This window comes from Drosophila arizonae, chromosome X (assembly GCF_054131065.1).
Source record: "Drosophila arizonae isolate 15081-1271.41 chromosome X, UAZ_ARI_1.0, whole genome shotgun sequence".
Taxonomy (NCBI): Eukaryota; Metazoa; Arthropoda; class Insecta; order Diptera; family Drosophilidae; genus Drosophila; species Drosophila arizonae.
Genome location: NC_142927.1, coordinates 19733019 through 19805107, shown reverse-complemented (window position 1 = coordinate 19805107; position 72089 = coordinate 19733019). Strand labels below are relative to the sequence as shown.

Here is a 72089-nt window from a genome sequence, read left to right as displayed (position 1 = left end):
CTCAATCAGATAACTTTACGCAAAACCCAAGCCAAAGGAATTCACCAGCCGCAAGCCACAAATATGATAGGTGTGTGTGTGTGCGAGTGTGAGAGAGAGAGACGGAGAGAGAGGGAGGCAGAGTAAGCGAGATGCTATTGCCTAATATAATTGCTGGACAATGTGTGTTTAGATCAAACAAATGAAATAATGGCAAAATATAATTTATATAAATTATATAGAGAATCTATTTAAATGAATGAAAATAAAAAATTTGAAATTTCAGTTTAATATATATATATAAATTTTATATTTTAATAAACTAAAATTTCATTTATAATATAAAATATATATATATTATAATATTTATAATAATCAAACTCTAAGCAACTGAAACGTTTCAGAGCTTTTGCAACACATTAACTAGCTCACACACACACACATGCATCTATAAGCGACGTGTGTGTGTGTGTGTGTTTGGAAATTTGGCAGGCAGTAAATCAATTCGATAGGCTGAGCACACAGGGACAGGGACAACCCTCGCTGCTGGCACATACGAGGACGAGTTTATAACTTTATCGGGCATAACGAGTACATTATCCTGGCGCAGGCTGGCACACGTTCCTATCCTGTGCTTGTGCTGTCTTGTGTTTTTCTCTCTTTTTCTTGCGGCACTTAAAAATAACTTTAATGGAAAATTTATCGATCAGGATGCGTCAGGAGGGGGCAAAGCAGGACTAAAGCTGCCGTTGCTGTTGTTGTTCTTGTTGTTGTTGTTAATGTTGTTGTTGTTGTTGTTGTTGTTGCTGTTGATCCCCGCATCGAGATAAACAACGCATAAGCAAGCACAAAGGCAAGCCAACAATAGCAACAACAACAACAACAAGAGCAACGCATGCATAGGCAGTAAATCGCCTGAATAGAAATCAACAAGGATATTATGTGCCAGGCATGTCCTTGTGGCGGCCGTTTAGCCATTTTGCAGGTTGCCCGCTCACGTTGCCAACATATTAAGACATTTTAGTGCCGTTTTCACTTCATTAGTTTTGATTTCGATTTGGATCGGGACTACGGATTGTGGATTCTGGAATTGCCTTTGAATTTCAAAATGCGCAACACACGGCCAATGAACATAATAAACACGACAATGGAGAGAAACAAATGCAAATGGATTTTGTGCTACATGAAGTATTAATAAATATATGATGTTATGTGTAACTTTAAATATAATCAAGGATGTCTATAGGCTGAAAGTCTACGGCTGGAGAGCATTCATTGAGGCAGGGAGAGAGAGACAGAGAGATAAATACAGTGCAGCTGAAGAACTATAAAAACGAAAGAGATGGGGATCGTGAGAGAGAGAGAGAGAGAGGGAGAGAAAGGGAGAGCGATACAGAGAGTGAGATAGAAAACGAGAAAAAGAGAAAGAGAGAGAGAGAGTGAAAGAGAAGGGGGGAAATGTAATGAAATCATCCATTCATGACTTTCTAATGCATTCGATTTGACGAGCTTCAACTATATATTATGCCAAAAATATATCTCTATAAATTTTCTCATAAAATTTCTCTAGCTATTTCTTATGCATCGATCTTAAGAAAAATGAAGAATGATATTGCTCTTAAAACTTTAATTTACATACCCAAGTGTAAAAGCCGTACCATAAGAATATTTCTGTCTATAGTGGCACAGCAGCTCACTGCACGCTACAGAGTATCTGCTAGTCGGGCAGTCTCGCCTAGAGCACTCTCTCTCTCTCTCTCTCTCTCTCACTAGTTTATTATTTATTTGATTTAAATGGTTATTTCACCTTTTGTCGGTTTACTTACCAAAACCCGACTAAAGATGAAATAACCAGGAATCCTATGCCCTACTGGAAATTTTGATTAATTTATTATTCTTTCTAAATAGATGATGAAAAAGTCGCTCTGTGATCAACTTCAACTTCGACAACTGCTTCGTTCTCGATGCCTAGACACTCTGTGAAAGCTATAACAACTTGGGAATTACAAGTCTGCTTATGTAATGACTGCTTCAAGTTTGTGTAGCCTACTTTGATGTAGATATCCAAAATGCAGATGACATTGACAACTCTATCAACAGCTTTATGATTAAGCCGAAGCAAGCAGCTACACAAGCAACGTCAGGAAACCAACGTAACGTAACGTAACTGCGTATAGACAGCAACAACTGCCATCTGTAATAAGTAATCTCATTCGTCTGAAATGCAAAGTCAGAAGAGAATATGCGAGAACAGGAGACGCCCGAATTCAACAGATCCAGAAAAGGATGCAAATCGTCTTCAAAAAGTGCTTGCCCGAAGAAAGCAAATAGAAATAAATAATATGCTGAAAAGTTTGGGCACTGATGCTCCCACAAACTTCTCTCTTTGGCGCCTCACTAAGAGGTATAAGTCTCAGGCCACACCAAACTCAGCTTTAAAGAGCCAGAGTGGAGGTTGGAGGCCGTACTTCGTGGGAAAAATCAGAAGTGTTTGCGAATAATATAGAGCAACGCTTTCGTCCACATAACTTGGCTTCGGAAAGACAAAGAATTATGGTTGAAGAATCCCCAGAAACGCCTTTCCAAATGACACTGCCCACTTATCCTGTTACCCTGGATGAAGTAAAGTTTCTCATAACCAAGTTGAAGCCCAAGAAGATCCCGGGCGAGGACCTCCCTGACAACTCTACGACTTCTTGCAGATCAAGCCTTTCTTCTCCTAGAGCTTATCTTTAACGGTATACTGCGAATAGGATATTTCCCAAGAATATGGAAGTCCGCGAACATTGTAATGCTCCTGGAGCCCGGAAAACAACCTACTGATGTGAACTCTTATAGACCTATGAGCCTTCTTCCGGTACTGGGCAAAATAATGATGAGGCTGATTCTTAACAGACTTCTCAACAGCGAGGCTGTTAATAAGGCAATACCAAAATTTCAGTTTGAGTTCAGACTACAACACGGCATTCCAGAACAGCTACACAGAGTAGTTAATTTTATCCTGGAAGCCCTGGAAAAAAGGACTATGCAGTCGCCGCCTTTTTAGACGTAGATCAAGCCTTTGACAGAGTGTGGCACCCCGGACTTCTTCATAAAGCCAAGCGACTTCTATCACCACAACTGTACGAGCTCATAAAAAGTTTTCTCGCAGAGCGTACATTCCGAGTAACAGCTGATGGCTTCAAGTCCTCTGCTAAAACAATAGCAGCCGGAGTCCCTCAAGGCAGTGTCCCTGGGCCCCACGCTCTCAATATTCACTGCGGATATGCCAAACCACACTGCATTCACTGATCTCGGCCCAAGAGGTGTGCTAATTGCGACATACACTGACGATACAAGCCACGAATTTACTTCAGCAATATCCCGATGCATTCCAGGAATGGGCACAAAAATGGAACGTGTGCATCAAAGCTGCCAAATGCGCAAATGTTACATTTGGAAATCGCCCACTTAGCTGCCCTGGAGGCATGTTGAATAGAATAACGCTGAATCACAAACCAGCACACAAATATCTAGGTGTGATCCTGGATAGACGTCTGACATTTCAAAAGGCACGTTAAACTCTAAAAAACTCTAAACTAACAAACTTTCTTCGGACAACAAGGTCAAAACAAACAAAACCATATTAGCCCCTAGCTTGTTCTACCCCATTCAAGTATATGGTATCGCAGTCAAATCACACTTGAACTTGTATAAGGAGAAGACTGAAACGCAATCACCCTTATGCGACCGCCATGATGGGAGTGCCGCTGCAACAACTTGCAAAACTTTTGCCAAAGAAAAACTCTAAGCTCAACTCAGGCCGCTCCACGCTCCACTCTGCCATCTCCATGCTGCTTGGGGCCGGCACTTAATCATGGCGCGGGAATTATGAAATGTGCTGCGTAACGTCGTCAACATCATGGCCATGCAGTTTCTTTTTCCCAGCTCATTCGCGCTGTTTGCCCTCCTGGTCTCTTCTGGCCTCTTCTGCTCCTTATCCTCCTCCCTCTCTCTGCCTCTCTACGCCGCGTCATTAGGCTAATGTACTGTTACTCCAACGGTTACTTTGCTAGCGGCAGACGCCGTCAGTGATAAGTTTAACTGTTGGCAAAACTGTTGTCTACATTGCGCCTCAGCGCACTGAACTGAATGGGCCCGGGGAGGCGACGAAGTGCATCGGTGGAGCCAGCTGCTGGCCATTGCGATGGAGTTCGCTATGCCAATAAAGATTCGCTATAAAATTATGATGATGTGGCATAAGATAGTTAGAGATGGGAAACGGGAGGAAGGAGAGAGAGAGAGAGAGAAAGGGACTGTGAGAGAGAGAGAGAGAGAGAGAGAGAGAGAGAGAGAGAGAGAGAGAGAGAGAGAGGGAGAGTTAAAAAAATCAGATTTACAGAAAAATGGAACAATGCAGGAAATCAAGCAAGAGTTGAAAATAGGGCTGTCAGATATTTGTAAAATATCGTATAGATAATATTTTGAGTTTTAAAAGATATCAATATGATATTTTATATGCAACTTTAAAGATATCGATACCTCAATTTTTGCCGATATATGTAATTCCGATATAAATATAATTTTTGATTTTTATTGATATATCGATATATATTCTACAACCCTAGCTGAAATCTCTTTAAGATGCTCCCGAATTCTATTGATGGAAATATAAAAATATTACAAGTTAAATTAAAATAAATAAAATGAATAAAAAATATTTAAATAGAAAGGTAAAATGAAAATAAAAAAAAATTAAATAAATGAATTCTAAGAATAAATAAATAAATAATAAAAATATAAAATAAATAAAAAAATTAAAATAGAAAGGTAGATTGTAATCAAATTTAAGAGAAGTGAATTCTAAGAAACTCCAGGATATCGTAAAAAGTTTTCATTTCATTTGTGTTCTCTCACATATTTTCCAATAATGATTATTATTCATTCTCTATTATTTATATCTCACATTGGCTCTCTCTCTCTTTCTCTCCATCTCTACATCTCTCTCAAGTGATTTTCAATTCTGAGAACACGAAAACAGACGCCCACAACTCAGAGCCGTTGGCGAGCAACAAATGGAGCGCAGCTGAGGGCGCTGCTGGAGGATCTGGACAAAGCACTTAACCTAATAACAAATCGCATTGGCCGCGGCCGCGGCGAGTGCAAAACGTTAAGTAAACGCCATTTGGGCGCAAAGTTTTGAAGAACTCGCATAAAAATGACAAAGTCCTAGGCGGCAGCACAAAGGACGAGCCGGAGCGCCTGGCGCAACATTGTCTATTTTGATGAAGACGTCGCCAGAAGTAAACGCGCAACCAGCCACAAAAAAAAAAAAAAAAATAGGAAAAAGAAAATATTTTTTTGACAACAGACAAGACAAAGACTTCGTCCTTCGTCCTGGCAAAAAATGTTCACTGGAAAAAAAGGGCGAGCGGAAGAAGCAGACCAAACAAAGATGCAAATCCGCTTAAGTATCCGGCAATGATTGCCGTCAACTGGCCGTGCGGGGGCGCGTCAAGCGGAAATATATATATACGGTAGGGAAGGGGGACAAAAAAAAAAAAAAAAAACAGCAGCGGGAGAAGAAGAAGAAAAAGTACGCGCGAACCACTTAAAGTGATCATGAAGGATTCACAGTTTGTAAAATGGAATTTTATGGCTTAGTTAAGGATGGGCCAAGAAATCTTTTTACTCGGTCGCGGCCAAAAAGGCAAAGACAGTGACAACAACAACAACAAATGCAACAGCAACAGCAACAACAACAACAAAGTGTACAAATCACACCCCATTACAAGCAAGCAGAGTGGGCCTCATCCGAGTCCTAGCCAGCGGCACAGGACACGCACAGGCTGCAGCAATAGGGGGAGCTGAGTGTGGGTGGGGGGAGGGTAGTAGGAAAACGCGTAGAAATTCCATTGCACGGACTGGGAGCTGCGGGGGCGTCACAGTTTTTCACAGATTTGAAGTCGGCTTATCGCGCGACTTCATTTGAATATTCGCTGTCCTTAAGGATGCTTGTTTGTATGTTGTTTTTTTTTTTTCTGCTCTGTTCCTTCTTCGTGTTGTTCTTGTTCTTGCTGGCAGGAGAGCTTAAGTCCTGGCATTTCTTTATTCGCTGTTTGGGGCGCTTTGTTTATGCGTTTGTTAATGTTGTAACGGAGATTTTCACGAGTGGAGCTCTCGGCATAATAACAATAATGAAAAGCTATTATGAGCCATGAGGATAAGCGTAACAAGGGCCGTGAAAAATGGCACGCCCAGGCGACTAAACGCCCCTCCCGGCCAGCCAGCCAGCCAGCCAGCCAGCTAACGGAACGTGCCTCGTGTCATTTGCCCATATTAGGCGAATTAGAGCAGCGCGTAGAGAGAAGCGCGCGATAAGCAGGCAAAACAGCAAAATAGCGACACAAAATTCCGAAACGCTCCCTTCACAAAGGTGGGCAACGGCTGGGGCGGGGTCAGCCCGGACGACTTCATAATTTGCCTTTATAGCGCTAATGGCAAATTAGACGACGCATTTCGCACTCTGCGCGTTTTCTTTCGCATTGGACTTCATCCTATTGAGAACTGATAAAGAAAATGCAAATGGAAATGGCGAATGCCGAACGGAAAATATACGAATTGAATACATGAAAATCATTTTGTAAGGCTTCTTAAACAAATTGGGATTTATAGGAGTAAATATGTACTTAGACTTGTATTGTACTTACTTTGTGAAGAATACGAGAGACACACTATATATACATACAACTCTTCAAATATCTCTCTCTGTATATACATTGCTAATTTTAAATATATAGATTATATACTAATCGAAATCAAATATGCGACTGAAAGAGAGAGCTAATGAAAAACCACAAAGATTGAGAGAGAAAGGGAGACGGAGAGCGGGAAGATATTGAGAGAGAGAGAGAGAGAGAGAGAGAGAAAGGGGTTTTTAGACAAAGCAAGCAAACAAAAAGTAGAAATTGTGGACAGAGAGAGGGAGAATCAGATCTTGAAAAGTATAAGAAATAGATTGAGGGAGAGGGCGAGAGAGACAAGAGAGAGCGACAGAAAGGAAAAGTAAAGAGATCAATAGTGATTGAGAGGCCAGATATTAAGTAAGGGACAGAGAGAGGGAGAGAAAGAGAAAGAGAGAGATATAGAAAGACTGAGATAGTTGGTGGGAATTTTTAATAAATGACAAGTGGATCAAATTTGGCCATGAGAGACAGAAAGAGAGAGAAATACAGATATCTATCTGGGCGCGAGGAAGTGAGAGATTTCTCTATTTTAGAGATCTTATAAATTCGATTCACAGCACTTTCTGCAGAGCCATATTAAGCTGAAGCACCGATAGCAATGAAACTGTTTTATTTTCCTGAATTATAGTCGAGGCTAAGCTGAGTTTTCTTCTGGCAGCTGGCTTCCTCTTTGCCCATATCCATTTGTATTTATTGCATTTTAAGTATGTCTCCCGGCGAGCTAGAGTAGCAGGAGCTGTGGATGGGGCGAGGGGAGGCGAGGGCGGCCAGGTGAGTGCGGGCTGCTCGCTGGATTTTTGCCATTGTTTTATCTGCCTGCTAATTCTTGCTCGGAAAGTGAGCGCATAAATAAAATTAACTTCATGGCGTTGCCTTTGCCGTTTCCATTTCCGTTTCCGTTCGCGTCGACTTGGGCCACTTGAAGGCCTCCAAGTCCTAGGCGAGCCAGAGTGGGGGAAGGGAGCTCCGCTTCACCAGCTGAAGCTGAAGTGCACATAAAAAGCCACTCGAATGCCATAAGAATCATTAAAAAGAAAACAGAAAGCGGGACGACAGACGAAGAAGGGAGAAAAAAACGTTTGTTTTCTGTTGATTCAGCGCAGCGGGGAGTCTAAAGTGGATTTTGTGGTAATGGGAAACAACAACAAGGCTAACAAGGAACAACAGAAACAAGTGCCAAGGCAAGAAAAAATGAATATCAACAAAAGCCGAAATGAATTAGACAACTTAATTATAAATGAACTCGGCTAAGTACAAAAGGATTTTGTTTTACTTTCCTTGATTCGTTCATTGTTTGGGCAAATCAAAGTCTTCTCAACAGCGGCTCGACTTCTCGACTCGCCCAAATTTAGCGAATTTACAAAATTTTACTCTGTTTACTCACTCATTAGACGAGACGAGGTCTCGAGACACCAGTCGAGAGAGACCTGGCTACAGGCCGAAGGCACCAGCCAGACGACTCGCAAAAGAACAACAATAAAATTAACAAGTCAAATAGTCGTCGAGTAGACTCGGAGCCACAAATCCAATTACCAATTAACAACAAAAAAAGAAGAAACCCCATAAACAAGTTGTGAGAAAATTGCCCACTCTTGTCTTTAATTGAATTTCTTCGATTGTTTTTGGCGAGACGCGCACAAATTGTATTTAACGTGTAGTCAAAAAAGGTTTTCCATATTTGTCTCAGCCCTATCATTAAATTGCCTTCATATATAAGTAAATATTGTATAGTAGTTATATATAACAATAAAGTTTTCTCTATCGAGTTCTTAAATAAAATAATATTTTACATTTATCTACAGGTTTGCAAAATTAAAATAGTCCATTACTGGTCTAATAAAATATGATTATAATCGTTGAAGCCCTTAAAATGCAGTGCTACTTAAAAAAGAAGAAAAAAAAAAGAAAAAAAAAACAATTTAAGAAGAATATCACTCAATAACAAATTTTATCGAAAGTCAAAGTCTAAAGCGAGACTTTTTCTAAAACAGCACTTTAGCTAAATATTCCAAATAAAATTGTAGATCTTTCAAATATTTATTATTCTTTCAATTAATACATTTTCATTAAGTGTTCCTAGTTCATCAGGTTTTTTGGATATGGCAACATGAAAACTATTTACTTTTGGATTCTCTATATAGAGATAATAACTTAGGCATGGTAACCATGCCCTAAAATAAAGAAACAAATTTGGAGTTTATTCATTTATTTATTATTATTATTATTATTATTATTATTTTTTGTTTAACTGTATTATATAGATATTAATTTACACTTACAATTATGGTGAATTTGCTTCAAAAGCAAAAATATCATCGGGATGTCATCTTAATATTCAATATCACAAATTCCAGCGAAAGTCAAGTCAGTTGCTGACAAAATGTTAGGGATTGACTATGGGTGACATAGGAGAAGATAGGGTAAAGGCAGCAGTTTAAATAACTTTTTGTCATATTAAAGACATTTTAAATTGTATGCTATAATGTAAATTTATGTTAATGCAAATTGGGACCATTAAAAGCCTTCAACTTACTTAAAACTTACTTTTACAGAATTTTATATTTTCAGCTTGATTGTTGCTAAAGTTATTCAATTAGAAATTATAAAAGTTTAGTTTTGCTTAAAATACTTAATATTAATGCTTAAACGTTAATCGTATTTCAAGGTAAGAACTAATATACATAAACATATTCTACTGCATTCACCTATTGAAGTTCCTATTGACTATAAAAGTGTAAATTGGTTGTATTAGATTGCTAATAAAGCTGATAATATCAAGAGGAAATTTTTGGATTTTCTTTTCCAAACTACTTCTTCCCTTAAGCAACTTATCTAAATAGAAATTTATTCTTATTTTATTCTTCTCCGTTTCTTCTCAAATCAGTAAATTAAAATTAAATAAAATTCTAGTTTAAACATTGACTGAATTTTAAATATTCAACTATTTTCAGCACAAGTTAATTAATTTGCAAATGTCAAATATTTAATTTCGAGTCATTTTTTACACAATTTGCTTGCAGTTGGCAAATAAATAAGGGAAATTATTGACTATTTGTTTGAGAGCTGGGCAAAAAGTGCACTAAATGTAAATAAAACTCCCTCGGCCAAAGACCCCAAAGTATTTACATAGTGTCATGTGCAAGTGCACTTGTGTGAGTGCATATAGTTACCATATACATATATAAATACTTGTATATATACATATATAGCGTGGATATTTAAGCTTTGCTTGTGTTATTTAATCGCACTAGCCAAATGGGTGGAGCCAACGCAGCGTATACAAAATGGCGACGCCCCTACAAAGGCAACAACAACAAATGCCAAATGAGACTCGGCTCTCACTGCCGACGCCAGCTGCGTGTTGTTGTAGTTGGTGTAGTTGTTACTGTTGTTGTTGGTTTTTGTCATAAAAATCCCTAAAGCAGAAACGGCGACAAAGCACACACCATGGAGGAGGAGCTTTTGTCGAGCGTGAGCGAGCAGGACAGAGTGACAAAAAGCGAGCGTTAGAGCGAGCGAAGGATAGACAGAGCGACAGAGAGAGAGAGAGAAAAAGCGAGAGCAAACGCGCGCGAGCGCAAGCGAATGCCAAATAGGAAAAGAGAGTGAGCGCTTTCGAACAGTAAACGAGAGAGTGAGCGACACTATGGCCACAGCAAAAACAACAAAAGAAATGCAATTTAGTTGAAGCTTTTCGTTTTGTTTTGCTTGAACAGTTTTGCTGCCTGGCATGTGACATTTCATGAGCGACTCAATTGAAAAGTCAGTTGCAAAGCTTTCGGCATTTCGGCCCTCTGTTTGCATAAATGTTTTTTAACAATGGGAAACAAAGCAAATAAACACATCGCTTACATGGCCGCAGCAGCAGAAGCAGTAAGAACAGAAGAGGAGAGCCGGGCGTGTAGGCGGGCGGCCCAGAGTGTTTGCCATTTGGCGACATGTGTGACGAGCGAGCCTCAGCAGACTCTGCCTGCCCTCAAAATTCCAACCACAACAACAGCTACCTCAAACAAACTCATCATCATCATCATCGTCCTGCTCGTCATTATCGTCATCATCATCGTCATCTTTGCACAGCCGTTGCACAGCCATTGTCGGTAGGCAGCAAGGAGCTGCTCTGGCTGCTGTATGCTGTATGCCGTCTGCTGGCAGCAGAAAGGCATTTGTCTTTGGTCCCTTAGCCGTTTTGCCATGTCCTGGCAGCTGTCGAGAGTCAACTCACAACTCTTGGCAGAGAGCAGCTCGCAGATTCGCAGTCTCGCAAGGCGCAACACGTTGCCCCAAAGACGCTGCCTGAGGTGCCTGCGTCCTTTGACCGTTTCGTACTAAATTACATTTTGTTTATCAACCAACACATAAACACATACTCACCCACACACACGCACACACACCCACACACACACGCACGCATATGAAGATTTACATAAGGATGTGCTTATGATGTGCCAGGCTTATGGGCACAATGGACTCTCGAGCGTCCACAGCTTAGGCATTTTGGCATACCTCTGCAGCCGACTACCGTTTATCTCTAGACATCTACATAATATTAAGACAAAGCTCGTTGAGCCGTAAGACGATTTAATCGAGCTGAAATAATAGACTCAAGCAAACACACACAAACACAACCACGCATACACACAGAGAGTGTGTGCACACTCACAGTTGAACTTGTCTATTATGAACTTATAGTTTTAACGAGCTCATAATGTGCCCAGTTATATGTCGATTCGCAACTGAAGCACAAGAACAAACGAGCTCGTATTTAGACATATATACTATATATAACATAATTATATACTATTTGCTAATTTCGAGTCAGTCAGTTTAGCTCATGGCACAGGATCAAGCTGATGCCATGATGTTAAATAGGGCTTTTAAAGAATATTGTTTTACATAGTTAAACCAATTATATAGCTCTAACAGTTTAACGATGTAAATTTTGAGTATCATAAGGGGTTTTTTTTTTTTTTTACCTTTCATACTCTTTAGTGAAGTAAAGTGAGCATGTTGGTTTTATACAACGTCTGACTCTCCGTATGAACGAAGCCCATTTGGAGCCCTGGATTGGAGAATTCGAATATATATATTGGCTTATGATTTATGCTCATCTTCGATAGGGGTTTACGATTTTCCTGATCTGCTCACTAGCAACCTCATAATCGGACAATGTAATTTTTAGTCTCTCAGAGACATTAATATTTAAGATCAAATATACAATACAAAATCAAAAATATATGGCGAATATATTTACCCACACTCAATGGGGGTGTTTTAAAGTTGAGTTAGAAGCTTACAAGTTTTAAAGTAGTTTCTCTTGACTTTCTCTATCGATTACCCAAAAATACATTTTATGCCTTTATGGGTGCGTATTGAAAAATATCAAATAATGTCCATAATTTTGGAGAGTTAGCCCGCAATTCGATATTTACTTTACCGCATATTGGTTCTACTGAATGTCCAAAACTATATGCCTATGCCTATTAGGGATTTGCATGCCAAGAAAAACTACATCTAGTAAAGTTTTAAAGCGGGAGCTAAAAAAGGGAGAACTTGGTTATGCTCTCTGACTCCTTCATCAGCAAATGTTTCACAGAGATTCAGCACTACTGCGACTTTCTTATTTGTTTACGGTATTTAATTATTTATTTAAACTTATATTTCATATAAATTATATAATAATTCGCTTAGATAAGCCATTAATCTACTCTATAATGGCCATAAATTAGCTAGATAAAATAAAAACAAAAGTGCAACTTTTTGCCTGGCTTTGACAATTCAAATAGAAAGGTTTTGTCTTGCCTAACCTTTAGCTAATAGACGCACAGGCACACACACGCACACAGACACACATACATACAGACATGCAGAGGCCATAAATATATCCAATTCTAAATATACATATATTTGCCATACAGATTTCCCCATCCCGGTGCCCCTTCTGTTGTCTCGCTTGGCAGCGCTTTAATGCAATCAAAACATTTATAAAGCTTTAGACGCGGCCCGAAAGACAAAAATCGGTGGTTGTTGTTTTAATTAGATTTCCAAGGCTGAGCCTGTGCCCGGGCGCAGGACGACTGTCTAAATTGCCACAGCTGTAAGGGGTTAACGTTAACGTTAACGTTAACTCGTTCAAATCGCGAGCTAAACCCCCACACCCTACGCCCCGCGACCCAAAACACCCGCCCATCCCAGCCAGCGGGTCACCCCAAGCGGCGTCGCACGCGCCAAGCCAAAGGCAAAATGTTTACCAGCAGCCGAGCGAATGTGGAATACCCTAACTAAAGTAATAATCATTTAACTAGAGGAAGCCAGCATGAGTTGTAGCTAGAGATGAGAATTTGATGATGACAAGACTTTCTTCTCAAAAAATTAAATTCTCCCTTATTATTATATGATATTATATTATTATATTTCAACAAGTTTTTGAATAAATCGTATGTATAATTAATATACTAAAATTCAAATTTCATGACAGCTAAGAACAATTCGCTATCTGCCATCTTAACTCTCTTTCTTTGTTAGAGTATAATATAATATAATAATCTACCTTTGGCAATCTAAGCGCTGAAGTGTGCTGCTTTGCTGGCGCTGCTAGCACTGCTGGCGTCGCCGTCGCCGTCGCTGCCAGCGTCGCCGCTCAAATTAATGAAGAAATAAAGACGCACGAGATTTACGCGCTTTAGGTGAGCTCTGCGTATTGTAGGTGTATTCAGGCAGCGGGTGAGGACACGGGGGGTGGTTGGGTGGGTCTTTTTGGTTGCTGTTGGAGTGGGTGCCTGGCGGAAATATGCACAATTCTTGAGATTCGTAAAATGCCACACAATGACTCCCAGGGGCACGATAAAAATCGAATTAATAAGAGTTCAACATAAATGAGCCCGGAAAATGTCAAGCGAATGCCAATCTTAAGCATATCTTTCACACAGAAACACAATTATACATATATGCATGCACATATATATGTATATACGTATATAGACATTATGCATAATAAGAATATAATTTAAATAATATTTATTATATAAATTAAATTTATAATATTCATTAAAAGTGTGTTTTAAAAAATTTAAATCATATAAATTTCTAATTATACATTATTATGACAGACATGAGCGAGAAAGAGAGAGAGAGGGAGAGAGAGCGAGAGAGGCAGAGTGGGAGAGTGAGAGAAAGGAGAGCAATGTCTTATTCTCAAGAGGCTACAACATATTGCTGATTGAACTAGGCCGGTTCGTATATTTAAACTCGCCGATCTTGAAGTCTATAAGAGCTAGAGACTTGACAGTTGACATACAGATTCGTCAATTACACGCGCAATATAATTTTGTTTTAGATTTATGATCATGTGACTAATGGCAAATAGACTGAATTAATCAAGGGCAGAAAAATTCATCCCGATTTCCCAAAATAACATATAAGTTATTCAAGAAAGTCTTGTCTAATCCAACAAGGCCAACAAATGATGTGTTTCAGTTTGAAAGATCTCATAGCGTATTATTATTTAATTGACATTAAATTATAAAGGATGCTACATAAAGGAGAAGCATCGACAAGCTGCGCAGTGATAGAGAAATTTGATACCTTGCAGCTTAGCGTCCATTCGAATTAGTATTCAGGGTTCGACTGTGGCAGGGCCCACCCTAATGAGATGATTAAGCAACCATGATGTGTTGCAGGCATCAGCATCGTAATCATTATCATTATCCTGCATGGCATAGGGATAATTAATGCTTGTGTCACATTCGCATGCGGCATGTGCCACAGGTGTTTAGACTAATAACAGGACTGCGTCACAAGGCATTTAAGCCAATGAACACAAATCACACAGAAAACATACAGACACACACACACGCACATGGTGGACACACCCACACTGTAATGCGTAGATGTGTTAGTAAATTATGACAAATGTCCTTGACAGCATCGGCGGGCAGTTAAACCCTTTCGACTGCTGCTGCTGCTGTTGGATGCTGGCCACATGTAGAGACTGAGGCAGGGGCACGAGCTGGGCCGCATTATGTGGCAGCTGTAACTAACAACAACATGCAACAAAACAAATTAGCCATTTAACAACTACAGTGAAACAGCGTGAAGCTCGTAGGAAGAGAGAGAGAGCGAGAGAGAGGAGCAAAGAGAGGGACAAACCGAGTGAAGCAAAGTCAAGTCATCGACAAGTGGTGCCAGAAGCTTCCTTCGTTCTTCCTCTTTCAATAGTCCGGCATAAAGGGTATTTCAACTATACTTATAGCTAATTTAACTGCATTTGAGATTTTATTTTATGATTTTGCAATAAAATTTATATTCCTGCGGACTAATCCCCCTTTTTTGACTCGAAGATATTTTATTTAAACGAGAGCAAGCTCAGGATTATAGAATAAATCGAGTCTTTAATCTGTTATCATTCTGTTCTCTTCTTCCTCTATTCTACACTCAAGGAGGAAGATTGAACAGCAAGAGAACAGATTGAAAACTCGATTCATTTAGAAATCCAGAGTAGCTGTAATTGTAAAGCTTTGAAAGTAACTCTATAAAACTGTAAGAATTACATATTATTTTATAATATGGCACGCCTACAAAAGGGCGTAAAAATGTTTTTAAGTAATTTTAATTGATCAAATATCGAATTTATTTTAAATTTTGTGTCTTGCTCGAAAACTTTAGAAGTCATAGCGATGCCCTATAGAGGAGAGGGAGGTATAGGTGAAGATAGTATATATATAGAGTATATATCCTCCATATCAACGTGATTAGGTATTCCGAATCACATGTTTCCATCCCTTTAAACAGCAGTACTTCAGTTATGCCAGAAATAATATTTCCCGATTTATGAAGGACATGAACATTTCGGCAATATCTTGACACTTAAACAGATGAGTGTATATAGAATGCTATATTCCATATTTAAAGTCCTTAGACATAAGTGCGAAAGTACAAAACGGACAAGGCAAACCAAGTCGAGTTCAGCACAAAACCAATATACCCTTGTCACTCTATGAACGAGCATAAAAATAATTTGCAGTAAGTCGTCCGACAAGAAGCAAGCGAGCTGTGCAACATAACAAATTTCTGTTTGTTGTAACTGTTTGTTGTTGTTGTTGTTGTATGTTTGAGTATGTTTGTGTATGTAATTATTCAATTCAATTAATCCCGTTTACGCCTTTTGGCCAGAGCCCATGCCACACAAACCGAACGTAGACCGAATCGTTGTCCAGCAGCCATATCCGTTTCCGTTTTCCGCACACACACACGCACACACGCACACTAGCACGAAGACACACTTGATGAGGCGCTCATGTGTGTCCTGTTTGCTGTGACGCTATCTCTGCAGGTCCTGGCCAGTTTTGGGTCAGCCGTAATGTCAGAAATGCTTTCAACAAGCAGCAGCAACAGCAGCAGCAGCAACCGTTGCCACTCCCACTGCCACTGCCACTGCCACTGCCAGAGGCTCCACTCGGAGAAGGACAACAATTCGGAGTATGCCCCCGCTGTGGCAAAGGGCTAAATGGGAAGGTCGGCCGGGGCCCAGCTGCAGCCGGTGCTCGGGCCATAGGCCTTTGTCTCAACTTTGAAATTCTTTGCATAGTTTTGACGCCGGCTTTTTCGGCTTCAACTTAGTTTTTGTTTTGTGGCCAAATCCTTTTTCGGTCTTTCGGCCAGCCAGTGCACAAATTTCATTTATTTTTTAATAAAGTTATATTTGTTGTTAGCATTAATCCTGTTTGCCTCTCTCCCCTCTCTCTCTCTCTCTGTGTGTGTGTGTGTTTGTTGTTTGTTCATGTTCAACAATGGCCGCATCCGTTTCCGCTGGCCAATGGGCAAAAAAATATTTGAAATAGCTGCAAAACAAACGGAAACAGCAAATAGAAATGTAATTTTTTTCTTCTTCTTTTTTTTTTTTTTTTTGGCTAAAAGTTTTTGTTTAGCCAGTTACGGAGATATCTTTGTTGGCCATTTGTAACCATGTGTGTGCGTGTGTGTGTGTGTGTGTGTGCTCTCTTATCATTTCCGTCATAAATTTCATTTCGTTTTTATTTTTCTATTAAAAAAAACTAGCCCCAAACAAAGCCAAATGGTAAATAATTCCGGCGCGGCAAATGCTGAAGAAAAGCGTTTCATTTCTTCGCTTCTCATCTCATTTTTTGTATTTTTCTTTTTTTTTTTGGATTTCTGTTGCTTTAGATGCGTGTGTGCCATAAATCAAAAATAAAGCGGAAAAAGGAAAAACAAGCAGAGGAAAATTGTTAAAGTTATGCGACTAGAAAATGCTCTAAGTGAGCGAAGGGTGGCAAGGGTGTTGGGCAACATCCAGACGAGAGTTGGTTATGTACTTAGTAATTAAGATATTCTATAATTTAAATAAAATACACTTTTATATATATTTTGTATAATAAATTAATATAATATTATATAAATATTACTTAACAAATTTTAAATATAATTAAATGCAATTAAACTTAAGCAAATGCAGTTTTATGCACATGCAATAAAAATATTAATTCTATATAAATATTTTATATAAATGGGGCATATTAGCTTGTGAAGGAACATATGTGAATATATATTGATAATTTTTGTAGATTACTCGAAAAGAAAACATAAAAGCTATCTAAATACACAGAAATAACCAGCGTTTGCCACAAATGCACATCACAAGTTAATATTCCCGTTATATGCAGGGTATTTGGCAGCATAAAACTAAATCGCAATAATATGAAAATAAGAAAAGTCTCTCGGCGGAGCAGCAAACCAAACCAAACCAATCCCTATGCAATCTGCCACGTGCTACGTGATCTCGCACACACACACACACACACACTCGCTTACACACACACACGCATGTATGGATGCAAATGTGACAACATTAGAATTTTCAACAGCCGAAAAACTTGGCCCCAAGTTAAGACAAACCGCAATTTTTTATCTTTTGCTGCGTTACTTGAATTTCTTTTTCTTCGTTCTTAGTATTATTTTTTTTTTCTTAGGGTGAGATGGGGGAGTATGGGGGATGGTTGGTTGGCTGATTCGAAGAACTGTTTTGGTGGCCTGCTCTCAACTTTGACTGCAACGTGCGTCGTTTGTCATTATTTAAATTCCCTTTGACAGGGGCACGTGGAATCGACTACGTATATGAAGTTGTCTCCAGACACACATGTGAGCAGGATAAGCATATCAAGTGTGTCTATCTGCAGGACGGTCAGGCACGCCGGGCTCCTGCTCCCAGCAGGAGAGCTAAGTTCTCGGAGACAGCTCCATAGCTGTGTAGCCAGACGTCGCTTGCCAGTCAAATTAAATTAAATGACAAACTCAACGGCTCAGTTTTCCGGCGGAAAATTAATGGTTTCACATGTGACAAACGCCACTAATAGATATCATATGCTGAATATGGCAAATGCACAGCTTAAAAATTATCCTTGGTGATGGTGAGAGAAATATGGAACTGGATGAGATATAAAGTCTAGCGAATATAAAACTTACTTAAGGAGTGTGGAGATTTAAAAGAGTTTTTATTACAATCAGAGTATACTGTATATGTGTGAGTATACTACATAGTATATGAATATACTATATAGTATAGTCTATGAATGTCAATTTAGTTACACATAATTCAAACGATATTACATTGTAAGTAATCTCAGTTTGTGTTAAACCTGAGCAAGCGACAATGATTGGCATGCTCTTTCATGTATATATCTACATGTCTATCTATATGTCTGTATCTATATGTATACATATAAGCTTCGTATGTATGCAGAGCTGCCCATATGAACGATCATCTACCCTAATCTAACGATGCGTAACTTATGAGCGTCGCGTCGGCTTCGTCTGATTAAGCCGAAGCGCTATGAGAGCAATAGAAGCATGTGAAAAATGTAGAGGAAATGAATTGCTATCTCTTATAAGTACATTTCTTACAAAACTCTCTATAATGGGCAAATTGTCGCTCTTAAACATAACTATCAAGCGCAGAACAAAATACACTCTTTAGACTAAATATTTATACCCAGAACGCATTCAATAGGGCATATCAGGGTATATAGATTTTGTTAAATTTGACTTTTAGTTTATATACTTCATTTTCATAACAGGGTATATAAAATTTGTGAAATTTTACTTATTACTTATTTTTTTTTTATTTTTATTTTTTTAAATCTCTTTGATTGTTAAGCTTTATTTTTGCTTATTTAATTATTATGTTATGTTTAAGTGGTGGCGTACAAAAGACCGACGTGTAGATTCCTCGTCTTTAATAGTACGATGGAAGCTGTGCAGCTCGTATAAAATGTATTATATGTCTATAAAAGTGTCAATGTACCGGGAGAGGCATGTAACAAGTCGGTGTCAGGTACAGAGAACCAGTAGCAGAGCTGGTGTTGGGATTATGTTATTAACAGAATGCTGTTAATAGCATAATATGGTATGGTGCAGGAGGAGCAGTTCTTGTTAATGGGATAAGGTATTTACATATTCCAGCCGAAGGCCCCTGTTGCCAGTGCTTAGCCTTAAGTTAGAGTTAATTTTATATTAATTGTAACTTCTTAATAATAATAATAATAATTTACATATTATTTATATTCTTTGCGATAACTGAAGCATTAAATAACTTTTTAAAATTCTGATAATGGTTTTTATTACATTACATGATGATTTCAAGAAACGAGACTGAGGTTAAATTATTAAACATTTTCATTTCAATTTATAACTCTAAGAAGGTTTTTTTTTTCAGAAATTCTACAATCAATCATTCTACAATCTAGCAATCATAGGGCAATGATAGCTAATTATTATAACTAACTTTACTTATATTTAATAATCTAGGCAAAATTTCATATACAATTTGACCTTCTGAATCTTAAAACTCCACAAATTACGTCCTCAATTTAGCAGAGCTTTAATATAATCTTAGGCAATTGTCTCTTGAGGCTGGCGACTTATTGCTGAACATTTAATTTAAAAAATAATGTACAAATATGCTAGCTTTTAAACGTATTTAAAAAGAATCTCTTGACTATCAAATTGATGTTTTCACAAAGTCATTTTCATATTCATATTTGAAATATGAATTCAAATGGCGGAATAAAAAATGAAATGACGATGAAATAAGTTAACATTAAGGCTCGGCTGGTGCTGCCTTATCGACAGCTGGAGTCCGTGTTATGGCCATGTCTCTAGCGACCTGTGGTGGCAAGAAAAGTTGCAACATAAAAAAGATAAGAGCTGTTAACCACCAGCCGCGGCTCGCTCAGTCATGAATATGCAACAATAAAATGCGACTGCAGGAAAGAAATTAAATATGACACTTATCTGGCGCAACAAACAAACTTCAAACACATTACACAATCCGCAAGGACTCCAGTGGGCTTCGGGGTGGGTTGGTTTGATGACTAGTCCTGTTGCCTGCCTAGCTGACTGGCTGCCTGGCTGCCTGCCTGCTTGACTGTCGGCTGTGGGTCAGGCCCTTCTGCTAGCCAGGACAGACACAATGCCTAGGTATCTGGAGCGCAATCAGCGGCTCCTGAACATTGCCTGAATTGCTGTCATTAAAATGTTGACAAAGGCGCTAAAGGTGTAAAAGCCACAGACGACGACGAGGCCACACGCACCACCCAAACCCACATTTATAAGCGACCTCGTAACGAGTTCTCTTAAAATGTGAGCACTGACTTTATATATATGATATGTAAATATATACTTCAGGTAGCCAGGAATCTCTATGAAGAGGTAAAAGCTAGAAGAATCTGCTTTAGTCGTAGAGAATTCTTTTTTCTTGATCTTTTCAGTAAAGCCAGAAATCAAAACTAAGAGATGAAGAAATTCGAAACTATATTTGATATAGTAGAAACATTTCTAAACATTATAAAATATCTCTGTTAAACATCTGACAGCTTATTTAACATTTATTTTCTTTGAAAAAAATAAAATAAATAAATAAAAAAAATAAAATAAAAAAAATAAAAAATAAATAAATACTTGTAAACCCAACTCAAGTGCTTTTATCACACGGTTGAAATTCACAGTCAGCCAGGAATGGTCTTATTGAGAAATGTACAGAGAGAGAGAGAGAGATAGTGAGAGAGAGAGAGAGAGAGTGAGAGTGGGAGGCAGAGAGGGAGCCAGAGAGTTGATTGGGAAACAAGGATCAGGAGGACGAATTCGAGTGCGGGTGTTACTCTTGAAAACGCCAATCAAGTGGCTCGGTCGACATGCGTAATTTGCACGCCAAGTGGCTCAGCGCGTCCCGCTGCCCTGCCTGACCCTTGCCCTCGCCACCTTGCCAAGGCTCGGCCGCAGTGTGTGGTAATTAAATTTCGCAGTCGGGCAGCAGCCCGGCAAAGTGTGAAAATCATAAAAAGCAACGTGTATACGCCGTGAGGTCCCAAAAATGTTAAACAATTCACACGACGGGCTAATTAAGCGCTCCGGCTTGCACTTGAGACCCGCAAAGGGTGCTTCAGCAACAGCAGCCGGCGTGTGCGTGTATGTGTGCCATTGTGTATGTGCGAATGTGTGTGTGTGTGTGTGCAAGTGTGTGATTTTCATATTTTGATAAATTTTATGATGTGCAGCGGTCCGACAAAGCGAGAGCGACCAAGTCAAAAACATTTGAGACAGCATCGCATTAAGCCAACCGGAAATTAACTTCATAATGAGCGGGTGTGGCAAGTATGTGCCTAAAAGTGTGTGTGAAAGTGCGTCTGAACAAATTATAAGCAATTTTAAGTCTTCATTTAGGCAAACAACCTTTGTGGAGCCATTCCAAAGTACTAAAAGTAGAAATTGAAATGGAAATTGCCAAATAAAGACAGCCAAATGCGAGCTGATAATGTGTGAGTGTGTTTGTGCGGGTAGATAACAAAACAGATCAGTATGATATAATAGACCTAAAAAAGGTAAGCCAAAAAGCTGAAAATATGTTGTATTACGTAATATTGTGAAGCTAACTGCAGAAAAGAGTCTAACAGCAGAGTCTAATAACAGAGTTGAATAGCAAAGTCTAACAGCTGAGGCCAGAGTCTTTTAGTACAGTCTAATAGTAGCTGCTAAAAGCAGCGTTTTATATCAGAGTGTAACACCAGATTCTAACAGCAGATTCCAATAACAGAGTCTATTAGCAGACTCTTATATCAGAGTCTAGCATAAGACTTTGACAGCAAAGTATAACAGCGGACTCTTATAACATAGTCTAACAGCAGAGGCTAATAGCAGACTCTTATATCAGAGTCTACCATCAGACTTTAACAGCAGAGTATAATAACATAGTCTAACACCAGAGGCCAATAGCAGAGTCTTATATAAGTCTTCCAAATGCTTGCTGGGATAGTGCAGTCTTACAGCAGCAGTCTTATAGCAGAGCCTTATACATATCAGAGTGTAATACCAGATTCTAACAGTAGATTCTAATAACAGAGTCTAACAGCAGAGGCTAATAGCAGACTTTTATAGCAAAGTCTAAGATCAGAGTTTAATAGCAGAGTCAACAGCAGCATGTAACAGCGGAGTCTCCGACTGCTACTGTGATATTAGCGTGAGGCTGAGAGCTACTGTAGAGAGGTATTCGGAAGGTATAATTCGGGTGATATTACTCTGCGAACAAGCAATCTCAGCCGAATTATACCTCCAGACTACCTCGATTCTCAAATTGTCCCTCCACGAGTGAGAGAGAATAGCTGCTGCTGAACGTAAACGTAGTAGGTTGTGAGTGCGAGTGAGACGGCTATTCGTAGCGAAATAATATAAATTCAAACCATTCATCCAGAATCTAGACACTGTCAGAAGATTTTACTTATATATGTATATATTTCATCTATATGTCGTATATTAGGAATTATATATTAGTTTCATTTCTCACAAAATATCTTTATACGCATGTACATATATTATAAATATCTAAACTAACAGTTAAACCCCAAACTAGTGCTTCCGCTTGCCTCGAGGTTATTTTGCTTGGCTATCATCTAATCATTCGGTCATTTAACACCCACACAGAACTTCCTCTCCCTCTCATTCTCTCACTCGTTTCCCCCCTTTTTTCCGCTCATTAGCCGTGCCACCTTAAAGGATTGACCGGAACATGTGCACATACGCTATGCATGCGCAGGCATGTCTTTATGTACACATGTATATTTAAAATTAATGACATCATAAATTAGCCTTAATTATTGTAATGAGCCCGCAGGCATTAATGAGACAGCGGCCCCCACGCCGCCCCAGTGCCGCCCCTCGGCGGCTTAGACAATTCAACTTAAAATGTATTAATTTATGGCCATGTGTAAGGGCCAATTAGTTCGAGTCGAGGCCAACGTCGCGCTTTCTAGTGGGCGCGAAAATCGCGCAATTAAACGCACCTGATGACAGCCGCTGGCCGAGGGCAGGAGAACGCAGCAGGACTCTAGCCAGCCGACACACACACACACACACGCGTATACACCAATAATTGCAGACACACATTAATCATACACACACACACACACACATACACATACACATTCGCAGAGCAGCAGCTTTATAGATTTGTTTATGGCATTTGGCTGTCTATTAAGGGTTGAATTGTAGTCCCTGTCTCAAAGGATCTAAGCATAGATGAATGACTCTCAATGCGTAGCAAATGCCCCGAACAAAAAATGAAATCATATTAAATTATAATAATAATAACGATCCATGTTTCAATATGCAAAATGTTGCAAATCATTGGTTGGAAAAGGGAAAGAAGTGAACTGGAGTGAGTTATAGAAGGCTAGAAATCGGGTTTAGCTACGTATTCATGGGGAGAAGAATTAGTAAAAGAGCTGATAGAGCTGCTTAGCTGTTCATGAATATACTAATGTAAGTAGAGCTGATCTAGTCTATAGGCTAGGCTGAACGGAAGATCAAGAGATGGTCAGAATAATAGAAAATAAAACATAACGGGTTTTCACTCGCGCTTTTTTTTTGGTATGAGAGACATCTCATATGATGATAATGAAATAAAAAAAAAAAAAACCAAGAAGTTGCGTGCAATAGGCAAAAAGAAAAACGTAAAAGAAAATGAGTGTAAGGGGGGCGCTAACCTGATGACGCGAAGTGTATATCATATATTATATCATACATATCTATATACAGCCAACCAGCATTACTTCTGCCAGAGAGCGAGGGACAACTTAACAACAGTTTTGAACCTAGCTTAACAATTTTCAATGGCTTAAGGGCATACTTAAACACCTACAGGACAGGTATGATTTGTATATGGAAGGCATAATCGCACAAATATTTCCAGGTATATGTTAAGCTAACTATGCCGGTTAGTAAAATCTCATTGAAGTATAAAAAGAGAACTATAATTTCCATTAATTATATTTTTTGTTTTCATATAAAGTATATTAAATCTATTCTATTCAATTAGCCCCTAAAGGTATGCAACAATTGCTGCCTTGATGTATATGCTAACTATCTATTACCCACTCTCTCACGCCTCTCTCTATCCCTCTCTCTACCTCTCTCTCTCTCTCTCTATCTTGTCCATGTTTATCAGGCCATAAAAGTTACCCAAAAATTGTAGCTCCATAAATTTATATGCAAATCAGTTTAATCGGCAAATTAATCGGCTGGCAAACATCGAAAAAAAGTTGACAGCAAATAAATTTCGAGGGGGCAAGGGAAACGGCAATAAATTAAATTTACATCAAAGTCGGGCAAACGCCAAATATATATTAGCCAAGACAAAAGGACAGGCGAACAAATCTTAAAAATAAAAACAAAAAGTAAAATTAAAATAAAAAAAAAAAAAAAAAAAAAGGAAATATCAAGTAAATAAATAGCAGCGACAAGAAATTGTTTTCATTTGGATTTTAGCGGACTGCGGACTGCGGGCTGCGGGCCTTTCACGGCGTTGGATATTAAGTAAACAAACAAACAAACAACAATGAAACCAAACAAACAAACAGACAGCCAGGCAAACACAAGGAACATACGCAAAGGCAAAGGCAAAGGCAAAGCCAGAGACAGAGACAGAGATGGTGGCAGAACTGAGAGCGGCGGCAGTTGTGGTCCACCCTAGACCAGCCTAGTGGCAGCAGCGTGAAAATGAAATTTTAATTTTTCTTTCTTTTTTTTGGTTTTGCTGTCTTTTTTTTTACTGCTGCTGGCCAAGATGCGGGCGCCGCGCAGATAGAAAATTCTGGGAGTTGTGGGGGGACAGAGGCTGGGATTAGACCGAGTGGCGATTATGCACGGTAAATCATTTCGACATTTTTCCGTTCATAAGCACGTAATTTGACTTGATTTTTAGCCAGCGACCGGCGACCGTCGACCGTCGACCGTTTGCTTTATTGACTCTCGCCTCAAGTTTGCGGCCAAGATGCCGCCACGCTGATGCTGCGGGCTAAGCCAAGGCTGCTGGCTACGGCGGGGTGGCTGGGGTCAGGGCACGCCCACGACTCCGCACATAATTGCGGTTAATTAAAGCGTGATTTTTTCCGGCATTTTTTATTTTTTCCAAGGCGGCAGCTTTTTCTTTTTCTTCCGTGGGCCAAGTCTGTTGCGCTACTTGGGCATAAAGCGTATCGATTTCAAAAACAGATTCGTTTTACCTTTGAAATTGTTTTCTGATTCTGTTTTGTTTAGGTATTATGGACTATTAGCTTGAAGATGGAGCTTGTGTTGAGAAAATCCTTCCTATTGTGCTTTAGTTAGATGGAAATTAGACTGGGTATTTATATATAAAAAATTGTGTGTAATACAGCATAATCCGGTTATAACGACTCCGCTTGTAGCGTCTGCTATTCTGATCCCCTGATAAACTTATATGAGCCATTTTTAAACTCGTATAAATTTACGTTTTCCGGGTATAACGAGGATCGCTTGATCAACATTTTAGACGGATTCTACTGTATACTGTAAGATACCTATAAGTCTCAGCAAAATATGATATACAATCGAGTCCCGATAATTCGAAATGTCAAGGGAATTTTTATTTTTCAAGAGAATTTCCAAAATTATCTGGAACGAACTTTTTTCAGCGGAATCGAATTTTTTAGATTTATCGTGATTTTCGACTTAAAAGTCAATAATATCTGGATCATTTTCTAGACCCCCTAAAAGTCAATTATACATATATGAATTGTTTCCTAGATGAATATTAATAATAAATGAATATTGTTTATTTAGAAAACGAAATCAATTCTCTGGGATACTACTGCTAAGAAAAATATATTCCTCTATTTAGCTCCAGCATAATTTAGCTAAGCAAAGCCTTTGCCCAAGCAACATTTTAAAATAAATTTCAGTCCATTCTGATTACAGGTAACAGCAACTCCGGCTGGCCTAATCCGAATTCCCCATTTGCTGGGCAATTCGTGTACAGCCCGCATTGTAACTGTTGTGCTTTGGGTCTGTCTGCATTGAGGGGGAGTTGCTCGTGGGATCGTGGCGCTGCTCTTTTGCCATTTCGTTCGCATTTTTTCCACATGCACAGCTCCAAATTGATTATTAATGATGAATGAAAACATTGAAAGATACTTGAATTATGAAAATGCGTTAAAAAAGGCGGAAAACAGAGCGCAAAGAAATTAATTATGGAAATTACTTGGCCCATTCGTCTGCCGGAGCTAAGCAGCTTGTGGTTTGATTTATTTAAATTTTCTTTTCTTTTACTGACTTTCTTTTTATTTTCCCTCTTTTTTTTTTTTTTTTTGCTTTCATGGATGCTTTCAAGTGCTCTCTGGACACTTGGCTCTTATAATTGAGCCCGCCCGTCCGCCCGCCCGGCTGCCACTTGGCAAATAACAATTTATTTTCATTAATTTGTGCTTTAACCCCTTGAACGGTGGCTTCATTAAAAATGCGCTTTGCATGGGCCACATAAAAATTAGGCGGCGCGGCAAGTTGATTGCCATTAACATTTTAACCCCTTTGCCAGGATGCCACGGAACAGGACAGGACAGGACAGGATAGCACAGGAACAGAGCGGAACGGAACGAGACGAGAGAGGGAGAGAGTACTCTCGCGTTTCCTTGTAATTATTGCAATCTGTTCGATTTTGGGACACACTGCCTCGCACCAATCCCTCCTTCAGCTGCCACTCCTCCTCCTCGCCACTCGCCACTTGCCACTTGCTACTAGCCACATAAGCCAAGCTGCAGCAGCGACCATTTTGCAATTTAAAAATGCAAATTAATTGCCACATGGCCCAGCATGGAACGCGAATGTTGGCTAAAAGTGTTATGGCATTATGTCTTGGCCATTAAAGTAAATTGTAATTGGCATTTCTAGCCATGTCTATGCCAGGGCTACATGCGGCTTAGCTCTGCTTAGCCCCCCAACACCCAAAGAGTCCGCACTTATGGAACTGAAATATATCAACCTATTAGAGCTTCACCTTGTTCTAGAAACTATAATTCGCGTACCTTTGTTTTATATCAAATTGAACTAGTTCCAGTTCAGCTCAATTCTGTTGGACTTAGCTATTTCAATCCTTTTCATTTATATCAAATTGAACTAGTTCCAGTTCACTTCAATTCTGTTAGACTCACATTATAGCTATTTCAATACTTTTATTTGATATCAAATTGAACTAGTTCCCGTTCAAAATTTCTGTTAGATTCACATTATGGCTATTTCAGGTCTTTAATAACTGTGCTTGCATTTTTTATACAATTAAAAAAGTTGTTCATTTGGTTTGGTTTCATATTGAACTAGTTCCAGTTCAATATATGTAGGTTAACAAATATACATACATATTATTTACTTAAAATAATTGAGCTTAAATGAAACTTTTACGTTGGAACTAGTTCAAAATTCAACAAGCGTAAATGGATTTAGTTCCGACTTCGACTTTCTAGTTTTATTTAAAGACAATCATGAGTAAATAAGTAAACTTTTGCCTTTTACAAGTAGATATTGTAATATAAATGGTAAAATGAACTAGTTCAATTTTCTTTTGTATTAATATTCAGCTAGTTTCAGCTGAAACTTTACTTTTAGCTTGAACTTTGAAGTCAGCTCATAAAAACATATTTATTTCAGAAAATTAGCCCTGGAATTCTTCTAGAAGTGAATGTTCCATGGGGTAACCATCTAGTGAGCTAGTTTCTCATTCAAGTTTAAATCAATTGAGAACAAACGAACCCTTAAATGAATTCCCTATCGAATGCTGAGCCTCATCCTCTGCACTTTCAGCAAATGTTTTGCAGCCCTGGCGAAAATAAAAAAATAAATTCTACGAAATTTAACAAATGTCTAGGGTGGGTGCGGCTGGCTGGTTAGGCAGTGGCGGGGTTGGGGCATGTTGTCGTTCCGTGTTTCTCTTTTCATCTTTTGCTTTTTTTTTTTTTTTGCCAATATTAAAAGTCATAATTCAATTTTATTGCAAAATGTTTCAGGTGCCTTAATCATTTCTAATATCCTGGCCGACTTCCCAGGACGCCTATTTGACGTGGACTGGAACGCATCAGAGGCCAGACTCAGCGCCGGAGTCGGACTCATAAATACTAATTTCACAGGCAATAAAGGCGCAACATTTGCCAGAAACTCTTCGCGGCTGTGGCTCACGTACTTTCGCCATTCCGATCGCTGCCAGACATTTAGCAGATAACCAAACTGCGAGATATATCTCCGGCGACTGGCAATTTTTAATGGATTACAATGCGATGTGACTGCCAGAGCAGTTACTTCAATCGCCCTTGTGGATGGGGTGGGGATTTGAGGGTTAATTGTGCATAGATATGTATATTCCTGCGCTCCGACTAGTTGAAGGCAACTAACTAATTAACCGTATGAAGTCCAGTCAAGGACCCTTTAAGCCATCCCCATCCAGCACTCCAGCACCCACATCAGTTGCAGCCAGCTCAAACGCGAGAGAGCCTCAAGTGCCGGCCTCATAGACCACAAAGTAGCCACCGGTCAGCAAACAGCAGGCATAAACAGATAAGACAATGGAAAGAACAATGCATGCGGGAATAAAAGAACGAATTGCGTATGCCCTATATGTAGTGTTATCCGCAATGCTCTCAGATATCAAATATATTTCTATGAGTAATGACTGTTGCTCTTGAACATTGTAAGTAATTGGTAGTGAGAGAATTTATATGTTGTTCCAATTCCACTCGTTTCTAACCCTACAAATATTGAACATTGTAAGTAGCTAGCGCGAAGGGGGTTTTTTGTTCCAATTCCACGTGTTCCCAATATACAAATACTTCCCATATTCAACATTACACAGTAGCTAACTGTAAATAACTCAGCATTAGTCTTTCTGGTTTCATTTTCATTTGTTCCTAGTTCCAAAAATGTTGCTGTCAAAACCAAAAAATTGTCTATATATGATTATAGTGAATTTCCATATACAATACCTATATACAAATTCTAGTTACGCTTTACCTGATAAGCATTGTTGTAATACATAAATATATAGAACTATCAAGAACGAAATGTAACTGAAACGAAATATTACGTAAGCATAAAAATTCTTACGTTTACTATTTTTTAGGCGAATTTGAAACTTTTATAATATCTCCATCTCGTTCCATCTCTAACAACAATAGTTTAGTTTATTGTGAACATGTCCAAAATTGTATCATTTCCATTTGTTTCAGTATGAATTAACATTCCTGTGTTTCATTATCACTTCGTTTCATTCAGTGTATGCCCATTTGATTATCCTTCCCTGTGATTATCTTTGAATTTGCAAGCTTAATTATATATGCTAAGTAGCCAAGTGAAGCACGAAGCTAATATTCCCCGCTTGCAGAACTTAAAACATTTCAGTTAGGGTTAAAGCGTAGGCATTTTTGGGGTGAGTGTGTTTATCACCGCCTGTAACTGACTGACCCTGCCTATGTGTGTGTATCAGTGTGTAGGTGTGGGTGTGGGTGTGGGTGTGGATGTGGGTGGCTATGCATAACGGCTCATTGCCGGGCTGCCAGCGTGGCAACCGACTCCGTCTAATCACTGTCAAATGCAGGCGTCGCTTACGCATTCAAAGCGAGACAAAGGCTAACCTCGAAGCGAACCGAGAAGTGGTGAAAGGAGGGTGGAGAGGGAGTGTGCGAGTGCGAATGTGTGCGAGTGTGTGTGAGTGTGTGTGTGTGTGTGTGTGCAGGAGTCGGGACAAGGACTCAAGACAGTGCTCTAGACAATGCAATCTACCCAACGCTGAGCTGAGCGTAGGCCGAGGGCTGCCGGGCCAGGGGCAAGGGGTTTGCTGGCATGCTTGTTAATTCGATTAATTACAACAATCAGCGGCATGTTTCATCTGCAGCAGCAGCTGCTGGGCCGGAGAGGCGGGGGCGTGGCCCGCTGGCCAGTTTGGAAAGAGACTTAGCAAATTGCCCAATGCTAATGACGTCTCTGAATGTGGGTGCCTGTGTGGGTGTGTGTGTGTGAGTGTGGGTGGGTGGGTGGTAGCAAGCAATCGAAGCATAATGACAATGATAGATTTGCCAATATCTGTCATGTTTATGAGCAAAACAAAAGGGCCAAGGCAACAACAGCAAAGAAAATGCGAAGAAAAAACTAGCGAACGGGTGTTAGTGACTGCATAATGCCTGCTCAAAATTACTCAAAGAAAAGGCTTATAGATCTACTTCAACATTGATTCGTATACAACGATCTGCAGCAGCTCTCACCTTCGCAGGAGCAAACGGACGTAAAATTCGGACGAAACGCTCAATAGTCGAATATGCTCTTACTGCTTGATGAGCGAGTATAAAAAGAAAACAAAGCCAATGAGCAAGAAAGTGAAAGTGAGAGCGAGAGCGAGATGAAGCTTAATACAATATAGAACATAATTGGATATAACATTTATACGCCATTATCGACAGATTGCAAAACGATTAAGCAACCCTCGGGCAAGAAAAATGAACTAGAAGTAAGCGAAAAGGCGAATGCGAAGGCGAAGGCAAAAGTAAATCTAATCGGCCAAAGACGCTGCGGAAAACGGGCAAATGGGGGAAAGCGGGAAAATGGGCAGCGAAATGAGGATAGAGGACAGAGGACTGGGGAATGAGGACTGAGGACAGAGGGACAACAGCCACGTATACGTAGAGCTGGGCAATGCGGGCTTCATTCATACACTGTCGGCTGTCCGGGCGGACCGAACTGAAACAGAAACAATCAACTTAATTTGCCGCCCGCTGAAAGCCCTGTGGCAGATAAATTAAGTCATTAGTTGGAGCTGCCACTTTGCTGGGCGACGCGGGCGGGGCGAAAGTTGACGCCCCCAGCCGCCAAAGACTCGCACCACCCGCACCACCCGCACCACCCGATCGCCCCACCCCCATCCCTCGGCAAAGTGGAAAATAAATTGGCGAACGTTTGTTTTGAGATTAACCGCGATTAGGAACTGTGAGACATGCGTGGGAGTGGTGGCTGCGAGTCGGGAATGGAGTGAATCGTAGCAAATGTTGCCATTATTTGATAAGCTCAAACATAGACACAAGCTGCACCGCCACACAGCCCCACCAGCCAGCTCTTATGTGTTTGTGTAAACAAATGGCAAATGCGAGAATAATCGTAGGAGATTAAAAAGTTTCATGCGCCCGCACAGTACGACGGGAGCGGGGGGAGCTGTAGTTCAGGTTAGGCATAGATTGGCTGACGCGAGACAAATGAGTGGTGCACGTGAAGCGTTCGTCTCTCTCACTCCCTCCCTTACTCACCCTCTCTATCTCTCTCTCTCTCTCTCTCGCTCTCTCGGCCAAGTCAAGTTTTCGTCCGACTAATTTATGGCGCCTGCATACAAATTGGCTCTGGCATTGTCTTTGGCTTCTTGGAGAGGGTTGCCTGCGAAAGCCCTTGGCTAACTAGCACCACGAAGCCCCAACTAAGCCCCAAACTAACGGTGAGCACAACACCACGGCGTAACGAAGTATTCGAAATGCGAAGCAAAGATAGTTGAGACTAGACTTTAGTTAACTGCTTAAGAAAAGTCAAATTCTTGTTTCACTCAAAGAAGAGAGAAACGAATAAGTGTAAAAAGTTAGCGTACTAGTCTTTAATAATAATAAATCATTATTATAGTAAATCATTAATTATTTCCGATCTGAAGCAATCCCACAATCTGATCATATATCTTCTAGATCGTTGGCTTTTACGATCTGACACGCCTCTAGTAGGATTAATTATATAATTTTAAATCAATCTCTACTGCAGGTCCATATTCAACAATTTACAGATCAAAGCTGTTAGACTTTAGATGATATACATAGGTGTTTCCTGATTTGACACTTCTCAGTGGACTAAATAATATCAAATCGAAAGCATTCAGCCTGACAGAGATTATAACAAGTTTTAAGTACTTATAAATAATTTTAAATAATATATAATACATACATAATCATATACATTTCTAATTATTCTGACAAATAATCAATATTAATTTGTATTATTTTATTTTATTTGTAGAAAATATATGCATATGTATTTTATTATTTATTGAATTTTTTATCAGCAAATCTATTTTTATCATTATAACTTATTTACTATTTTATTGCCATGTATATATGTGTATATTAATATATAATTCGATTTTTATTTATTTTTTATTGTATATCGTTATTATTTTTATTTTTAGCTCAAATTTGATTTATAATTGTTTTTTTATTTTTTTTATTTTCTAATCCTTTCTTTATTTATTCTGTTGTTTTTATGTCAATTTTGAATTTTTATTTTTATTGTGGACACTTTATTTAATTCATTTAGTTATCAAACTACTATTTTACTTGTTTTGTGATTTTTTGCTTTTGGTTTTAATATACATATATACATTTTTAATTATAATATGAAATTCAATTCTGAATAATAAATCTGAATTTCCAATATTAAAGCCTTAGTTGCAGCACCTGCTGCCTGAAAGTTTGCCTGAACATAATGTAGGGTTAAAATATCCATAATGGCATATACATACATAAATAATATCTACTATTAGACAAGCAAGTTAACCGTTGAAGTTTCTGAAATAATTGCAGTTAAAAGAAGTTGCACACAGCTTGTTGGGGCTGTGCACCTTAACGACATATATAAAAACAAATTATGAAATAGCTGTCGTAAATGTTTATCTAAATTGCAGCTATTACAGTCCATATGTGCGGTTTGGTATCATAAATTAGTGATGGCTCGAATGGAAATTGACAGAATGACTGGCAAACTGTAACGTTTAGAGGCTTCCTTGCGTGCAAGGCTAACAACTTTTAATTAAATCAAGAAAATTACCCTGAACAAAATGGGTGGGGTGGGCGTCGAAGTGCAAGTGCAACTGCAACTGCAACTGCAACTGCCACGGAAAAATGAACGGGACGTGGTTATATGAGGCATGGCTGGCTCAAGTCTGGGATCGCGAATGCAACCCTGATTGCAAAGTTTGTCTGCATCAGATAGCCCAAAGAGGCAGTCAAAAGCGCAACTTGAACAACAACAGCAACAACTGCCACAACAACAGCAACAACAATGTTTAGTTGAAGTTGCTGTTAAATTTGTTGGCGCTAAGGGCGACGCCTACAAAGCGATGCCAACAGGCACACGAACATAACAGAGCAGAGCGCTGTTAACGTTAACATAACACTTGACGCTTTTTTCTGCTGTGCTTCCATTTGCCCTGTGTGTGTGTATGTGTGAGTGTTTGCTGTGCTGTGTGGTGGTGGTGGCACTTGGAGCTATGCTTACAAGCAATAACAAAAAGTGGGCGTTTACATTTGCCACGCGCTGCTCTCTCACCGCTCTCCGCACTCTCCTTTAAGACGTTGTCGACAAGGATACGACGACGACGACAACGGATATATATGTATATATATTTAACATTTGGCCACACCTACGCCTTTGGGACCCCCAATCCCAAAACAAACACTACGCCAACGAGCTCCCACTGCTCTTTCTCTCTCTCTCTCTCTCTCTCTCTCTCTCTCTCTCTCTTTCTCTGTCGCACTTTCTTAGCTAACTTTGTGTGTCTTTAGCTATGTGCATCGCTTGACATGTGGGTCAGATTTGTGGTGCTGCTGGTGGTGGGGATTGTATCTGTTTGCGGGTGGGGCCACTGCGCTCGATTGGCCTTTGCTCGCTGTGTGGGCTGAGCATATTTATTGCAGTTGCAAGTGCATGCATACATATGTATAACAGCAAAATACATACACGCTGCTTGTGTATGTATTTGAGTATGTCAATGCACTATAAACTGTGACAACTGTAAACTCGAACGGTAAATTGACTCTGCAAAGGAAAGCTGACTAAAAAATACGTTGAAAATTTAAATACGACTCTCTTATTACGAATCTGGCACGCTGCTCTACACAAACACACACACACACACAGGCACACACACTCGCTCACTCATACAGAGACATTCGTTAAGTCAGCGCTCTGCTATTGTTGTTGCTGCCGATCGGGCATGCAGCTGAACTAATTACTCCAACAATTCGAGCAGCAGTAATGTGAGCGAGTTAAGGCATGAGTGTAGAGTTGGAGAGTTGGAGAGGCCGATGTTGAGTGTGAGAGAGCTTCGTTGAATTTTGACGACATTCCCGCTTTGAAGTGGCTCGCATTACAAAGGCAACAGCGCCAAAGCCCGAAAGCTTAGACAAATTTCTATCTCATGCATATTTTGATATATCTTATTGCCATTGTTGTTGCCCTGTTGCCCTGTTGCCTTGCTGGAGCTGGAGCTGGAGCAGTAGCTACCGTGCTGAGCTATGCTAAGTATTTGCGTAATTAAAACATGAAAAGAGTTGTGCGCAAACTCATTTAATTAAGCACGCGGCGGCAGCTCGGAATTTGTCAAGTGTCTTTTACGTTGCCACCATTACCCCCCCGGCCCGCCCCTGGCTGGGCAGGGCAGGGCAGGGCAGGGTGCTGTTGCTCCCGTGCATTGGCTGACTTAAGGGTTGTCCAATTCAATATGACAGCATCGCAATAATCATAATAATCATGAATTTAATTGCTTGAACAATGCTTTTGTTTGTTTTAAATTAAAACGATGGACACTTGATATTGTTATTCTTGTTATCGCTCTGGTTGCTCCTGTTGCGGTGGTGGTGGTGCTAGTGGTTGCAGCTGGAGCGGGTGAAGCGGATGAAAGGGTGAGCACTGTGCTCGACTGACATTTTAGCTGTAATTAAGCAAATCTGAAACCTGATTTGACATATAATATAAGCATATTACCGTACATTAGTTGAGCCAGATCAGAGATAGAATAGAAAAGAGAAACAAATACATAGATAATGAAGGGAGTGCACTATGGGTCAAACGCCCGATTTTTTGGAATTAATTAATAACTTTTGAATCAGTAAAGATAGTTAATTTGTTTTTTTGCATTTGACTTTTGTTTGCAACATGCATTTGTGATGAAAAAATGGGCGTGGCATCGCCCCTCTTTCATATTATTAGCTGTCCTAACTTTTTAGCTTTTTAAGTAATTTACATCAAATTCACATATTAGATGTGTTTTCATGTTTTAAAGGCCCTGTAAAAAAATTATCAAAATCGGTTAACTATATCATATAGTTTTTATACGTAGAAGTTGAGAAAATTGTTTTTCAAGGAATAAAAGGTTATATTTTATGATTTTAAGCACAAATAACATTAAAATATATTTCTTTTATTGTTAATCATCGTATTCTTCATCATCTGAAGCTAGAATGCCATACACCTCAAAATTTGAAGTGTCCTGCCTTTCGAACAGGCTTATTTCCTCTTCCTCACCTGCGACGAGGTTAGTTGCTGAAAAATTAAATTGCGCAAAAAGTGCGCAAAAGTGCACGTTGAACTTATAGGTCATAGCTCGGAATTGAATACTTTATAAGATGGGCGTAAATTCATTGCTACAAAATGCTACAAACACAAGTTTACTCTTATCAAAGACAACAAATTTTGATTTTTAATGATGTCAAAAGCAGCTTTTTGACTTACTCAAAACTTCACATCACATAAAGATTTTGGACAATACAAACACGTAAAAACAAAGAACAAGCCCGATTCCATATTTTCCACCACAAATTTGGATCTAATTGCCATTATTTTTATTTCAATTGGCGATTGAAATTCATATAAAGTTTTTACAAAACTGTTAATGTGCGTGTCATACATAACAGCTCTGTTTAACAGCAGTTTTGTTAGCAGATCGCGCCTCTGTTAAAATTCTGAGTATGTAACATTTACATATAGGGTATTCCTAATGGATTGGCATTAAAATTTTGTACATTTTTTCAACTTGAAAATAAGACTTTTTTCCAAAAAATCGGGCGTTTGACCCATAGTGGAGTGGCGAGAGGAAAAAAAAGAATGAATAAAAAAAGAAAATACAAAGAGAGTAAAAGGTGGAGATTGACCGTAAAGTACTCCAAAAACGATATGAATGAACGATAAGAAAGAAGATGGGAAATAGAAAAGAGGAAGGAGAACAAACAGATAATGAAAAAATTCTTAAATTCGTTATACTTTGCATAGAATTAGTTTAGTTTATAGATCAACTATAAAATTTAACTTTGATCAGTAAAATTGTAGCTTTTTTAGCCGATCTTAAGCCTTTGGGAATTACCATAATATATTGATACTGATATAAGCTAAATTATATAAAAATTCAGGCACAAGCAACGACAGAAATGCATTCTATATTATTAATATAATTCCAGAGACCTTTCGCTTAACATTTATACCAGACTTGAATATGAGCCAGAGTTCAGTTAGCTTTAAGCTATTGAAAATAATTGCCAATGACTCAATTTGTGTGTGAAGAAGTTTATACGATAGTTCTGAAAAGAATGTATCTAAATATTGCTCAAACTTAATTAAGTATTTCAGCAGGACTCCCATTGCCGATGGATATATTTTGATGGAAAGCATTTTTCAACCATATTTTGTGATTGACAGAGAGTAAATGAGGGCAGTGGCCGGAACTGCAGAGCGTATCAAATTGAAACATTATTTTTATAGATTCGGCTGGAGCGACGACGCGACGGGGCCATAAACAAAGGGGACGCAGGACATTTGCTGATAAGCGAAGGACACAAAAGACGTTTTCATAAGCATTATACTGATTATGACACCAGTCGACGGCACAAAGACAAAGACAGAGGGAGAGGAGAGAGAGAGAGAGGCAAGGGCAAAGACAGTGACGCCCCCACACCGCACCGCCCACGAGTCAAAGAAAGCGAACTGCGGCCAGGCCGCACACAATAAAACAAAAGTGCTGATAAGCAGCCTAAAACTATGCAACGTCAAACTTATGCCCCAACTGCTGAGGCACACTACCCTTGGGGCACACATGTGCCACACACACACGCATACACACACGCACACAAATCGAAATCTATAAATGACTTTTATTGTTATGGCCTGCAGCGGCGACGCGACGTCCTTTGCCTTTCTTATATCGACGAAGGCAAACCAATAAGACGCCTAAACTTTGTCTCACACACGCACACACACACACACTATATCTATGTATATTGAAAAGATCGCTTATCGAAAAGTTTTTGCGGTCGTTCTAGTTGCGCGCATCCGCAGCCGCAGACAAAAGCTTCAACGGCACCAACAAGGACGCGTGTTCCCTTTTAAAGTTTCATTAATCAAGCGGCAGAATGCCAAAGAATTGGTGTTGGGGTTGGAGTTGGGGCTGGGGTTGGGGTTGCAGTGGTGTTTGTGTGGCTGGGGCTGGCAGCGCGTTGCTGTGGTACGCCAACCGCCATAACGTTTTATTATTTCAATTGCAGCCAGCTTCAAAATATGAAACATCATTTATCAGGCTGCCATACCCTCCCCACTCCCCCCTCCTCGACAGAAGCAGCAGCATCCCTCTCCACTGACAGCCTATCAATAGTAACTCATGCCAACTAGCTACGCTTACTGTCTGTCGCTTGCTCTCCCACTCACTCACTCTCTCTCTCTCTCTCTCTCTCTCTCTCTCTCTCTCTCTCTCTCTCTCTCTCTCTCTCTCTCACTCTCTAAATATGTTTCATTTGCTGCAGATTTGAAATTGGCAACAACAATGTCGTGATTAATGGCTGTCAAAGCAAAAGAGTCAACAAATGTCAAGCACAAGCCTCCACGCCAAATGCCAATTGAGAATAACAATAACAACAACAACAATAGCAGCAGCAGCCACAACAACAACAACAATAGCTTTACAATTGAAGCACAGCCAAATAGCTAAATTGAGTTAAGCTGCGACGCATGGAAACATTTGAAGGGCTATTGAAATATCTGTTCGACCTAAAGTATTGAAAGATTTACATTAACTAAATATATGAAACTAACTAAGGATATGAAATTTTGACCAGAGATAAACCTCTGCTACAATATAATAATTAGCAGGCTTGGAATAGCTGATAGGCAGCTTCGTGAAGCAACTCCAAAAACCTTAAACAATATTTCAAATTTTGCAAAATTATGATTTACAATATTTATTATAATCGATATATATATCGTTCATATGAACATAATATCTGCGCATTGAACATGAAAATTACAAATATAAGGGCTGTATATAGAGCTGTTTATGGAATGAGATGCAATCCATAGGCCTTTCAGCTGCAAAACTGAGATTATATCTCCCAAACTAAGATCGATTTTTGCAAAAATTACAAATAGTACTATAAATTACTATATTTTGTATTCATTCATATTTTTAACTATTAAGTCATATTTATTATGTATTTTGTATGTATTTTGTTATATAAAGAAGTAAAAAAAAAACTCTAGGGCAGACTACGAGATCCCCTGAACCCTTTGAGCAACTGACATTTCAATAATCATTCGCATATGCACACATACACGCACACACACACAGACATACGTACGCACGCATAAACACGCACTGGCTGCAGTGGTGGCTTACTACGGGAACATAGCTCTTTAATAACTTTTTTTGTGGATGGACTATCTTTATGAAACTTTTAGATTATGAATATTAGATAGGTATGCATGTATATGCCAAAGCAAAGGGTGATGGGGTGAATTAGGGGGTGTTAATTTTGACAAAAACCGAAATTGTATGAAATGCATATAACTATACATAGAAAATTTGGAGACTCTAGCTTTAAAGATGTAGGAGATATAAATTTATTACTGGCTTTCGATAAGGTTTTTAATCGATAACAAAATAACGGGGCAATTTGTCGATATTTAAAGCAAAACTCGCGTGCTATACACGAAAAATCGGATAACCCAAGTATCTGTCAAGTGTTTTCTAAAGTGCGCAAATAATTGTCCCTCACTCACACTTAGAGAGAAAAGTCTGAGAGCGACGATTATGTAGCTGACCTTCAATGAGATCGATCGCGCTTAAAAGCAAATGTTTGGTTATTCCGGCTTGTCCTTTCGCATTACTCCAAGACTTTTTTGTACAGCTAAGTGCAGCAAATCGTCTCGACGACACCGGAAAAACTACGAATACTCTTGCTCAGACCCAGATCTAGTCTGCGTGCTATTCTTAGAAGCTATAATTTTTGCAACACCAAATGTGACAGAGTCCTCGCTGTCTGAGTATCAGTATATCAGCAGCAGAAGGTTTAGTATCTCACAAATATACTAGTCATAGAATTATATATTAAACTCCTTTTTTTCAATACACATCTACAGAGCGACATTGCAGAATTTCAATTAGTTCACAATATAAAGAACTATGAAAATAGAAATATCAAATACTATGTATATAGAAAAGTCTATTTTAGCTCTATGAGCAGACACTGAAGTGGAAAAGTGGAAAGTGAAGATTACCAACCAATATAGGAAGTCTATTATAGAGATATTCCTCCTCGTCATCCTTTGTGATTCCCTTTAAAAACCACAAGCTTAAGCTTCGGCAATAAAAGTCATATGTATATATATATTTTTTTAATTTTGTTAATTACATTTATTTTTATTTGGTTTTTTTTTTTTTTAATATTCATATATTTTTTTTGTGTTTTCCCTTTTTTTGATTTATCTTTGTTTATTTGCGTTCTTCTTTTTCGCTAGCTTCCAAACGCACAAAGGTTCTATATCATGCGTTATATCATTTAATGTTTAGCTTAAAGTTAAAGTTTAAATATTTTTGATTCTTGACGTTGCGCAATTGTTGACACCAAAAAAAAAACTTCTCACTTATGCATTTTACATTTATTAAACATATATGTGTTGATGTGTGTGTGGGTTTGTATGTGTGTATGTGTGTGCGCGTGTGTGTGTAGGTAGTACAGTTTATAAATATATATATGCATATGCATATATATGTATATTGAATAGCTTGTTTAATTTTTTTTTTTTTTATTTACTTCTGTTTTAATTTCCTTATACACACTTTGGTTTTTCTTTTCACTGCTTTTGCATTTTGCTTAAGACTTACAATTTTCCACTCAGTATAATTCATAATATATACTATTTTTATTTATTTATATTTTCGTATATATATAGTGTTTTATACGTTTTACATACACGTGATTATTTGTTCTAATTTAAATTGTTTTTTTTCCGTTTCTTTCTTTTTAATTTTTTTGTAAAGTTAACGCTTAGTTTTTAATTATAGATTAAATGGAATCGCATGAGTAGCTGACATTTAAATATGCATATTGAATAATAATCATAGTAATAATAATAATAATAATGATATTAATAATAGTAATAAAAAAAAATTCTTTATAGCATATTAATAAATACATTTATATTGTAACTAGATTTTATTTTTTATTTTTTTGCTTTTGCTTCGTTTTGCTGTTCTATTTTATACATTTATATATTCAGCTCTTCCTCTTCATTTTTTGTTATGTTTAGTGTATGCTTATCTCAAGGCTTCTCTCTCGCTGCTCTTCCTTCACTCTAAGCACATCTTTACAATTGGTAAAAAAAAAAAAATCATTTTAGCCTCGCACTAACTAAACTTAAATAATAATCAACAATGTTGCTTTAACAGACTTTAAAATGAACGCGCAAAATTATCCTTATTACACTCATTCACGAAAGTGAAATTGTATATTGTTTTTTTTTTTTTTCTTTTCTTTCTTGTTTTTGTTTATGTTATACACATATAGAAAATAGAAATTCTTTTAATATTTACACATTACACAAAATGCCAAATTTATATAGGTATAGATATATATATATATTATTTTTACAACCAGCGGCACATTCAAATTGAATACAAAAAAAAAAAAAAAATCATTGCTTATATAAATATATAAATAAGAAATATTAGAATTGGTCGGTGGGGATGCTTAACTTATTTAAATTTTAATGAAAACTATTAACAATTTTCAATATTGCCCGCCCACTTCTCCATGACAAATAAATAATTTGTATATGAAATTCAATTTCGTTCTTAACTAATCAAATCTTATGCCTTGGATCATCTACTTTGATATCAATCAAAATATTAGACAATTTTAAGCTTAAAGAGATCAAAGCAAATCATATCATATCAAATCATTTTATACAATTAGTAAGGGTATTCCCCAAACAGCATGTTTTTTGTCATAGAGAAGTTTTTTCCGTCATAATTTCTTTTGTCAATTTACAAATAAAAAAGCAACAAAAGTTACAAAATAATTGTTTTGCCGCTAATAGTTAATTATTTTTTAAATAGTTTTAGTTAATTTTTTTTTCTTTTTTTTTTTTTGGCACTGCTTTGAATTATTTTGGCACCGCACGCTTCAAATATATGCATATACACATGCATACTCACATACATATGCATAACTTTAGAAAGCGGCGATCGAGCTTACAAATTAAAAAAAAAAAAAAATTATTGTTCTTTTCCTTTTTTTTTTTTGTTGTAAAATATAACAGTTTTTCTCGTTTTCTTCATATATTGTGTCCTAATACATGTAATTTTGTATTTGTATTTAAGTTATGTTTTTGTTGTTTTTATGTTTTGCTTTCTTTTTTTTTTTTTTTGCACAAATTGCACGCAAAGTATTTACAGAGCTTAAAGGAACCGATAAATCAAAAAATATTGAAATAAAATCATAAAATAAAAGAATAGTTTAATAACTAAAGCTACAAAACTTTAACTCAGTCAAAGCAAAACGAACATTTTATGGTTTATACGTAGTTATAACATATTGATAATTATCGATATATCAATCGATAAGTCGAGCCAATGCGCTCGACCGGCGCCGTTCAGTTGCGATTGTAGAACTTTCTTTGGTAGCGTCTGCAGCTGCTGCCCATGCTGCCGACGCCTCCGCCTGCAATGCCGCCGCTGCCGCTGCCGCCGCCCATGCCCACGCCCACGCCTACGCCCATGCCCATGCCCATGCCCATGAGCTGCTGCTGCTGCTGCTGCTGCTGTTGCTGCTGCTGCTGTTGTTGCTGATGCAGCCCAAAGCCGGCGGCTCCATAAAACTGTTGACCGGAGCCGCCGATGCCGCTGCTGCCGCCGCTGCTGCCGCTGCCGCTCATGCCCAGGGCTTTATTTTAGCTGGACGCCCCCAGCTGGTTCTTCATGTGCGCGGCGGCAGCTGCAGCGGCAGCGGCCGCAAACGGCGAGCCGACGCCGACACCGCCGCCAGTTGGCGTTTGGGGTCCATTGTTGTTGTTGTGATCACCTGGCGTGCGCGGCCCATTGACCATGCCGCCACCAACGCCGCCGCCATTGACATTGGCGCCGCCCGTCACACCGCCCGGTCCGCCGCCCAGCAACCCGCCCGCATTGCCAGCACCGCCCGCTGCTCCAGTCGGCGAGCCCTGACCCAGGGACGAGACATGACGCTTCAGCATCGGATGATTGGCCATCGAGGCGAACACCAGACGCTCCTCATAGTCGTATTCACAGAGTATTTTATTCTCGCATAGGTAGAAGCGATCCCCAACACAGAATCTGCAAGGAAGGTGGGAAAGAGAGAGGGTTAGATTATGATTTGAGTGAGAAGAAGGATTGTGGAAAATATATCAAAATACCAATATATCGATATTTTTGTATGAAAAATATATTTATATCGGAACATTTTTTTGTTGTCCCAATATCGATTATTGTTTAGATCTTTTTTTTTATATATTTGAGTGAAAAGTGAACCAAGCGAAAAGTAAAAAAAATTGAATATGATGAAAACGAATTATTCTGAGTTTGAAAATGGAGCATTGCCTTAAAGTAATAAGAATAAGTGCCTAACACATCAGATATGGGGTCGAATATGAAACAAGCACTATAATAACTTTGAGTACCGAATATTAGAGTTAAGCGGCCTTTATCATATAAAGAAAAAAATACTTATTCTTATTATTCTTGTTTTTTGGGATGGAATATAAATTCATTGTGGGAAAAAAGTTTAAAAAATAAGAATCGAAATATATTGGCATATCGATATGTTTAAAGTTCGTATAAAATATCATATTGATATTTTTTAAAACTTAAAATATCATCGATACGATATTTTTAAAATATTCGATAAACCTAGAGAGAAGCAAATTGATATACATTAAATGAGCTCGAATATGGAATTCTAATTGGAATTTTAAAACTGAATCTTGCATAAAGAGACTTTATAGATGCCACAGTGATGGGTTTATATAACTGATAAATATATGTATATATACTTGTACATGTATATACATATATAAATTATATAAACATGGCATTCTTTATGCCCGAGTTGAACCTGATGGAGGAACAGGAACCTGCTAAGTGGAAACGATTTTTCCACTTGCTTAAGCCTGCAAGCGACGTCCTGAGAGAGACAGACAAACAGCACAAAGATGTCAATTGACAGGCAACTGTTAAGCTGCCGACTGCGAGGGCTGTCAGAGTGAATGGCCAGGAACTGAGTTGGCTGAAACAAAGGCACAGACGAAGACATGCAGCAGGAGCCGCCACAGAGGCAGCAGCAGCAGGACCAACAACAGTATCAAATGAATGGGACGAGACAACGGTTTGATGACATCGTTCACAAGGAAGTCAGAGATAAGCATTTGAAAATGTCAGAGGCACAGCAGCAGGAAACGGGCCACAGATCTGCAATTGCTACAAGATACAGCGCAACGGGGGTAACAGGTGAAACGTTACGTGGTAGCCGAACAAGTTCCGCTTCACTGCAGTCCACTGTGGGCGTACGGCCAACTGCAAATGAAGTCCAATGCCCTGCCCCAAAGCATGTGTCTGTGTGTGTGTGTGTGCATGAAGCCCTTTGTCAAAATATTTATGTTAGCACCTGTACAGGTTGACAACGGGGCAAGCAGTGCCGGGTGCTGGGAGCTGGGAGCTGGGTGATGGGAGCTGGGTGATGGGAGCTGGGTGCTGAAGGGGCGTCTACGCAACAGTTGCCCAACATTCGGAAAACTCCAACAGAATATATATGGAAAAAAAAAGCAACACACGAAATACACAGCTCACATTTCAAAGCAAACAAGCCACGGCACAAACACTCCAATTAAATGAAGCAATCTAAATGCTCTTACATAAGAATATGCTGATATGTATAGAATATATTATGTTATATTCATATCTATTATTGTTCCATCTGTCAAGGTTATCTTTATTACGAGGATTTCAATTTAAATGTCTTTCTGTTATACCACTGTTATACGACTGTTATACTAATGCGAAATTTTAGTCAGTGCAATACATATTTATACTAAACTGCGCCTCTGTTATAATACTGTTATATTGATCGCTTACATAATTCAATTACAATATATTTCACTCTTTGTTAGACCTCAGTTTACATAATACCATAGGAATATCTACAGATAGTTATACATATAATATGTACCACATATATGCACACATACTATAGCTTTGTATAATCTAACTGTCTACCTACCAAATAATCTATTTATTTATCCGTTGTTCTTTCTATACACCTGATCGTTAAACTATCTATCGATCAAATCGATCTATACTTATATTTAACTACTCGTCTGTGCGATATATCTATATTGGTCATTCAATTTTTCTAGCAATATATATTTATCAGTCACTTGATTATCTATATATGTACTTTTTCCATTTGTGTTTTTATTATATCAGCCGATCTATTTATTTATCGATAATCTGCGTAGGCATCTATCTGATCTTAACTATATTTCCCTTTTACTCTATATTAAGACTTTCAGAACCAGCTTGTTGGCTATGTGCACATGCCGCTTGCTAGCTAGTGCAACATTTTTATGTTTGACAAGTACGTATGCCCCATCTGGCCAGAGGAGTAGCGGGCTAGGCAGCAGTAGAGAGGGCAGGGGCATGGATAGGGGTAGGGACATGGGCTTACAGCTTACAGCAGACTTACAGCGGATATGAAATTCGGCTTTTGATTTACGTCAATGTTTTTTTTTTTGCTATTTTTTGGTTCTTCTGATTTTTTGTTGGTTTCATTTTCTTGTTGGCTGCTGGCGTTGCAGCAAATCGATTGACGGACTGGCACTGGCACTGGCTATGTACAAACAAACACACATATGTGGGCTGTGTGGGCTGTGTGGGTGTGGCATGGCGTCGTCTACATGAAAAACGCTTTGTTTATCTACCAAAACAACAAAAAATGCTCGAGTCAACAAAGTATGAAAAAGAAGAGCAACGACAACTTTTGGCTATGGCATTGAACGCACCTGTGACATGCACACCACACATCAGACATGTGTATGTGTGTGTGTGTGTGCGTGTGTGTGGAGGACTCGCACATCCGGGCAAGTGAAGACCAACAACAAATTGTCAACAGGAAATACAAAAATTGTTAAAATGGCGCACGCTGTTATTTCTTCAGCTTCCTCTCACACTCACTCGCTCGCTCGCTCACTCACTCTATCTCTCTTCTACTACTCTGGCTTGTGCTCGCACGAAAAGATTCACTGCCAAACTTCGCGCTCTGTTTACCGCTACTGCTACTTTCCTTCTCCCTCGCACTGCTGGGCTGCCTGCCAGTCAACTAACAACGTCGTCGATGCTGGCGACAGGAAATTATGCAAACTTTTCAGTAACAACATAAAAATAAAAACAACAAACACATTCGATGCACTTTCGTTAAAAAAAAAAAACACACACACACATGTACTCAATACACAATGAGAGTGAGAGCGAGCAGCGTGGAGCATAAAGAATGGAAAAAAGAGCAAAAATGCAAAGCGACTTTTTGTTGATGTCGCTGCCGCTGCCGCTGCCGCTGTTCATGATGTGGCAAGTGAAGTCCCGCATTTTAAATGTGAAATGTGCGACCAACAATAAAAATGCTGCACGATTGCGTGGCAGGAGTCAGGGCCATTGCAAGCTGCCCGCTGGCCATGCCACAACGCCTCAATGACTTTTTTGGCAATTGAATTAATTTTCGTAAAAAATTGATTAGCCTCAAATGGAAATGGAAAACGAAGGAACAAAATATATATTTATGTACACGCACAACGAAATTGATCGGTGATTTTAAAGAGCGCAGGCTACAATTTTGGTAATTTTTATTAGAATTTCCCTTAAGGAAATTCCTCAGGGCAGCTTTAGCTGAGCGCCTTACAGACTCTCTCCCTCTCTCCCTCTGACAAAGTGCACACGAGCGTTAACAGACTGCTGTTATCAGTTTAACAGACAAAGCAAATGAACAGACATTGAGTGTTTGTCTTAACAGACAACTGTTAGAGTTGGCAAAATAAATGTGACCAAATTCAAATTTATAAAAGAATACAAATATGAATATGAAACTAATTCTTCTCATTCTATTTAATTTCCAACTTCACTTCGAAAGGCAACCTGTACAGGCCGCACTCAGGCCACATGCCGCCTGTTACATTTTTAAAGCCAATTTTCGACAATGCGAAACAAAAGCGTCAGCGATTGCATTTGCAACAGCCGGGCAACATTGTATGGGCAATGGGAGGGAGTGGGCCAGGATTTTTACAATAAGCCAATATGTTTTAACATTTATTTCAATATTTTTGTGTTCGGCAATGCCGTGTGGCGGCATTTTAAATATTTAATGCATTGCCGTTGCTTCTACAATATGCTCCAATGGAGATGAAGGCAACCAGGGCAGGGGCAGGAGCAAGGCCAGTGGCCGGGATCGAGGCAGGGCACGGCATATGGGCAGTCGCATTAATAATGCAAAGCGAATCGAAAAGAAGAAAACAAAATAAAAAAGGAACTGAAATACTTGTTGACCGGTCACGAGCTTCACGCACACACTTTAAAACTCTCTAGAGTGACATTTGCCGAATTGGCCAAATGCAATAAATTCGCAAAGGCAGCTGGCTAGCTGGTTGAGCTGCACGCGAGCCCGTTGACTAGTTGATGGCACCCCGAAGGGTACGAGAATCAAATATGCCCATGAAATTTATGCGGTTTTCATAGAAACTCTATGACACTCAAAGGGGTTGCTCTCTCTATCTCTCTCTCTCTCTTTCTCTCTCTTTCACTCTCACACTCGCTGCCCGAATTACCCCATACTCGGCATCCAGGAGAACCCAAAATAAGGGCCAAACAAGCTTGTAAATGATGTCAATTTGTTGCCGCTGATGCTTTAGCTGCATAATAATAAAATTCAAAGTGCCATTTTGGCCATGTATATTGGCCAAAGATTAAAAAGGGATTTCTTTTCGGCAATGTGTACAGAAGCTGTTGATAGGCAAATGGCCCATAAAAATGCATAAGTAGGTAATATGGCAAATGAGCATAAGGAATAGGGAGAGTGTGTGGGAGAGAGAGAGAGAGAGTAAAGTAGAATGAAGTGAATAAGTAGAAGAAATGAAGTCCCAGTAGAAGTAGACAGTGCCGTAGAGTAGAAGTAAGTAGGTCGAAGTAGAAGTAGAAGTAAGTAGAAGTAGAAGTAGAAGTAGTGTAGAGTAGAGTAGAGTAGAGTAGAAGTAGAAGTAGAAGTAAAGTGAGTAGAAGAGTAGAAGTCGAAGTAAAAGAGTAGAAGTAGAGAGTAGAAGTAGAGTAGAAGTAGAAGTGAGAAGTAGAAGTCGAAGTGAAGTAGAAGTAGAAGTAGAAGTAGAAGTAGAAGTAGAAGTAGAAGTAGAAGTAGAAGTAGAAGTAGAAGTAGAACTAGAAGTCGAAGTAGAAGTAGAAGTAGAAGTAGAAGTCAAAGTAGAAGTAGAAGTAGAAGTAGAAGTAGACGTAGAAGTAGAAGTAGAAGTAGAAGTAGAAGTAGACGTAGAAGTAGAAGTAGAAGTAGAAGTAGAAGTAGAAGTAGAAGTAGAAGTAGAAGTAGAAGTAGAAGTAGAAGTAGAAGTAGAAGTAGAAGTAGAAGAGAAGTAGAAGTAGAAGTAGAAGTAGAAGTAGAAGTAGAAGTAGAAGTAGAAGTAGAAGTAGAAGTAGAAGTAGAAGTAGAAGTAGAAGTAGAAGTTGGGGCAGAAATAGATGTAGAAGTAGATCTAAGAGCTATACGCATAACTAGACGTAGCCGTAGGGCTTTCGTAAAAGTATAGGCAAATATAAATTCGTGCTGAGGCGCAAGTACAAATTGAAGTTTAATCCCAATATAGTTTCAAGTATAAATAAAAATTTACAAATCATTTTCTCCACTGGAATGTCAACTCTCCTATCAGATGTCCTGCCTGTCTCACACAACTATCGGGTGCTGGCGATATATATCGTTGTTACTGGGATCACTCACCTATGATTACATTGCTGGCACGCAAAGCACTCCAGATGATAGACATTGGTGCGTGCACGCATCACCATCTCGAAGGCTGGAATGACTTTGCTGCAGGCGGCGCAGTATCCCGTATTCCCGAACAATCTGCAAAACGAGAGTTAACAGCGATTAAAGATCTCTTTCTCTTTCTCTCCATCTCTGTCTCTCTGTCAGTGTTACGCACCTCAAGTAATCGCGCTTGCAGAGCATCAGATTGCCCTTGGTGTAGAGCGTGGAGCCGACCTCGCCGAGGCGGCAATCGCAGCAGCCGCACTTGAGGCAATCCTCGTGCCACAGCATGTCCAGGGCGCGCAGCAGGTAACGGTCCTGGATGTGCTTGCCACAGCCAGCGCACAATTGGCTGCCATTGTTGTTGTTGTTGTTGTTGTTAGCGGCGGCCGCAATGCTCTGCACGTTGCTATTGCTGTTGTTGTTATTATTGTTGTTATTGCCATTGTTCACAGAGTTGCCATTGCTCAGGCCATTGTTGTTGTTGCCGCTGCCATTGTTGTTGCTGTTCTGGCCGTTGTTGTTCATGTTTGCGGTTTGCTGTTGCTGCTGTGCCGACTGCTGCTGCTGCTGATTGGATGATAGCCCGACTAGTCCGGGTTCTGTTTTGGTTATATCCATAGTCATCATCTGCAAGAGCAAAAGAGAGAGAGAGAGAGAGAGAGAGAGTTAGCCAATTTCTTACTGAAAAACGAAGGAGAGGGGGCGAGTCCGTGTATGTACATTCGGTCTGCTAATCTCCTGCCAATAGTCCTCATACGACGACCGCGATCTCTTCCACTGTTGACGGCGAGTGCCGCTGCTGCTGTTCGTCTGTGGCATTGTCAAATGCTCGTAGCCGTAGTACTGCGGCACGGCGGGCACTATGAACCGCTCGGGTGCATTGAAGTCAATAAATTTTAAGTCGTTGTTAAATTCGTAGTCAAAATCAACTGTATACATGACCACAACAGCAACGTATTCAATTGTAACTATATATTTAAATCAGTTTTTCACTTATGTGATTGAATTGTCATCAACAAAGAAATGTCTCGTCGATGCCAGTGTAATTCAATGCTGTCAAGTAATTTTAACGGCATTTGTCAGCTGTCAGGCGTACCGATAGTCATCTCAGTGTTCACTAATGCCATTAATAGACGGCGGCGTCTAGAACATGTTCTCTCACAACTTTTCATAGCATACTTTTACGCGGGGCCTGTTAATGTGCTGTTAATTTAGCAGAAGCGCTGAATTAACGGCTTGCCAAAATTGTATGTCATTCTTCTATGTGCGTACTTTTTCGCAACTACATGTAAATTGTTAAGCCTTCTTCGGAAATATAAAAAGCAAAAAAATTAACAAGATATATAAAAAAAATATAAAATAATTGTGCGATCACACTTCTAAGCGGGCTCGTCCGGGAGTTGAACCCGGGACCTCTCGCACCCGAAGCGAGAATCATACCACTAGACCAACGAGCCGATGTCAACGTGGCCGACCCAAACCCAAACTGAATGGAGACTATCGCAAGCTGCGACCTCGATGTGATCAAACTCTTGCGTCATATCCAAAAGAATTCCGCTATGCGTATGCTATTTTTAGCACAACACAAGCTTCGATCGCCGTTTGAGCGCTGTGTTTGAGCGCTGCTGTCTCCTGATTGGTTATGCGTGGGCGTCGGTCCTTTATAACGCAGCTTATTGACGGCGACTTCGCCAGATGGCCTCTTTAGCTCAGAGGCAGAGCACTGGTCTCGTAAACCAGGGGTCGTGAGTTCAATTCTCACAGGAGGCAGGCCTAAGCCGCTGCGGAATTTTTTTTTTTACATTGCTGTAAAATCGGAGTTCAATAAGCGTCATTTTGAACGAAAGTTTTACTTTCGATATTTTGCATATTTAAGCGAAACATTTTGCGGCTGACAATTTCAACCAGCAGCAGCAACCGCAACATTTGCAACTGTCACTTTTGCTTTATTGCTGCGTGTGTGCAACGCTGCAAATTGCTGACTGCAGCAGCGCGATAACGATAACAAAACATGGCCAAGGCGTCTGTCAATGGCCAGCAGCGGCAGCAGCAGCAGCAACAACAACAAATCAATGCGAGCAGAAAATGCCAACAACGATTTAAAATAACGAGATTTATGACAAATTGGCATTGGCCAAACGGAAACAGAAGAGCGCAAAGTGCAACGAAACGAAATGGAATGAAATGGAATGGTCATGCATGCGTGTGTGTGTGTGTGTGTGTGTGTGTGTGTGTGTGTGTGTGTGTGTAACCAGGCCAAAATCAAAGCGCTAAATACTTAGTTTGTTGCCAATTTCTGTTTGCCAGCCAGAAGCCCTAAAAATATGCAGAGATGTCGCTGCTTGTGTTTGTGTGTGTGTGTGGGGAAGGGGGACGGACTGTGGCTAGGCATGCATATATGGGGCTGCCATGTGTTGTGGCACCATTGTCTGTCGCCCTGCCTCAATTGTCGTTGGCCATGGCCAAATGCATTAAGCCAACATGGTTGCCGCTGCCGCTGTCCATGTAGCACCAACTGTGACCCGGCCTTGGGGGCACAGACCGTGGCACGTTACTCCGTGCCACGCGTGTGCAGCTGCTGGCAATGACTTTAATTAGACGTCGCACTGCGGCCAGTGTCAAAAACTCATCAGCCATGGGCCGCGGGCGTCGGGGACGGGGGATGGGGGACGACCAATGGACGTTCGCTCATAAAAATTCAATCAAATCAATTTATGTAAATTTAACGCCAGCCCCCTAAAAAGCCGTACCAAATACCAATCAGCCAAGTCAGCTTTTAACTTGGCCAAAACCAATGCAGTCTGCCACTCCCCCTCTCAGTGCACCCCTTCGCCGCCTGCTCGCGGACTGCATTGTTATTTAGTTTAGTTCAAAATGAATTGAATGCTAAATGTTGGCGCAACGTTTTCATATTCGAATTTCATTGCCACCAAAATGCAATTGTATGCCGCATGCGGCATGCGGCATGCCGGGGGGCGTGTCGCACGAGTGGGCGTGGCCACATGCCACAGCTTTATCGGAGACAGCGCATTCATTGAGCATTCATAGTTTTTGTACAATGCGTAGGCGATCAATTAATTTATGCATTACATTCATCTTCCCTCCTCTCTGCCTGCCGCTTTCTCTACTTCTCTCCCTCCCTTCCCTCACCCTTTCACCTGCAACTCTTTTCAATTTGCATACGAAATTTGATTTTGGGCAACGATTTAACTGGCGATTTGCCTGCTTTGTTTCACATTCCATTCCATTGCATTTGCTATTCCATTCCATTTAACTTTAATTTCGTTTCATTCCATTTCGTATACACATTTTCTGTTGGTACTAAGCTGTTTCTTTTTATTGTATTTCACAAATTTAATTGTTTACGTTTCATTGCACTAGATTTCACTTTATTTTGGCACTTTTCTGTTTCATTAAGATTTTATATTCAATATTTAATATATTTCATTTGTTTCCATTCCACTTTATTCTGAGTTAAGTCTGATCTTAGGGCATTTTGGTTAGTTGGCTTTGGCTTACAGTAAACGTTATTCATTTTTTCTGTTTCATTCCATTTTGTTCTCAAACATTTCTCAAAATTGCAAAAATGTGATGCCAATGTAACCTTTTATACGTTAACGTTTCATTCCAATATGTTCCTCTATAGTATACCATTATATTTCACTTAATATTGGTTAGTTTTAATTTCCCTTCATTTCATTTAATTCATTTTACTTGTTTCAATTTCAATTCCTTTCATCTTTGATCCATCCACTTTATTTTAGCTTGGCTGCTATCATACGTTTTTCTACTGTTTCATTCCATTCGTTCGCTAACTCGTTTCGTTAGCTGACAATTTCAATGTTTCATTTCCATCAATTATTCAATGCCCTTTAAAAATACTCTCTAATAACGGGGCATTTGATAACACCTGTACTTCTCCCCATGGTTAAACGTAATTTGTTATCTAGTTTCGAGTTGAGAAAATTGGTATCCACCCAGTCCAAATCGTTGCTTAGCCTCACCGTAAGGCAGACGGAAACGCAACCGATACCTGACGCAGGTGATAGGGGCGCACGGAAGAGCAGGTAACACGGACGGCCGGCCGGGCGAGCTAATTGCGCGACCAGGGCGCTCATTAAACCCAATCAATATTCAAATTTCCACGGCCGTAATACCCATAGAGTCGTAGTTTTTGGGGTAACTCTGGCCGGCGGCATTTTCACAGTTTAGTTTGCTAAGCGGATGCCGGCCAGCCCCTAGCCGCGGGGTCCCTCCACCCTCTAGCCTTTACCCTTTACCCTTCACCTTACACCCTTTGCCATTTGCCATTGCGTTTCGTTTTTGGTTCCGGCTCTATAATTATGCATATGCATGTGGTGCCGCTAGAGAATGGGGGCTGGTGTCGCGGCCGGTGTTGGGGTCGGGGGCGTGGTGAGGTTTTTGTGTCGCAACTTAAACCCTTTTTAACCCCAATTGTTGAGCCAAGTGGAAGATGGAGGCGGGGATTTAAATTACAGGTTTGCACGCAAGTTAACGGAAGTTACGTCGGTTATAAGAAACTGTCGCTCTTTCATTTCACGTTCCACACACACACACACACACACACAAATTAAGTTGATTTTGCGGTCAGTTATGTTTATGGTTTATTTATTTGGCCAACGACGACCAGGCGAGGCCAAAAGCTGCTGCAATTTTGTGACATGTTTTATGCATGCGCCCCAAAAAGTAGGCAACGCCACATCACACGCCGCCCGGCGAACGGCAGCTGCATTGGCGTGGGCAGCTGAGGGGGGATGGGGGATGGGGGATGGCGGGCAAATGTTGTCGCATGTCGTCATGTGGAGCGGATTTAATGACACTAATTAGTGGCCGATGCTCATGTGACAGAAACGCGTTACGGCAAACGAGGCGAGCCCCAACGCTCAACGCTACCTACACCAACCCCCCGCCACCGCCGTCCCCGCCCGCTGAACACTTCAAAAATCACAGAAATGTTACTGCCATATGCCTGCAACAGCTGCAACAACTGCTTTGATGCAGTCCGTGCACTGTGTGGAGCTCAGCCCTTAATGCCAGCCACCCACTGGCAGTCCTCCACCCCCCTGCCACTCCCACCACGCTTAATTGGTAATTAATTTATTTTGCATAATATTTCGCGCCGTTCGCTTTGCCCGTTGCACATTATGTTGCTGACAGCCTGCGGCAACCCCTAGCTTTTGGGCGTCGGGCGTGGGGCATGGGGGCGTGGCTGGTTGGCTGGCTGGCTGGCTGTGGAGATTTCATATTAAGGACGAACGTAATTATGTTTATTTGGTTTTGGGCTTTTGGTTCGTTGTCGCGCTTCGTGCAACTGACGGACATCCAAAGGTGTCAAAAAGTGCGAATTAAGTGCGAATAAACGTGCTGAGCGTGCAGAGGACACGCCCACACACACAAACACACACACACCTGTCTGTCTGCGCGTAAATTTACATTGGCGCACAAAAATCACATAAATTTAATTTGTGCACGCAACGAGCGAGCCGGGAAAATTGATGGTGAAATTATGGAAAAATAATCAAGTGACTGATAAAAAAAATAAAATTATAATAAAATAGGCAATAAACAAACTTTTCAAATCGATCAGCTAACTGCATAAAAATAATCAATTATATTACAGCAATAAATTAATTGTTATACTTAGTTCATAAATATAAACAATAACTTGCATAAACACCTCATTTATATCGAAGAAAAGTACGAAAAAAATTGAAGAGTGGGAGCAAATTCCCTAAGACATTCCATGGTATATCCTAAAAATGCATAACAGAGTCAATTAAGAGAGAATTTCCTTTTTATTGCCTACTTTCAAGAGCGAAACGATATGGTAAGCAGCAAAATTGGGAAGATCACTAAGTTCATAACAAATAAACACATATTTTTTATTGAAATATAAATTAGCTAAATAATTGTTAAAGGTCAAATGGCTTTAATGGTCAACTAGAAACAGCGAGAGAAGTCCACTTTCAATGTCCTTTGGCCATGCAAGGCTTCCGCGCACAAATTAAAAAGAAAACGAACAAAAAAAAAACAGGTACATCAAATTTATGCAAAACAAAGAGAAGCAAATACAACAACAATAGAGGACCAAAAAACAAAAACAAATTACAGGCAACAAAAGCTTGGGGAAAAAGTTCAAGTACGCGATATGAAAAACTAAAACAATGCCACAAAAATATATACAACGAGGCACGAAGAAGCAGAGCAACAAGAAGTCGACAAGAAAGCAACAACAACAGCAGCAGCAACAACGGCACACAAAACAATCAAAATTCATTTTTAATTTTTATACCATAAAAATGTAAACGAAGACGTGGCATAGGCAAAACAAAGCAGGGGAAGGGGCACAATTGGAGAATGGCGAGTGGAGAGTGGGAGAGTGGGCAACTGGGAGAGTGAAAGAGACAGAGCTGAACAGAAAAATGGTCACCAAAGCCAGGCACGAAATGGAGGCGCAACAACAAGAGCAACAAATGGAATGGGACTGAAGCAGCTCGATCCTTTGCAAGCAGAACTTTGCGCCTGTTTCATGCTTAACGGGTTTCCTTTACATAAACGTATATATATATGTATACCTATATATATAAACCTATATATATAAATTTTTTCTTTTGTGTTTACTGCAGTCCAGATAAAGTTTTGAAACAGCAAACGAGCTTTTAAGTGGCCCGGCCAACAATTAAATGGCAACGTTTGCCATTTTTTATATTGTCGTCATCGTTGCTGCTGCTGCTGTTGTTATTGTAGATTTAATTATAGTACGCCCAGTGTTCATGTGCCGCCCCTTTGCCTTGTCCTGTCAGCAACATGTGTCGTGGCAGTCCAATAAGAATTCCAAATTTTCGTGTTTTCAATGTACTTATACTGCCATAAATACCAATCAAAATCAAATGCACACGCACGAGAGAGCGTGAGGTGCTCACATACATACATATGTATATCTGACTCTCTTTGAATGCCTGTGCGTGTTTTTTTGGCACTAGACCTTTTATGCTGTCACAGGCAGCAGCTTTAACTAAACTCTCCTCCCTTTCAAATTCGCTCTCTCGCTCGGGCGACAAAACAAAAAAGAACGTTTTTGCAGTCAATTTATTGCATTAATTTCTAAGCTGATATGCTCAACTTATCGAGAAAAAAAAATGTTAATATAAAAGCCGTAACTTTAAAATTGAAGAGCTAAGCGATTTATGAATTATTACAGATTCTATTTCTTGTGTATTCAACGTTTCTGTTAGCGACCATTTGGTTGCCTGCTCAATTTGGCGAAGTCTACAAAAACGCTGGCAACAGCATGTGTGAGAGTGTAAAACTGTTTGCTTATGCTTGTTAATGTGTGCGTGTGTTTGTGTGTGTCTGCAAGTGTCGAGTTTGTGTTTACGCCGCTCTAGTGCTATCGAAAGCTTAACGTTGTTGTTTCTCTCCATCTCAATAACTAGCAGCACCAAAAAAATATTGATGGAGGCAGAGAGGCGAAAAGCAAACGCTGCCCTGCCACATGCAGTCAGAATTGATGCCGCGCGACCCTCTCAGTCGTGCTCCGGCCGCATTGCTTGTTTGATTTATGCGCATTGTTGTTGCCGTTCATACGGTGTTTATTATTGTTGTGGCAACATATGGGGCAGGGCTTGTACATAAGCATTTGTAGTAGTTGCTGTTATTGCTGCTGTTCCTCTTGTTATTGTTAATCTATTTGTACAGATTTTCCTCTTTTTTTTTTATTGCAGCCAGCGATTCTAAGTGAGATTTATGCTACACCCGACAAATCACCCCCAGCTCTCCCCCCTCAGTCCGCATCCTCCTCTCTCCCAATATTATTTTGGGCCGCGTCAGCGACACATTGCGCCAACGTTTTGATTTGTGCGACAATTCCACATTTCGCTTGCTCTCTTACAGAAGTCTCCCCCTTCAATCTCTCCACTTGTCAACTGATGTACAACACGGCAGTGGAATTTTTATTAAGTTGTTTTATGTGTATTGTGTTGTTGGCCATTTGCTGTTATTTCTTTCTGCTTAAACAATTACGACAAATTGCGCTTTTATGGACTGAGCGAAGCGAAGACGTTGCCGAGATGCCATCGACTGCATCGACGTTGAAGCTGACGCTGACGATGACGCTCACGTCGCAATTGTCGTCATGTGCGAAGCCCACTGCGCTAATACGCTCGCTCACTTCCAATTGGAACTGTGGGCGCAGCCAACTTTACACAGTGATGCTTAATTGCCAGACAATGCCAAATGCAGTTGCCGTTAAGCGGCGCTAATTAGGTGAAAGCATCCGCTCCGCTCTCTTATGTGCAATCAAACAAAAGAGAGCGAGAGCGAGAAAGAGAGAGAGGAGTGACAGGGTACAGTTTAATAGACAAACAGATAAATACATATGTATGTATGTGTTTAGTTATGTATTTAACGAAAGGAATTTTGAAGGGGGAAATCCAAAGAGGCGTAGGTAAATTATAAAATTTCCTTCGTTTTGAAGCTCGCTTGCGATTGGCTGTGGCATTTCGCTTGAATTTCCACGTGCCGATCAAAGGGGGCATTCACCAAATAGCCCGCGAGGCGTGTTGATGATTGCGTCCACTGCGATTGCCGCTTGGCGCGCTTATTTTGCGCTAATTAATGTGTTTTCCACAAAATTAGCAATTTGCGCGCAAATAGAAATTGCAAACGATCGCATCGCATCGATCGATCGGCCGCTCGATCGTTTGCTGCCTTTGCTGCAAACCAGTTACACTCGCACTAACCAAACAAAACAGCAGCAGCAGCAGCAAAAAAAAAAAATTAAAAAGGAAAAAAACTAAAGTCCGGGCGTGCGGCCGGACGCACAATTAATTAAGTTGACGTTGCGAGTCAAGAAAAAAAAAAAAAAATACAAAATAAAGAAAAAAGGAAAAGAAAAAGAAAGAAAAAATCCACTGCAAATGCTGGCATGTCCATTGCCAATGCAATCGTCTAAGAATCAATGTAATTAGTGGCTCGAAGAGCTAGATCCAGCTAACAAACAGCTAGCCAACTAGCAGCTAGCCATCTCCCAGCTCCCAGCTCTCAGCTCTCAACTGCAGGTGCGCCTTGAAAAGCATTTCCTTTTGGTATATCACTTATGATTAGGTGGCATGCCGGCCAAGGAGGAGGCAGCATCATTTAATTACAGACGCAACGCATTTGGCCAACTGCACAGTCCGCATCCGTTACCAACTTGGCCAACTTAATTGAACGTAATTGCCAGCCACTTGAGAGCCAACAGCCAGCAGCCAACAGCGCCCCAGCATTGCAAATGGAGCCATGCCAGTGCCAGAGCCAGAGCCAGAGCTGCCAGAGTGTTAAAGCCTAATTGAAACTGTCAACCGATCGGCGATGGCAACACCGTAACGAATAAGCCAGGCCGAAACAAGTAACAATATATAAATGCAAATATATTTAAAAAAAAAAAAAAAGGAGAATGAAAATCCTTCAACTGCCTGTTAAAGGCTTAACTGTACACAGCAAAAAGTTCTATATAAACTGCATAAGAATTATGAATATATACAAAAATATAAGAATTATAAACTATAAACTATTATAAACTATGAATCAAATCAATTCAAATGCATTTAATTGTTTTTATAATAAGTAAATAAAATATTTTCTGTTTAATTATTATTATAATAATTTTTGAATACTTTATTAATTATTAGATATATAAAATGATATTATTATCAAATGTTTTTGTTGCTTTAATAACTAATTTTAACTTTTAATTTAAAAAAGAAAAAAATTTTTTTATGTAAGATATACGAATTTTATTGTATAATTTTACAAATTACGTCAATATTTCAAAATTTTAAACTTATTTTATTTTCGCTCAGTGTAACACTTAGGCCCCAAACGCTTAAACTAGTTTAGTTCTGTTATGCGGCTAATAAAGCTCTGCTTTTAATTAATTAAAACAAACAGAGCACAGTAATGGTCATGAACAAGTGCGAGTGAGCGAGCGCTACTCAAGCAGATAATGATGAATGAGAAGCAAAGAGGAAAACTGATTGCACTTGCCAATTGCCTATTGTTATTATTGTTGTAGCTGTTGTTGTTATTAGTCTTGTTGTTACTTCTGAATTGTGTCAATTAATGTTTGACCAACACTTAGCTGCCGTTTCTCATTTACAACGTTTATGATAATAATGATTTTAATTTGCTTGCCAGTTGAAGATAAAGCAACAACGCAACAACGGCAACAAATACAATGCGAGGTGCTCTCCACTTGACCAAATAGCCATACATACATATACCATATACATATATGCTTGTGTGTGTGTGTGTTTATATGTATTGATACAGTGACCACACAGAAGCTCTTCGCAAGCGCTCAACATTACAGTTAATTACATTTGCCGTGGCGTATTTCCAATTCGGGCCCTTGTAGACAGTGCACATTAAATAACGGTCAACTGGCTGGCATCATTCTCACAATTAACAACAACAACAACACCAGCAACACGGACAAAGGACAATGTGCTTTTGCTCTCACTCGTTTCTCTTTCTTTCTCACACACACACACACACTCTCTTTCAGCATGCTGCCATTAATAACAGAGCAACCGCGTCCGCCATGCACACACAGCTGTGTCGCTTGCATTCCACTGGAATGTACACAGACAGACACGCACACACACTTGAGTACACCTATTTGCATGGCTATTTACATAAGCGATTTTATGCTGCGCCGCCTCGGCAAGCATCTGCTGAGGCGACTTCTGCATGCGCTGCCAGCATGCGGGCAACAATGTTCAAGAAAAGCGAGCGCAATGCCTAAAAAAAAGTCGTGAAATTAACTCAGCAGCAAACGATAGTTATGCACATACGTATATGTACGTACATGTATAAATATGTATGTGCAATTTAACATATGTATAAGCTGACATACTTGTGCGTACAACTGCCTTAACCGCTAATTGGTAACTGTAATTACCGACCGCATTGATCGCTAGCTGCCCCAATCCATAATTACGCGCATTACACACACACACACACGCACACTTTTGCAATGTATATAAATATAATCGCTTCCACTTAACCGTCACTTGCCCTCTCTGCACTCTCTGGACTGTCCACTCGACTCTCTTCAGCTGACAAAAGCTGCGCTTAAACTTTGGCTCCTGCTCTCTCGCTCGGTGGCTAAAGGGCGGCTTCAGTCGCTGTTGCTGCCGCTGCCGCAGTCGACGTCGTGCCGTCACTGTGCTGCTGCTGCCCATTCATTTCTTCTACATAGCTGAGCACGAACCGTTTTATCAGCACGTTTACACCATATTTACTTCATTTTAATAAAATTTCATGCGATTTTAAACGTCGACGCGTCGCGTCTGCAAATGAAAGCGCAGCAGCAGCAGCGCATATGTGTGCGTGTGTGTGTGTGCGTGCGTATGTGTGTCTGTCTGTATATGAAAAATGCACAATTGCTCATTCAAATGGAAATTATTTACACATTGGACACTGATTTACTTGATGGCAACAACAACAACATCAACAACAACACGAGCAGCTGGCAATGGCAGCCACTTGTCCGTGTGCACACATACACACAAATGCAAATGCAGGCGTATTTGTGTGTGTATGCGTGTGTGTGGTTTACGCCGGTTTATTAATATCCTTTCTACTTGGTTATGTTTTATGCGAAATTACTCAAGTGCAACCGACTGTTATTTACGCCGGAGTTTGTTTTTAACCGCGCCCCTTTCCGCGTTGCCCATTCACCTGTCGCACCCCTCTTCCATTTTTTGTTGCTGCTGTCCTATCTGTGTGGCATTTTTTATTCGAATTATCATGTGCAAATTGCTTTGTGTGCCATCGTTTAATTAATTTAATTTCGCATTTATTTTCAATGACGTTTTATTGAATTTTTTAATGTTTATTTGAGCATAAAAAATAATCCTGCACAGCCAGCAAAAAAAAGATAATACATAATAACGCTATTTTTTGTATGAGCAGCGCAATGTTAACAATGCGAACAGCAGTCGTCAGTTAACATGGCCACTTAACAGCCAGGCTAATTAACAGCAAGCGTAAGCTGTTAATTGTTTTTTGATGCGCTGCAGCTAAGACTTAACAACAATAATTTAACATAAGATTAAATAAAAGTCTACTAAGGGGTATCTTTTAGTTCATCCTAAATCTAAAACAAACACAAAAATAAGAATCTAAACAAAACGAATTGCAATCCGTATGTCTGAACAATTTCACATTTAATTGCATTGAATACAAATTAAACTTATAGATTGTTGCTGATAATTAATGAATGAACGTCGGCGCTGCCATTGTTGTTGCCAACGTGCCGTGATGCAAGACAAAACTATTTGCACACACACAAATTTATAATGATCGCACGCTAAATAATTAACAAAACGACAAGCAGCGCCAAAAAAATATATATAAATATAAAAACAAAACAACAAAAATGACAATTAATTGAATATCATTTCAGAATTCAAACTGCCAGCAGCAGCAGAGAAGCAGCCAAATGTTAAGGGAAAGCCGACAGCGCGCACACACTGTAAACACAGGCTGCATAGACTTACATAACTCTGTTAGATATTTAGAAAAATGTTAAGCATACGTTGCATGCTAAGCGTTGCCAGAGCAATAAGTCTCCACTTGACTGATTTACTAATCGCTTAACAGTAAGTAACAGTCATTGAACCTTTTGCTTTTTGTTGTTTTCTTTTGCGTTTACAGTGTATGCAAAATGTCGGCGCGGCTCGCTGCAGCAACGATGCGACGCCTATCATAACATTTTTAACTGTCGGCATTGTCGTTCTCTAAACGAAATAAATAAATAATTGGCAATAAAAATACAATTTGCACGATCATATAAGATTGTGTCGTGTAATTGGCTAACTAAGCGAGCGCATATTGACGCACTGACTGCCTGACGAATTGAGCGCGCAGTTGTTGCTGTTCACATGCATTTGGCATTTATTAATCTGAGCTTTGCAGCTATTAAGGCTTTGACTACCTAGTTAGCTGTCTCTTTCTCACTCGAGCGCAGTTGGGATCTTATGCCGTTAATTAAATTTGATTTTTCTGTCTTTATTTCCCTCGTCAGCTTCCGCTATGTCTCTCTGTCTGCCTATTATTGTGCATGCATTTCTTTTGCACTCTTTTCTGGCTCTTTTTCCTTTTTGGTTTTATTTTTTTTTTTTTTTTCGTATGTGTGTTTTTCGTTTTACTTTTTCCTTTTCGGCTTGAGTTTCGCTGCTCGCGCCTTTCGTTTAATTTGCTGCCTTTATGCTTTTGTTCTGATATGCGGCTGAGCGACGTTCACTTAATTGGCTGCCAATTTATTTTATTTGCGCGAAATTGCAGTGCAAACAGCAGCAACAACAACAGCAACAACAACAACAACAATAGCAACATAAAAACTAGGCAACATGTTGCGCTCCCACACGCAGTTCCAATTGCAGTATGCAGTTGCGCCTCGCTCTCTGTTGCCGCTGCTGCTGCTGCTGCCGCTGCTACTACGGCTGCTGCTGCGCTGCCTGGCTGCCTGTTTGCTTGCCAATTAATACGCCGTTCTAATTTTTATGACATTATTAAGCAGCATCTCATGGCCATGATACTCGCAGCGAGCTGCTTGGTTGGCGACATCTTCCCTGCCATTTATGTGCAGTTTACAAACTTAATTGTCGACATTGACTATGGCACAGCATGTTGCATATGCGAGGTGAGCTGCAACAGTTTATCATGGGACAATCGCATATGCCCTAAAATTCTAATTAAAGGCCAATGGGAATACCCTGTGTGTGGTGGTGTTAACAAATGTACCAAAATTCCAATTAGAATTAGAATAGAGCCAATACTTAAGGGAAATTGACTGCTGTTAACTAACTTATAGGCAACATTTTTTGCTGTTAATTTTGCTGTTACGAAAGGGGAAATTCGTACACTCTTTAATAGTTACATAAGAGAAAATTGTCTCATTTTAAATGTATTAAAATTCTCTAATACGGCTAATTCAGATCTTGCAGAAGATATTCTTATTAAAATGTACATGTTAAATTTGTTGCACCCTATTTAAATGTCTTCTGCTTCAATATTTGCTGCCTGTCGAAAATCAGTTTAACTTCGCCAAGTAAGTTTTAGTTCCCACCCTCGCCGCATACGCCAGCAACATCATCTACACTGGCAACATGTTGCTCCCATTTATGTGTGAAGTTGTGCGCTCTCCACGCCCAGTTCCTCCTCTTTGTCGTTCTTCACGTTCTTCGTTCTTCACGTTCTTCGCTCTGCGCTCTTCACTCTTCGCTCTTTGTGTCTGCATTCCTTAGCAGCTTCATTAACAATGTTTGCTGCTGTTGTTGTTATTGTTGCTGCTGCTGCTGCCCTTTTTGCCACATGTCTTTTGTTGTGTTTTTGCTACTGTGCCACACACTCGGAAGAAGAGGAGTTTGTCGACGACGAAGGCCGCTCTTGCTGCAGGCCTTTCAGTTTTTGCCGTTGCTCGTCGTTGATGTTGTTGTTGCTGGTGCTGCTACTGTTGGCCACTTGCCACTTGTTGCGCTGGCAGCAACTCTGCTGCTGCTGCTGCTGCTGCTGTTGGTGATGTTGCTGCTGTTTTTATTAATAATTGGCTTCAATGAGTTCCATAATTGTTTTGCTTTTGGACTTTTAATGATCTCTGCTTCGTTGTTGCTGTTGTTGTCCTCGATGTCGTCGTCATCATTGTTGTTGTTGTTGTTGTTATTGTTGCTTTTCAGTTGCTTGTTTGTTGTTGCATTGGCTGGCCTGTCCAAGTCCTAGTCATCAGTTTTGCAGCCTTGTCATTTTGCTGTGTGGCAAGGCTTTGGGTGACACACAAATACATACACACGTCCACATATGCACAGTCATAAACAAACACACACATTATGTAAATAAATTCCAACGAAATGATTTTACATTCTTATTAACAGATTTTCGCCTTGTTCTATGCGGCGCAAGAATGTTAACTTTAACATTTGCGCTCTCGCTTTGGCTTTGAGTCTGACTCTCCGCTTCATTTACGCTCTCTGCCGCCAAGAGAGCCAACACCAACGCCAACGGCAACGACAACGACAGCAACAACAATTGCCTTTTGTTGCTCTTGTGTTATTATTATTTTGTACAAGCAATTAAATGCCTGCTGCGCTAGGCTGCTCAGCCTGTTGCTGTTGTCTCGCTCTGACTTGCTTGTATGTAGGTGTATGTGTGTGTGTTGGCGTGTGTGCATGTGTGTGTGTGCACATATCCCGCTTGAGCGTCGCCTGGCGCGTTTTGTGGCGTGTTAATTAACTCAATTACGATTACTCGTCGACGTCGACGGTGAACGTGGACGTCGCTCGCTGCACTTTTTGATAATTATAATATTTATAGCAGCCAGGCAGCTAGGCCCAGCCAGTCATGGAACAAGGAAAGGAAATTTTCTTTGCATGCGTGTGCATGTGTGTATGTGTGTACTGTTAAAGCGACAGCGCACTGGAAAAACTCTAATTAAAGCAACGACAACGGCAACAATAAGTGTGGCCACTTAATTTTATGACATTATCATGTGCAGTTATGTATATACATCAAGTCCTATGTGTGTCTGTGTCTGTGTGTGTGCGTGTTTAATGGCATTGCGTGTCTTGGCAAAAGGGTTGCCAAGCTAGCAAGCTGCTGCTGCATTTAATTGCAGGCAAAGTTGCAACTATTTTGCGGCATGGCGCTTGATCTTGGGGCGTTTGGCAGCTTAGCGTCCAGCAAAATTATATGACATAGCTAAAACAAAAAAAAAAAAACAGAGAAAACCACATCTGAACAGCACTGGAAGTGTGTGCAAAAGTATGTGAAATGCACCACCAAAATAAATATCAACAAAGCAAAAACAAAATGAAAAGAACGCAAGGGTGGCGCTTTGATTTAATTACGCCAAGGGATTTGCATGTGAGAGCGCAGAGAGTGAAGAGTGTGAGTGTGAGTGGATAACCGAGAGAGAGAGAGAGAGAGAGTGTGTAAGCGTGTGGAGTGAGCGAAATGGTCGCAATCTGTGCGAATGTGGAATTAACAAATATAATTTGTCAGGCTGGCGCAGGCAGGCAGGCAGGCAACTCTCCCACTCTACAACTCCACACTCTACACATCACTCTACACTCTTGCGCTCTCAAATGTCATTTACAATGTGCTCGACTCATCAACGTCAACATCAACAGCGTCATCATCATCAGCAGCAGCAGCAGCAACATAACTGATGTTGCTGCCTCAGCCTCAGCCTCTGTCGCTGTCGACGCCGACGCTGACGCGTCGCAGGCAACGCTTTAAGTTGTCATGTTTTTGACAGTTTGTTTGCTAAATTGTTTTGTAACATGATTCAGACATAATGTTTTTATGTGTATGTGTGTGTGCTTTTATTGTTGTTGTTGTTTTTACAACAATAGAGAGAAACAGTTGACAACAACAAAAACATGCAACGCTTTGAAGCGTGCAACATGTTGTCCATTAGTAAGAAAACAAGCAACAGCAGCAGCAACTATAGTACGGCGTGAGGAGAATTTGGAAGGGAAGGGTAAAGGGGTGTTGCCTATGGTATGCCTAGATGTTCTAATGTGTTATGCATATGGCAGACACTAACAGAGTTGCCAGCGAGGCGGCATTGAACAACAAATATGCTAATGAATGTGTCAACTCTGTTACATTCTATATATTTAAGAGTACAGTGTGTCTTGGCTACGTTGAACAAAAAACTTCATTTATCAACAAAAAATAACAAAATATGTCACATGTATTAAATACATGTGAACATCATAATGATCGTATTTCCTAATCACACAATTCTACCCATTGAACAGTAAATAGTTTTATGCAAACATACAGCAGTTGGAATAGTTTTGCTTATTGGAATAACAAGTGCCGATATGTTTATCAGAAATCGTCCAATTGGGATATGGGAAACTTATTGTTGGTGTGATTCAAATTCCATTTGGGATATACGAATCAGCCGCTTGGAATATTCTAAGTGCCATTCGAGCTATTTGAAAAGGAACTCTGCGTACTTTATCGACGTTATATATGTAAATCATATATGTATTTATATATTAAACACGACATACATATGTACAATACATTTGCGTATTGGTGTTTTTCTAGCCAACTGGCAAACTGCAGCTGACTTTGTTGCTTGTTAATCGTAGGCAATAATGTTCTGTAATTGCGTTGCTTCCGTTTGGGATGTGGGCTATGGCAAGATTAACCGATTCGCGGCTCTGGCTAATGCAGTTGTTGTCGCTGTTCGAACAGCTGTTCGACTTCCCAGGCCGAGCAGAGCCGGCCTCTCTCTTTTGCTGCCAAGTGACAAATTGAAAAACCAATTCAAACTAATCCATTCGCGAAGAGGGCAAGAGAGAGGAAGAGAGGAGATTTACTTCAATTCAATCGGCTGCAAGCTTCAGCGTCGAGCCAAACTCATTTCCTCCACAAATTTGCGGCGACTTCCGCTCAGTTGGCAGCAGCAGCGACAGTGACAGCGACAGCGAAGACAACGGCAGCAGAGGCAGAGGCAGAGGCAGCGGCAGCAACAGCAATTGCTAATTTGCAATGCAAGCGGCGACCGCTACTCTCCAACTCTCCCCACTTCGCTCTCACAGTCGGCGCGCTCTTTAGCTTTGGCCCTCCACTGGCCCAAATGCTTGGCGCATAATTTTTGTTTTTGTTTTTTGTTTTTTTTTTTGTTTGATTTTTGCTCGTTTTTCTCAGCGTCTTCGTCATCTTCTTCGTCGTATCGTCGTCGTCGTCTTCGTCTTCTTGACATTTTCGTTTGTTGCTCTGCCAAATGCGAAAAAGTGGCAATTAATTTTGTCAGTGTTGCATTTAATGGGCCCACCTCTCGCTACAGCGGAGAGTGCAGAGCGGTGAGTGGTGAGTGGAGAGTCGAGAGAGTGAAAGGGGCGCTGCAGGGCCTCTGCTCTAACATACGTCCTTATAGATATTTTTGCAAATTGCCGATATTTAATTATTTTTAATTGAACTTTGCGTAATTAACACAATTCACACGCCCCAGAAAAAATAAATAAATAAAAAACCTTGGCCCTGTGATATCACCAAACCCGTCAAAATATCTTAAAAAAAAAAAAAAAACATAAAAAAGATCATAAAAAGTCTCAACTAGTTTTATTATCTACACGTTCTTAACGTCATAGTAAACGCCCCAAAAAAAAAAAAAAAAAAAAAAAAAAAAAAAAAAAAAAAAAAAAACAATAACAATAATAATTGAAGAGCAATAACAACTAAGTAGAGAACGACGCCCCCAAAAAGAACTATATGTTCTATATGACTCTGGGCACTACTGGCATTATAAGATATGCGACGACAAATCCAATTAATCAATTTCAGCTAAGCTAAGCTAAGCCATATAAAGCTAGTGATATTAGTAGAAGAAACTATCTACGATATATCGTAGAATACAAACGAACATATTAGAGATTTAACTATGCTTCCAATTGGAGAAACTCTACAAAAAAAAAGTACTAACTTGTAAATTTCAACTTCAATTGCGATACCAGCTCCAAAGCTCTAAGTAACTGTAACCGAAACTGTTGTAGTGACAGCATTTAAGCGCTAAGCTCTGGACACCTTGACGATACTTGATGTATCGTATCGCTCGTAATGCCAGCAAGAGCCGAACCTAAGTAGCGGCACGATTTGTAAGCCTTGCGTAGACCCGCGCTGACAGCCCGCCCATAATTTGCGGCTTAATTAGCCTTAAAGTATGCGCAAAGTATATTTGTTGACTGATTATAATGCCTGCTAGTTGGTATATTTCGTTGGCTTTTGTCGCTGTTCGCTTTTATGACACAATAAACCTTTAAACAAAACAAAATAAGACCCGAAATAGACGAGATATGGTGGCGACGGCGGTGGCGGTGCCGTTGGCGTTGGCAAAACCAGACGCATGGAAATGTGACAACTGTCTCAGTTAGCGTTAAGCCATTAAGTGCGTTCTATGTGATTCTCAGCTGTTGATAGCGCCGCTCTATGCGCGTCTCAAGTTGATAAACGACGCACAGGCATATGTCATATGAATCTAATATAATTTTTGTTTTTTTTTTTATAACTGTATTACGTACGTGTCTGTATGTGTTGAGTGTTAACGAATTTTCACCTGTGCAGCGTTGCAAGCTTTCGAAACTTACCTGCAAAGAGATGGAAATTGATAATAAACAATTAGTTAAGTGTGTTAATAGTGTAAGAGAGTATTTATATAAGTACTACTACTATTTTGATGAACTCAACTTAGTAGTAGTGCGGCAATACTATTTTATTGATCACAACTGTATGTCATATATATGCATATACATATGTGCATACATATGTTTGATCCTTGATAGATTCATCAAAATGTTAGCGTCGCTATAAAAATATCATTTTATTTGATTGACGTACAGTTGAAATGCAACAAGCTTTCATTCACACTGATTAAAGCTAATTTCATTTACGAGCACACACTCATACACACACACACACACACACGCGCACGTAATCAATCAATCATAAAAGTCGTGCACAAAAAAGCTCAGCAATTATGTTGATGAAAAATCAGCTGTTAAGTAGTTGTGTAATTCGCTCTCTTTCTCGCCCACTGTACTCGGTGCGAGCTAAAAATAGGACAGTTTATTAATTTTAAGACAACAACAGAGCAGCGCTCATAAAAATCGTACACAAATATAATTTAAAATAAACGCAATTGACCGAAATATACGAGATTTGAGTGCGAAACGAAACTTGTCGCTGCGACGTCGCTGCCAGCGCCAGCAGCGCTGACTGCAGGCCGGCTAATTGGCATGCTGCTAACACATGTATATATGTATGTACATACACTCACTCTCTCTCTCTCGCACTATTCGACTCGTATATTGCTCGCTCGGTCTAGCCTAATCGTTTGGCGTTTGCGCGCGTTGCCATTTAAATTCTCTGCTTATTTCCAATTGCTTCTCCCTCCCTCAGTGCTAATCGCCGCTCACACACTGTGCGACGGCATTACAGCTATGCTGCGAGCTTTGCGCCTACGGAGACTTACAGAGCTGTCAATGCTGTTATGAGAGGGGAAATTTAAAATGCCAATTGGCAGCTGCTGTTAATAAGAGAATAATCCAATGGGATTTGCATATGTGTAGAGCATTCAAACGGCGACTTGACCATTTGACAATGGGTTTGCTTAATGTTTAACGTTTGGATGAATTATATGTAATTAATAAACGACTGTGTGTGCGCGTTTATTTGTTGTTATTTTTATTTATTTCATTTGAATTTTTTTATTACTATGTTTTCTTTGCTGTTGGCCTGGGTGCTTAGCATATTGATTACTTATGCAAGTCAGATCGAGCCACATTTACATTTAACAAGGCAATAGCAAAATTTTATTAACAATAAATCAATTGCGAAGCGAGCACAACAAACCGAAGGCATTTCAATTAAAAAATATATATGTATATGTATTTATATAGAGAAGAAAAAACAATCGTGATTGCTTGCGGAGAATAGGAACAAAAACAAAAGCAAACAAAATATATAAATAAATATATCAACACTAATTAGTTTGTTATTCTATTTAAATTAGACACACACACAGGGGTAGTGGGCTGCACCGGGAGGAGGAGGTGGCGACACGGAGCGGAGCGTGGACGACCTCTGGTGACGCTGTTAAATTTATGAGAGCGCGAATTGTCTCAGCGCAACTAATCGAATCGAATCGGGCCAACAATAAAGTAGCAGGCAAATAATAATATTTCCAATTACATATGAAATAGGCAATAAAAAAACAAAAACAAAAGAAAAACCTAAACAAGACAACAACAATAATAACAATATCAACAACAAGCAGGCAACAGCAATTCAATAATTTAATTGTGCGCTTTGCGCTTTAATTGCATTTGCTGGCAGCGGCAGCGGCAAATATTAATTAACAATTAATGCACTTGGCGCAGTTGCAGCGGGCAAAGCAAAAAGTATACAGTGGAAGAAAGCACAAATGGCAAAAGAAATAAAATGAAAGCAAACGAGCGAGCAACTAAGAAAAAGGCGTTAATTAAAAAATATATTAAAGTCGGCGACGGCAGCAGCAGCGGCAACGATTGCCGCACATTTAATTAAAATATATATAAGCGTATACAGTCATAGATGCATTGAAGTGCATATAATTGCAAGGAAGTGCCAGCATAAGTGATTAACTTGAGCAAACAATAAAAAAACTGCAAGGCAACTGAACGTATGCGTAATCTGTTAACTGTTCAAAGCAAATTAACATTCGCGCTAGTATTGTCCAATTGGAATTGCTTTACTTTCCATACATCGGTTACATTGAGTGTTTGCTGTTAGTTGTTGCATATTGATGACATTAACATAACGCTGTTATAGCAAGCACACTAACTGCTGCTAATAACATAGTTATTGTCGAATATTTAAAAGAGTGACATTAGCAGTCGACTGTTAATTTGCATAGCTGCTATAACAGCTAATTTTCAATAACCTTAACAAATGTAATTGGTACTCTACATACACACTCACACACACACCTAATGAGTTGCATTGTTGCTGTTTGTGCGTCAAATGATTTGCGTAGCTGCGCCGTAATTAGCATTGCTTGTCACTTAAAAAGGTAAAAACGGGAGTCTGGCCTGACCCGCAGATCAGCGAGACGCCCAGCCAGCCACATATGAATATACACATGCATGTATGTGTGCATGTGCAACGTGCCCCATTCAGTTGCACTGCTAATTAGAGGCAGCAAACGCAAAGTCAAGTAAGTGAAAATAAGACTAAAGAACTCAACGCCCACGTTTAGCCCGTGGGCTGATGCTGCCGCTGTTGATGTTGCTGCTTGGTTGTCGTTTGGGCTTACGGTTTTGGCATTTCTTAGTTTTGATAATGCCCATGGCGTCTATGTCCATGTGTGTGTGTGTTTGCCTGGCCATAAATCTTGAACAGTCGCCTCCTCGCTGGCTGCCAGGCTGGGCGTCTCGCTCTCAGTGTTCACTCATTAACTTGCACGTTGCTGCGGCTGCTGCCGCTGCTGCTGCGGCTGCTGCTGCTGCCGCTGCCACTGCTGCTGCTGCATCTGCACTGATCTTCTACGTCTCTCTTCATTTAGTTTGTTTGTTTCTTTCTGCCTGCACTTTATTTTCTTTTTCTTACTTTTTTTTCATAACATAATTAACGAAAATTGAAACAAGCGCAGCGTCCACATTGGCCATCCATTGTGTTTGCCTAGTTGGCCGCCCAGTTGGGGATTTGTTGGCCATTGTCGCAGTTGCAGTTGCAGTTGCAGTTGCACTAACAACAACAATCTACCGATTCGCCTGCCTGCCTGCCTAGCTGCCTGCTTAGCTGCTGTGTGTGTCACTGTTGGAATTTTAATGATGACTACTTTTAGACATACACGCCTCTCCATAGCACCCCTTCAACCCCAACCCTCTACCGCCACCCCCCTCTCCTTCTGCTCCATCACTCTCTCTCTCTCTCTCTTTTGCTCTTGCTCTTCATGTGTGTAGGCTTCTAAAATGAAAAGTTTTTGCGCTTAGCCATTAAGCAACACTCTGCTACACAACTTGATTCACATAACTCTACATACGAATCAATTTGGAGACTTTTCTGTTGTGAGCAAGCTGGGAGAGTTTTATTGAAGCAGAATTGAGCTGCAATTCATGTGCATGAGTAAGGAAGGTATTTCTATATATACATATATACAGCTGCGAAAAATAAAATAGCACCACTTGCAAACGCAAAGTTTAAGAAGTTCTCCTAGGTGCATTTAACAATGTATTGATCTAATTTTTTCTTGTATATAAGCAGAAAACAATTAATAATCGCAACAAGCAAGAATTATCCCAAAAATATTAATCGTTTTTATATAATTCAAAAAATTCTCAAAAAAGTCGTAAAAATGCCGAAAAAAATAATAGCACCACTAACCCTTTTCGAGTGAAAATCTATATTTTTCGCAGATTTGAATATCTTCAAAAGCACTAATTGATGAGATTTGTTGGTTATATATCTATTTTGATTAAAAAATTTTCAGAATTTGTGAAAATTTTCAAAAAAATGGGTCGTGAAGAGCATTACACCACCGAACAACCCAATCTCATCAAAAAGTTGATTTCGGCTCAAAATTTTCACAGGAAAGTTGGTCATTTGATGGGTTGTTCAAATAAAATGATCCACAATGCATTAATCCATAAAAAAAATTAATGAAAAGCGCGGATTTCGTTGAGTTCTGACCCAAAATCATGTCACTCGTCTCATTTACGAGAGTAAAAGGATCCTTTTAAGCCGGCTACTCAACTGAAAAAGGACCTAAACATATCAGCAATGGACCAAACAGTATGGAAATATTTAAGACATCACGATTTGAACACTTTCCGTTCAAGAAAAGTACCATATTTGAATATAAAACACATTTCCAAACGGATGGCGTTTGCAAGGGAAACACAAAAATTGGTCTACGCAGGAATGGAGAAACATACTTTTGAATAATGAAAGTAAGATGCTAATTTTTAGTGGAAAAGGATCGCGGTCCTACGTGAGACATCCACAGAACTTAGAATTCGGTCCTAGATATACAAAAAAAACCCTTAAACATAGCGGATCAAGTGTATTAGTATGAGACTGCTTTTTTGCAAACGCCATCCGTTTGGAAATGTGTTTTATATTCAAATATGGTACTTTTCTTGAACGGAAAGTGTTCAAATCGTGATGTCTTAAATATTTCCATACTGTTTGGTCCATTGCTGATATGTTTAGGTCCTTTTTCAGTTGAGTAGCCGGCTTAAAAGGATCCTTTTACTCTCGTAAATGAGACGAGTGACATGATTTTGGGTCAGAACTCAACGAAATCCGCGCTTTTCATTAATTTTTTTTATGGAAT

The 72089-nt window shown here is 39.7% G+C and overlaps 1 protein-coding gene and 2 non-coding genes across 3 annotated transcripts; 1 reads left to right on the top strand and 2 right to left on the bottom strand.

The window, feature by feature from the left end:
• Positions 1-40098: 40098 nt before the first annotated feature.
• LOC108619662 (LIM domain-containing protein Beadex) lies at positions 40099-49267 on the bottom strand. Its single transcript, XM_018016352.2, has 4 exons — positions 48914-49267; positions 48366-48820; positions 48161-48286; positions 40099-42453 (listed from the first exon to the last, which is right to left on the bottom strand). The coding sequence occupies exons 1-4, from the start codon at positions 49130-49132 to the stop codon at positions 42051-42053; spliced, it is 1203 nt and encodes a 400-aa protein (XP_017871841.1). The 5' UTR covers positions 49133-49267; the 3' UTR covers positions 40099-42050.
• Positions 49268-49578: 311 nt separating this feature from the next.
• On the bottom strand, positions 49579-49650 carry TRNAP-CGG (transfer RNA proline (anticodon CGG)). The gene has a single exon. It is a non-coding gene; the product is annotated as a tRNA-Pro (tRNA).
• Positions 49651-49891: 241 nt separating this feature from the next.
• Positions 49892-49963, top strand: TRNAT-CGU (transfer RNA threonine (anticodon CGU)). The gene has a single exon. It is a non-coding gene; the product is annotated as a tRNA-Thr (tRNA).
• Positions 49964-72089: the final 22126 nt, after the last annotated feature.

What these genes read in the sequence shown, in the direction of transcription:
- LOC108619662 (XM_018016352.2), bottom strand. Translation starts at nt 49,132, where the DNA reads ATGTATACAGTTGATTTTGACTACGAATTTAACAACGACTTAAAATTT. An exon ending in AGGAGATTAGCAGACCGAAT is followed by an intron (nt 48,821 to 48,913) that starts GTACATACACGG and finishes TTGCTCTTGCAG; the next exon opens with ATGATGACTATGGATATAAC. An exon ending in TGCAAGCGCGATTACTTGAG is followed by an intron (nt 48,287 to 48,365) that starts GTGCGTAACACT and finishes CTCGTTTTGCAG; the next exon opens with ATTGTTCGGGAATACGGGAT.